The 70,523-nt window shown below is 48.1% G+C and overlaps 2 protein-coding genes across 3 annotated transcripts; both read right to left on the reverse strand.

Annotated features, from left to right (window-relative positions):
* Positions 1–4,099: 4,099 nt before the first annotated feature.
* On the reverse strand, positions 4,100–20,489 carry Accs (1-aminocyclopropane-1-carboxylate synthase homolog (inactive)). 2 transcript variants are annotated; one of them, XM_041641295.1, is made up of 15 exons: positions 20,455–20,489; positions 18,248–18,508; positions 16,432–16,491; positions 14,858–14,928; positions 13,455–13,524; positions 13,083–13,149; positions 10,988–11,085; positions 10,446–10,523; positions 9,140–9,240; positions 8,224–8,313; positions 7,369–7,414; positions 7,140–7,281; positions 5,402–5,544; positions 5,157–5,310; positions 4,100–5,056 (listed from the first exon to the last, which is right to left on the reverse strand). In XM_041641295.1, the coding sequence occupies exons 2-15, from the start codon at positions 18,467–18,469 to the stop codon at positions 4,959–4,961; spliced, it is 1,440 nt and encodes a 479-aa protein (XP_041497229.1). In that variant the 5' UTR covers positions 18,470–18,508; positions 20,455–20,489; the 3' UTR covers positions 4,100–4,958. The 2 variants fall into 2 exon arrangements, with proteins under 2 accessions (XP_041497229.1, XP_041497230.1); XM_041641296.1 differs by lacking the exons at positions 14,858–14,928; positions 20,455–20,489 and having other exon boundaries at positions 18,248–18,284.
* Positions 20,490–28,538: 8,049 nt separating this feature from the next.
* On the reverse strand, positions 28,539–40,771 carry LOC121440566 (probable inactive 1-aminocyclopropane-1-carboxylate synthase-like protein 2). The gene is made up of 14 exons (XM_041641310.1): positions 40,316–40,771; positions 39,038–39,097; positions 38,532–38,602; positions 37,527–37,596; positions 37,213–37,279; positions 36,186–36,283; positions 35,888–35,956; positions 35,458–35,558; positions 33,633–33,722; positions 32,517–32,562; positions 32,275–32,416; positions 30,203–30,345; positions 29,970–30,123; positions 28,539–28,726 (listed from the first exon to the last, which is right to left on the reverse strand). Exons 1-14 carry the CDS (start codon positions 40,730–40,732, stop codon positions 28,644–28,646), a joined length of 1,611 nt encoding a protein of 536 aa, XP_041497244.1. The 5' UTR covers positions 40,733–40,771; the 3' UTR covers positions 28,539–28,643.
* Positions 40,772–70,523: the final 29,752 nt, after the last annotated feature.

Raw genomic sequence — 70,523 nt, forward strand, 5'->3', positions numbered from 1 at the left:
GTCAGCACATTCTTGAAATATACTGACTGATTTAATTCAGAAGTTTTTTCTATTATCCAATGACTCTCCACTACTGCTCCTGTCTCATTGGCATTAAGAAAATTCAAGGTTAATAAAGCATTATGCAATCTATTTCTGGGGGTATTTTCCATCCTTTTCTGTTTGTTTAGCATATACTTTATAGTTTGATTTGATCTTTCTATAACTGCCTGACATGTAGGATTGTTTGGTATACCTGTAATAACGCTTTATATTATAATAAGCAAAAAAATCTTTCATTGTCTTAGACACATATGCTGAACCATTGTCTGTCTTTATTTGTGCAGGGATACCCATGATGGTCATAACTTCTAATAAATGTGTGATTACTGAATCAGCCTTTTCTGAGCTCAAGGCAGTTGCCCATTGAAAACCTGAATAAGTGTCAATAGTATGGTGTACATATTTTAATTTTCCAAATTATGTAAAGTGTAACACATTCATCTGCCAGATTTCATTACTTTCAGTACCATTTGTGTTACTACCTGCAGGTAATGGTGTTTGGTTATATAAAGAACAAATAGGACATTTCCTTATAATCTCCTTAGCTTATTGCCATGTAATAAAAAACTCCTTCTTTAAACCTTTGCAATTGACATGATGTTTCTTAGGAAATTCTGAGGCCTTCAGCACACTTCCAATCAATAATTGATCAATTTCTGCATTACCTTGTATTAGAGGACCTGGCAGACCTGTATGGGATCAGATGTGTGTTATGTATATGGGACAAAGCCTCATTATATTTTGAACCTGTATGAATAATGAAGTCAATTCTGTATCAACTGGTATAAATTCAGCTGTTTCACTATGCAATACAACTCTTTCTGCATATTGTGAATCAGTAACTATATTAAGAGGTTCTTTAAAATCCCTTAGCACCATGAGAATAGCATATAATTCTGCCTTTTGGACAGAATTATAAGGGTTTTGTTCCACCTTACTTATATCTTCTAATTTGTAACCTGCCTTTCCTGATTTTTTTGCATCAGTATAAAATGTACGGGCTCCAGTTATTGGTGCATCACATACAATTCGGGGAAGAATGCAAGTAGTTCTCTTTATAAGGTTAATTCTATCACTTTTGGGATAATTCTTATTAATTTCTCCCTAAAAAATTAGCACAAGCTCTTTGCCAAGGTTCATTATCTTCCCATAATTTTTTTTATTTCATCAGCAGTAAAAGGAAATATATAATCCCTGCTGGGTCTATATCTGCTAGTTGATGACATCTCAACATTCCTTTTATAATTAATTCAGAGACTTTTTCCACATAAGTTTTTAATTTTTTACTTGGTTTATGTGGTAAAAAAAAAAAAAGATCCATTCTAAGGTAAGATCTTCCCTCTGCATTAAAATTCATGTAGGGGAATTTCTGGAAGGCAATATGACTAGAATACAATTAAGATTTGGATTCAGTCTATCTACATGTGCCTCCTCTGATTTCTCTTTAACAACCATCAATTCTTTTTCCACTTCCTCTGTTAATTCTCTGGAACTATTCAAGTCTTTGTCACCATCTAAGGTTTTATTTAAATAAATTATTAGGTCAGGTGCTATCCCAACAGCCAGTCCTAGACTGAAAATATCTCCTAACAATCTTTGAAAGTCATAAGAGTTCATAATTGGTCTCTCCTAATTTGTGCCTTTTGTGTTCTAATTTTCTATAAACCTATTTTGTAGCCTAGGGAATTGACAGAATCTCCTCTTTGTATTTTTTCAGGAGCAATTTGTAATCCCCATTTAGGTAAAACTTTTTTTTTTATTTCTTCAAACTTTCTTTCTAAAGTATCTGCATGCCATGCTCCTCGCCCCCATGATGATAATGGACTGAACCTCTGAAATGGTAAGTGAGACATCCCAATTAAATGTGTTACTTTATAAGAGTTGCCATGACCATGATTTCTCTTTTCAGCAATAAAAATCCTCACTAAGATAGAAGTTGGTACCAAGGACTGGGATATTGCTGTGATAAGTCTGACCATGATATTGTTTGGAGTAAAATGGCCTTTGGGAGTTTGGGTTAGAAAAGCAGTGGGGTGCTGTAAGTGCTGCTTAATGGGCCGTACTAGTAAAAGCATGGAAGGCAGTGGTATGGAGTATGATTTAATGAACTGTGGGGTGCTCACTCAAGACGTTTCAGAGGAGAAGAATTTTAGTATGTTGCCTAGAGATTGCCTTTGTGATATTTTGGTGAAAAGAGTGGCTGCCCTTTGCCCTTGTCCAAAGAGTCTGCCTGCGGCTAAAGCAAAGGGTTTTGGATTAATTCCATTGGCAGAAGATATCTCAAAACAACCTAGTATAGACTCTGTTTTTCAGTGATAATTCTAATGATGATTTATAATTAAAAGGAGCAAATTCATCAGGGTAAATGACAAAATGAAAATTTTGAGAATTTTGAGAGCACTAGGAAATGGAACGGAGCTAAATGCTATGCTCAAAGAGATAAACAGATTAACAAGTAGAGTACAGGGAGTGGTGACCACATGGCAAGATTCCATCCAGCTAAAGTTTCCAATTTATGAAAAAGAACTAAAAAAGCTTAGAGCCAGAGTGTGGTGGGGCACACCTCTAATCCCAGCCCTGGGAAGATAGAGGCTGGTGGTTCTCTGAGTTTGAGGGCAGCATGATTTACCGAGCAAGTTTCAGGACAGCCACGCTTAGGTAGTAAAGGACAGAAAGCTGGTGAAGATGTTATTGAATGAGGGGGGCATGTTCCAGCCCCAGCAAGCAGAACTCAGCAGCGTTGGCCACATTGTTTTGGCTTTAGAGTTAAGGATAGGAGTTATAGAATAAAGCTGGTCAGTCCAGGCATGTGTTGGGGTGTCCCTGAATGGAGGCCTAGCAGAGAGGCCATTGCACGAAGCTGTGAAGTTGAAGCCTGGATTGCCTTGGAGAACCTAAGATGTTAGCAATACCAGAATCAAAGAATGCCTGCCAAAGGCACCGGCTAACAGGGAGTGGAACCAATCCAAGAGAGAGAAGTGTGTGTGGCAGTCAACAAAGCTGATCAGAGTTGGCGATCTGAAGAGCATTTGACAGCAGACATGAAGATGCAGAATTTGGAGTTTCCCAGTTGGTTTTCATTCTCGTTTTAGTCCAGTATTTCCTCACTATGGTATGCTTTTGGATTTTGATTTTTACAAGGGGATCAAAGTTAAGAGATTGTCATGCATCTCAGAAGAGACTTTGAAACAAGTTTGAGACTACTATTGACTATAGCAACTTTTGAAGTTGGACTGGATGTATTTTTTTTTTTGCATTATGATATGGCAATAAGCCTTTAGGGGCCAGGAAAGGGAATGTGATGGTTTGAAAGAAAATGGCCCCCAAAGGGGGGAGTGGCACTATGAGGAGTTATGGCCTTCTTGGAGGAAGTGTGTCACTGTGGAGGCAGGTGTTGAGGTCTCCTTTGCTTCCTGTTACCTGCAAGATGTAGCACTCTTAGCTCCAGCACCATGTCTGCCTGCACAATGCTCCCCACTATTGTTGACAGAGGTTTCTGTCCTGCCCGATCCCACAGCCATTCAGTCCCAAAGAAACACACAGAGGCTTACAGTAATTATAACACTGGCTGGCCTATTAGCTCATGCTTCTTATTAACTAATTCTTACATCTTAAATTAGCCCATCATTCTTGTCTGTGTTAGCCACGTGGCTTGGTACCTTTAGCAGGGAGGTGTTTTCATCTTGCTTCCTCTGTGGCTGGGTGATGACTGCAGACTACTCTTTCCTCTTCCCAGAATTCTCCTGTTCTCATTGCCTTACCTCTACTACTTCCTGCCTGGTCACCCCGCCTATACTTCTTGCCTGCCTACTGATCAATCAGCGCTTTATTAAAATAATACAAGTGACAGGATAAAAGGCCATTGTCCCACAGCACACCATGATAATGGACTGAACTTATGAAACTGTAAGCGAGCCTCCCTACTTAAATGTTTCACTTTATAAAAGTTGCCAAGCTCATGGTTTCTTCACAACAATAAAAACCATAAGACAGGAGGAAACCCAGAAAAATCTAAGAAAAGGGAGAAAAATAAGCCAATGATAGGGAAAACCACAAAATAGAAAAATGGGAATGTACAGACCAACCAAGAAAATGGCAGAAAGCAATGGACAAATGAATGGTACACTTGTGATTCCTTTTTATGGTTTATTTGTGTGTATGTGCGTGTGTGTGCATGCACAGGCACACATGTGCCATAAGCTGCCCGCTGTGAGTTCTGGGAACTGAACTCCTGTCCTCTGAAGAACAGCAAGTGCTCTTAACCACTGGGCCTCCTCTCCAGCCATTGCCAGGCTACTGCTGTGGGAGCCAGTGAAGGTACCTTCTTCCTAGGTAAGTGGAGGTGTGTTTCAGAACTTGATGGGGCATTTTAGCTTTACTGAGGAGCCACTGCTTTCCCACCACAGAATTCTGCTCTCTGCATCCCAAGCTGAGGTCTGTTCTGGGCACTCAACCCCGAACAAATGAAATTCACCCCATACACCTTGGAATGCTATCACTTGTGTGTGTGTGTGTGTGTGTGTGTGTGTGTGTGTGTGTGTACAGTTCCTCTGGCTTGTTTCCCTGGCAACAAGAAAGGCATGAAGGCACCATCACGAAGAATGAACAGCTGCTTGTTTACTCTTCTCCTAGAGAGAAGCTGTGGTTAGGAACAGTCAGGACTCCCTATCCTGTACACTAATGACAGCACAGGCATCTGGCTGGTCCCAGTCCCACTGAACAGAGGACAGCAACAGCCCAGAATAGCATCAGTTTAAACAGCTTCACACTGCCAGCAGGGAGGGCAGGAAACGGCTCTTCAAGGCCAAAGCCAAGTGACAAGTCCTGTCGACAAACGGCAATCCACATTTAATCTCCCGTGGCCTTTCTTGTCCAGGTCATAAGGGACAGTGGGTGCTCGTGAGGCAATGGCCTGCTCACATGGGCTGGGTACTTGGCTCCTGAGTGTGACAGGGAGAGGCTTCATCTACCACTTGAGGTTGCCTTGCAAGCACCTGCCGCACCCTTTGCATCCCTGAGAAGAAGCGAGGAGTGGTCAGTACGGGGTTGATCGGGTCAGAAGCAGGGGTGGCTGGAAGGATGCTGTTGGGAGGCTGGGGGAAGAGACTGCTCACCCAGGCGGAGCCGGTTCTCCTTGTCTGAGAAGACCACCCGGAACCAGCCGGGTTCTTTGCACTCAAAGGTCTTCCCGCAGGACAGCAGCACCTTGTTGTCCAAAAACTGGCGCCAGAGCAGCCCCTCCTCCTCAAAGGTGCCTCTGTGCAGGTACTGGGAGGACAGAAGTAGCTCAGGATGCAGGAGACCCTATGGGCCTTCCCCTGCCAGACATCCCCTCCATCCACAGCTCCACCCTATTTACCTTTCTTAAGTCAACCCAGATGAAGAAGCCTGCCCCACGACTCACGAAGGGTATCCCCAGGGCTCTTAGCTCCTCTGAGACATAGGTATGGGCAGCCTTGAGTCGGGCGTGGTTTTCTGGCAAGTACACCTGGCTGATCCAGTCTAAAGGGAAGGGAAGCAGGAATCTAAAACTCCCATGGATCGTTGCATTAATCTAAACACTGAAAAACAAAAGGGCATGGCAGCCAACACCACAGGAGTCCTTCTTCTTTCTGGCTTCCTGAGTCATGGGTTCAGAGGGGCTGGGAGTTCAGTGATCAGCACAAAGTGCCTTTGATCCAGGTATACAGCCCTGAGTGCCAGCTCCCAGACCACATTCAGGAGCCCAGGGTACAAAGTCCCCCAGGATGTGAACCAAGCCAAAGGTATCTGCAGGTACAAAGTGATACTTAGATCCACACAGATCAAATCCCTATCCCAGTGGGGCATCTTGGGGAAAGGAAGCCTTCAGCAACTTCACCTCTCTGGTCGTCATAGATTTATTAACCTCTTTTGAAGGGTACACACTCTATGGATTATAACACATTCATACACTTTTGAAAGTACTACCACAATCAGGATTTAAATAACCCCAAAGACTATCCCAATGACTGATATGTCACACACATGACAGTCTTGTTCATTACTAAATGTCACCAAAACCAGCTTCATAGGGTATGTAAAGTCTCGACCCTAAGCTTCTCTCAATAGCACAGTGTCTTTGGGAGAAATCCACATTGCCATGGACTTTATTGGTGTAAGTATTCCACGGTGTGGACGGGACACATCTGTGTATAAACTCCCCTGTGGAGCAGTTTGCAGATGTGGGTGATTATGAAAAAAAAAAAAAACAGCTAACAGCATGTATGCAGGTTTTTGTGTGACCATCACGGTTCCTCCTTGGGCCTGTCGCCACTGGGTTATTTGATAGGTATGTTTAGAGGAAATTGCTGAATTGTTTTTCACTGTGGCTGAGCCACCTCCTGTCCCCACCATCAATGTAAGAGCAAATGTCCTGGCTCTTCCACTGCCTTTATCAACATTCAGTAGGTATCGCTGCTGTTTCTAAAACTTTTTAGGCTATTAGATTGGTAATTAGTACCCGATCCTCCTTTTCCACACCTGCAAGACAAAGGGAACTGTAGGAATTCTCCCTAAGGCCCCAGGGAGGGAAATGAGATGGACCAAAAGAACATCTGAAAGACTCAGTGAAGAGCAACAATTACAGGACAGCGTTGCTCTCTGAACTCATTGCTGAAGGCGGGAACGATCCAAATCTCGGAGGCAGAGAGCTCGCCATCATACTGACATCAGGAACTTCTGATCTGTGTTCAACGGCAACGAAAGTTCGTTTTTGAAGGTGGAATCTTGCTGTTGCCCAGGCTAGCCTGGAACTCCTGAACTGGAAGGATCCTCCTCCTTCAGCCCCCCAAGTAACCAGAAGAACAGATACATAGCACTGTGCCTAATCAGTGAGTTCACATTCATCAAGAGCCTGTTTTATGTCACGTATTGTTCTAAACAAATTCCAGGCCACACTCGGCCAACAAGACTAGCACCACTATCAGCCCTATTCTCCAGATGAGGATGTGGAGATGTGCTACCCAGACAGCAAGCAAGTGACATCACCTCAGCTCCTCCACAGGGGAGGCACCCGTGAGCCCCAAGTCCCACACACATTACAACCCCACTCCTCCTGTAAGATCCAGACAAATCACCATGGTCCCGGAGCAGCTGTGCCATCTGGTGTTGGACCAGGCCACTGAGGCCACGATAGCGACAGAGGGAGGCCACAGCAGTAGCCACATGCTCATTTTCTGTGTACAGGATGCCAAAGCGGAGTCCAGACATCCCGAAGTCCTACAAGAAGATGCAGGATAGCCATGGCCAGCTTCCACAGGAGAAACTGATTCCACCCCCTCTCACCCAGGCTAGCCAGAGACTCACCTTGCTGGTGGCCCACATCACGTGTGTCCTCTGGGGGTCAGGCAGCCTACAGAGAGCAGAACAAGGAGACATAAGCAACCCAGAGCCAGGAGATCACAGGCATGCCAATGAATAGATACATGGAGAGATGAAACTGGGTGTCTTGTCTTTGAATCACCAACACCCATGCTTCCGTTAGCATGGTGGCCAGCCTGCTGCCTATTCCTGTAACTATCATTAGAACACAGCCAAGCTCACTGCTCCACATGTCTGTGGGAGCTGAGTGAGAAGCCATGAGCCTGACCTCTGAGCTGGAAAGCAGGTCCAGCACCACTTCCTCAAAAGGCTTGTCTGATCAACCCCAGGAAACCAGGCCTCTCAGCTTCTCAGCCACCTCCACCTTAGCGCTTCTTGCCACTGTCATGGAAATTGCTAGCTGTGTCTTTAGCTGCTGAGACCTTTTCCTAGGTAGAAATCTGATAGACAAATCGATGAGTAGGTGCGTGGAAGGATGAAGTGTGTCAGGGGATAGATGAATGTATGGGGGGATGGATGGACAGACAGAAGGAATGATGGAGAGACAGAAGGAACTAGAACCGCTCTGAAGAGGAAGGAAACAGCAGGAGTCCAGTTCTCATAGACCCAGTACTTCTTCAAATATTGCCAAGGCCCTCCTTGAAGCTCTTGGGAATGTCATAGAATAATCTGAAGACCCCTGATCTACCTAATCTTCCTGGTCTGAGGACCAGCAAGATCAAATAGACATTAATGGAACTGCCCTGGGGCAGGCCATGTCCTGTAGGCTGACCCAGAAAGAGGCTGGGAAACTGTGAGCCAGTCCAGGTGCTGGAGAATCAGCTGCAGTGAGCTCCTCACCTTTCCAGGCTCAGGACACTCCGGTACCCAAGAGACTCTTCAAACACGGACAACATGTAAACCTCATCCATGATCACGTGAAGCTGGTGCCTGCAGTGGGTAGATGGTGGGAAAGAGGGAGCCAAAATATGTCACTCAGCATCGAGAATGTCAGAGGACCAGACTACCCCAGGGTTTCAAACCAGCTTATCCCAGAAACACCCCAATTTGATCCCAGGAACACCCTGATTTGGTCTATAATTTCACAAATAGAAGCTACATCCATAAAACAAAGGACTCTAGCACTTTTGAAGCACTGCAAGAGGGGAGGGGAGGCACCCTTGGGGTCCTCCATGGCAGGCTGGAGACAAATGGACTCAGATTCATGCCGTTTTCACTCATGGTTAGACCACTCTGAAGCTCTGTCAAGCAGGGATGATGACAGAACCCATTTCTATGGGGCTGCTCTGATGACGACCATAGAGACAGCACAAATGATGCTCAGCTGGGAACACGGCCTGCTCAGTAAAGAGCCACCTTGCAAACAAGACCCAAGTTTGATACCCATAACCTGCTAAACACATGGGCCTGGTGACATGCACTTGCAATACCAGTGCTGGAGAAGTAAGGACAAGAGGATTTCAGACAGCCTAGTATACCAGACCAGTGAAACACTTTCTCAGAATCGATTAGAAGGCGTCTAAGGAATGACCTCCGTCCTCCACATTCAACTATACACATGAACACAGGCTAACATACAAAAAATTATAAATGTTCAGCATGGGGCCTGGCCCTAGAGTGTTGCAGCTGGTGTTTTGAGAAGACAGAAAGACACCAAAGCTGGTAGTAGGCCAGTGAGCTAAGACGGCATAAGGACCTGCCCCAAGGCTCACATCCAAGCCATGTCTGCTCACTTCATGGGGGAGGTATAGCTCACCTCATGGCAAATCCCAGGAACTCCTGTAGCTCTTCAGGGGAGTAGATGTCACCCAGAGGGTTCTGGGGGTTGATGAGGATGAGGCCTTTGACCTTGACACCCTAAAACCATCCATGGGGATGTTACTGTGTCCCCCCAACCCTAGAACCTTACAGTCCCACTAGATGAGGCTGAAAGCTGCCTGAATCCCAGGGAAGCATGGCAGGGGCACACTCATGACCCAACAAGAAGCAAATGAATGGGACTAGAGTTCTGTCTGCTGTGTCGTGCCCGCTGTGGAAAGAACACAGGCAGGAAATGGGGAAGTGTGCCCAGCTGCTGGCAGAGAGGCTGTTTGAATGGGAAGAATTCTACGCGGGAGTTGGGGACTTCCACAGTTCCTGTTGTGAGCACTTGGGAGCTTGAATGACAAAGGTAACCACCCCAGTGACCTCAGTGACCTCAATGAAGTGCACAGATGCTGAAAATGGCTGGGAAGCACAAGAACCTGAGTCTCTGCCTTTACTAGGGAGTCCTCAAAAGGAGCAGGATCACCCCTCAAATTGCCAGAGAAACTCACTAAACTACAGACTTCCATGAGAAGCAGAAACAAAGGAGCTGGGATGGGAGAGTGTCCTTTTAATTAGCAAACTGTGGTGGTTTGACTTAGAATGCCCCATTGGCTCCTACGTTTGAATGCTTGGTCTTTAGTGGAACTGTCTGGAAAGAATGAGGGAGGTGTGGGCTTGCTGGAGGAGGTGTATCACTTAGGTGGGCTTTGAGACTTCAAAAGCCCAGTCTCACTCTGCCTGCTGCCTATAGATCAGGATGTAAAGCTACTGCTACAGTGCCCTGCTTGTCTGCTTCCTGCCATGATGATCATGGACTAACTCTCTGAAACTGTAAGCAAGCCCCCAATGAAATGCTTTCTTTTACGAGTTCCCTTGGTCGTGGTGTCTCTTCACAGCAACAGAACAGTGACTAAGACACACACATTCATTGAAAACAACAGAGGGCTTCACTCTTGGCATTTCCATGCAGATAGGCAATTTGATCCAAACCCACCACCTCCTATTACCCTTTCTTGTGAGGGAAAATTGTTAATGAAGTCCCCTGGTCCTCTGTATACTGTGCTTTCAGGGTCATTTTCTAATGGGAAGACCCTCCAAAGACACAGGATTCTGCCTGACCCCTGCCCAAGGACGGTTCTCCAACTCCTTCTCATATGTCCCTATCAGAGTTACAAACCCAACTCCCGAGAGATGAAGGGTCCAGTCCCTGTTGGGGCCACCCACTCACAGCCCTGGATTTGACTGATTCCCCAGACCTCAGAATTAACTCCTTGCAGAGCCATCTCCAGCTTCTCCACTGTGAGCTGGAAGGGACGTGTGTTCAATCCAGATACCTAGGAAAAGACCCACCAAAGACAGCAGCCAAATTCAGTGCCCCACTCCCACCCCCAACTTGAACTCTTGGTTCTCTCCTCCCCTATCATCTCCAGTCTTCTGGGTCAGGTCTCTGCAAAATTTCTCCTTCTGGCCTTCTGCCCCACCCTTTACAACAGGGACATCTCTCATCACTCAGATTTCTGGCAGAGGCAGCAAGGATGCTCTGATTGGCTCTCAGGACTTCCAAGGCATAAGCTTCCCCCTTCCCACCCGCTCATTTCTAGGGCTAGTTTTAGGCTTCTCTGTAGATCCAGCAATCTTAGAGCCTGGAGCTTCCAGAGAATCCAGGCAGAGGCTCCACTTCCATTTCACAGCAGCCCCAAAGCACAGGATTCCTTCAGGTCCCCCACAAATTCAGACCCAGCAAACCCTGGCCTACAGGAAGATCCAGATGCAAGAACTAGAATACAGGCAATCTTACCTCACTCTCCAGGTAGACATAAGCCAGTCGGACGTTGCCATAGAGATAGACATGCTGGGTAATGGCTCCATAGTAAGGGGTGGGGATCAAGAGAGCCTCTAGGAGAAGGAGTGGCAGTTCATTGGCCTCTGACTTAGATACCCCAGACACCTATCATGAAATCCATAGCCCTCCCAAGCCTCCATCATCCTTGGGAAATATCTGGAACATATTCTGACTCCTCTCAACTCCCTAAACCTTAAAGCTTGTATCCCCTAAGGTCAGACTTTCTAATATAGATGCTCACTTAAAATGGGATCACATGCAAATAAATCCACTATAAGTTATCATAAAAAATGCATTTGATCTACCTATCCTCCTGAACATCCTAGCTTAGGACCTGAAACAGGGCAGAGAATCGGCATTGAGTCAAGATCTCATGGTCACCTGCAGGTGGAATGGGGGAGCTCACTACCACTGCCCAGTATTGCAAGAAAACATCGCATCACACAGCACTAGCCAGAAAACCTGTCACAATCCAAACTCCTAAGTCTATGAATGTAGCTCAGAGGGTGGAGGGCTTGTATACATGAAGCCCTGGGTTTCATCCTCAGCACCTCATAAGCCAGGCACCACATCCATAGTCCAGCACTCAGGAAGGAAGGGGGCATGAAGATGAGAGGTTCAAGGTCATCCTCAGTTAGACAGTGAGTTCTGTCAAGACTACCCTGGGCTGTATGAGACCCTGTCTTTAAAACAGAGGGGTTGGGGATGAGTGAAGAGATAGCTCAGAGGTTGAAGGTACAGAGGAGCTGGGTTTGATTCCCAGCACCCACATGATGGCTGCAACTCCAGTTCCAGGGGATCTGGCTCCACGGGTACCAGGCACCCACAAAGATACATCCAGGCAGAAATAATACCCATGCACACAAAATAATAAAATAAAATTAATATAAATAAGAAAGATTTATGTAAACAAAAAGAGACAGAGAGAGAGAAACTGAAATCGAGTTCCTATTGAATTTGTATAGTTTTTTTACACCATTGTGAGCTGAAAGTCCCTGTCCATCCACCGTGAGTTGGGACCTCTGCTAACACTTTCTGACCTCTGAGCCTGTGCTAAACAGGCTCACCACTATGCTCTGAAGTAAGCCAACCTTTACAGATCAGGGTACTGGAGCCTATAGGGTCCCTGCATCTGACTGTTCTAGACTGAATAAGAACTTGTCTATCATAGTCTCACAGCAAATCTCCCTTTAGGGTACAAGTCCTGGTGACTGCTTCTGTTTGTGTGACTCTGACTTTTACTTAATGTCTGGCCTCAGTCTTCTCACAGGTAAAATGGGTTTAGTCAAAGAATCCATGTCATAGAGGAATAAAGCCACATGATCTAGCCTGGAATGCAGTATCTGGTGACCACATGTGACCAGTGTTAACTTATTAGTTAGGCTCTTATGAGCAGGACTCTAACCTTACAACAACTGACACTTAGCTACAACCAGCTCTTACACAGTGCCTCTTAGAGCAGCTGGCTGTCTATTCAATAGCCATCCAATTTCGTTCCTTGCAAAGAGAAAAAAAATGGCTTTTGTTTAGTTTGATGTATTCGCTTGTTTGGTTTTGTTTGTTTGAAATATGACCCACAGTATATCCAAATCAGTCCTTCCCCAGCCATGGCATGAACCAGTCTGAACTAAGCCGACACTGGCTCCCTTAGGCCATTTGCCAGGGACTCCTTTAGGTTTACATGTAATTTCTATTTGGTAAGAGTCGCACTGGGATCCTTTTGAGAAGGAGCACCCTCGATGCCCTGCCCAACAGGAGAGAGACCGGCTTGTTGCTACTGTCGTTTTTCCTAGCTATAAGACAGTGCCAGAGAAGATGTCACCATGACCTGACATGGAGGGAAAGCGGAGGGACTCGGAGAGAGAGAAAGCAGGACCCTGACCCCATATGGATCTCATCAGAACTGCTGCCCCAGATGTCTGGTTAAGCCACGCACTTAAGGCCCTGTAAAGTTATATTCTCCTATTGCTGAAGGCTCTGATGCCAGGCAACTGGGGTCACAGCCCAGCCTTGGCACAAAGCTGAGGGAGGGGGCACGGAGTTCACTTACCTCCTGTCTCACAGAGCACTGTGGCCAGAGCGGAAAAGAGCGAGGCGCAGCCATTCAGAACAACCACCTAGGGGTGACAAGAGACAAGGGTGACTCTGTCTGAGGACAGAGAAGAGCAAGGACCAGGGGAAGACCCAGGCCTCTCCCCAGGGCCCTGAGGATCCATTCTGATGAAGGTCTTTCTGGGTTCCCAGACAAGCTTATTTCTGGGGACCCTGCTCTTGATCAAGTGAACAAGAGACAGAACTGGCCACTCTGGGGGTCTCTCTCAAAGGTGAGGGGGTCAAAAGGGACACAGCACAATGGGGTTGGGAGGCAAGACTAAGTGAAAGCACCCTCCCACCCCGCACCCGTAAGGAAGGGGTGACTCACGTTCTCTGGTTTGAGGGGCGCCGGGCTCTTACAGTAGAAAGACAAGAACTTGGCCACTTCTTCCCGCAGGCTAGAAGGACAGATCAACAAGTGCGACACTTGTCAGAGGGTCTCAGCCCTGTCCACTCCAGAGCCTGTCTGGGAACCGCAGGTGGCTAGCTGCCACTGCTCTGTCCTCCCTTCCCAGAGGTGGATGTGGTAGGCATTTGTCTCCACGCCAGCACACCCTCCCCCATCCAGCCGCAAAGCATTCATTCTGTGTGGTTCTAGGATATCCACCTTCCCATGCAGTGGATGAAAACTACATAGATCTAGCTGATGAAAACAATAATAATAAACATTATCATAATAGGAACTGATGTTACCGTGCTTTTTTGTTTGTTTGTTTGGTTGGTTGGTTGGTTGGTTGGTTGGTTGGTTGGTTTTTTGAGACAGGGTTTCTCTGTAGCTTTGGAGCCTGTCCTGGAACTAGCTCTTATAGACCAGGCTGGCCTCAAACTCAGAGATCCGCTTGCCTCTGCCTCTGCCTCTTAAGTACTGGGATGAGCCGGGCGGTGGTGGCGCACGCCTTTAATCCCAGCACTTGGGAGGCAGAGGCAGGCAGATCTCTGTGAGTTCGAGACCAGCCTGGTCTACAAGAGCTAGTTCCAGGACAGGCTCCAAAACCACAGAGAAACCCTGTCTCGAAAAACCAAAAAAAAAAAAAAAAAAAAAAAAAAAGTACTGGGATGAAAGGTGTGTGCCACCACCACCCGGCTGTTACTGTGGTTCTTACTAAGCGACAATATCACACATATGTCATTTGGAGAATGTTCCATGGTGACTATGGTTACTATCATTCCCATTTTACAAAGAAACTGAGGTTTGAGTGAATTAAATCACTTGCTGGTAAGTGGCACAGCCCCTGCCCCAGGGTCCACCATCCTGATGACCCTTTTCTAAGAATATGAACTTCAGAATACATCTTGGATCAAGTCCTGCTGGGCTTGTCTGACCTCCAGGAGATGATCAGTATATAGCAGCCTATCTTACAATTGAGAGTGAGTCCCAGCCAGCTCCTTAGACACCCATCTGTCATCTCTAAAGCTACTGGAAAAGCAGGGACAGTCTCCTCACTCTCCTCAGACTTTCTGGGAATCCGGGGACGGATTTGGGGCTGGCAGGACAGCCCCTGGTCACCGGGTCTCCACACTACGTTCTTAGCCTACAACCAGCTCCCTCACTCTGCCTCTACCGATATTTGGACGGAACAGTTCTTTGTTGAGAGGCTTCCCTGTGCTTTGTAGTTTAACAGCACATCCCTGGGCAGTAGACCTTCAACCACAGATGTGTCCGAGCACTACTGTGCTCCCTGGGGTCAACATCACCCCCGTTGAGACCCACCAGCCTGTGGAGACACTTACAACAGATGTCCCCTCCAGTCTGGGTACTGCAGCAGCGAGGGCTCCACATGAAGCATGTCATTCTGTGTCAGCTGGAGACACAAAGGGAACAGAGCAAGGCAGAGGGCTGAATTGTCACCTGCATCTGCACAGCAGCTGGTTTCCTCTGCTCCTCGAGGAAGGCGACAGGAGTGCAGGACAGCACTCCCGGGCCATTTCACAGAGAAGCAACCCAGGGCTCGCAAAGTGGAGGCAAAGCCAGCAAACCACATCCAGAGCTTCTGACTCTAGCTCTCTGTCCAGCACAATCAGAGGGTGGGTACAGAAGCAATGGTGGGAGGGCACACTGCTCAGTGTCCCCAGAGGTCAGTGCACGCTCCAGAGCAGGGTGATGTCAACTTGGCCTTGGCTCCAGCTTTAGAGAGGGGACTAGGACACCGTCTCCTGAGGGTTCCACTCAATCTCACCCTTTGTGTGTGGCAGCAAATTTAAGACCATTCCTTGTATAGACAGGCACTGGGCTAGTGATACTGGAGCACCATGGCTATACGGTCAAAGAGAGCCGATAGCATGATGTCCTTGGGCAGGGGACCAGAAAAACTGGAATTACCTATTTCTCTAACCCTGGGTCCCGCCGTGTCCCGCCCTCCTGTCGCCCCTTACAACAAAGAAGCCACTGGTATCTGAGGCTACTTAGCACTTACTAGGTCACTGGTCTGAACTGTAAAGACTTCATAAAAACAAGTATTAATAAATATCAATACTTGTATATTTATTACCAGGTATATTAGGTAAATTAAATATTACCTACCAAAACCAATTCTAGCTATTTTCACTTTTGCAGAACCGAGGCACGCTCTTGTTGTGTCACCCTGGCTTTCTTGGTACTTACTATGAACCCAAGATGGCCTCAGGCTCACAGCGCTTCTCCTGCCTCAGCTTCTTGGAACCTGGGTTCAACACCCAGCACCTACATGGTGCCTCACAACTCTGTAACTACAGTTCCAGAGTAGCAGACTCTCTCTTCTGGCCTCAGCAGGCAACAGGCATGTACCTGGTGCACAGACATACAAGAAAGCAGAGCACCCATACGCATAATCTGATGAAATTTTAAGGAATTTTACAAGCTAGATTAGAAACAGCCATAGAAGCCAGGCCTGAGGGTACAGGCCTGGAATCCCAGTTACACTAGAGGTTAAGAGAGGAGGATTCCAAATCCAAGGCCTGCCTGGCAGAAAAAGTTCAAGATCAGCCTGAGCAACTTAGACCTTGCCTTAAAGTAGAAAGTTAAGAAGGTGAAGGCATAGTTCAGCTTGCCTAGACTGTGTGAGCGCTGGGTTCAATCCCCAGTAAAGATAAAAAGAAATTAAGGAATAGAGATGGATATAGTGCTGATGGCAGACAGGGTAAGGCTGGGGAGAAGAGGAGAGGGGAGGAGAGGTAAAGAAGCGAAAGGGGAGGAGAGGGGAGTTGTTCCCAAGGCAAACCTGCAATGCCTGTCTCCCAGTTCTTCAGTCAGGACCAGTGAGGCATGCAGCAAGTTACTATAGCAAAGGATTTAAGAAGGCCCTGGAGATGGCAGTCCCGGTACTCACCCGCCTGGACAGAAGGTCAAAGCAGAGTTTGTTCTCACTGGTGCCCAAGTTAATGATGCCCTGCAGATAGAGTGTACAGGTAGGTGAGCATGGCAAAGGAATGCCAACCAAGAGCCACAGTGTCTGCTGGCCACCCCATAAGGTGTTAATCCTAGTAGGAGGCTTGGACTCCTGACTCCTGCCTTACATGAGGAGCAAAGGAAGCAAGAGAGACAAAAGAATTAACTTGAAGGAGCTGAGAGTTGGACAAATAACAGGCAATGTTCACCACCCCTGGGGAGGAAACTGTTTCCTCCAAACACAGGCAACGCGTCTCCAAATCCCAATAGCTCTGCAGTCACAGCCCCTTCAGCTACCCTCTCGTGATGCCCCACTGCCAAGATTCCAGTGCAAGTCACCACGATCACTGCCATAGCTCCCCACCTCCTCTCCTGTCCACTCCCCTGCCTGTCATCTGTCTTCAAATGGAAAACTGAAACTGCATCATGTATCCTGCTCCTCCCCTGAACACTTCCTACCCACCACTGTCTACAGAAAGAATGCTCACCATGTCCCACGAGGCCCTACAATATCCAGAGCCTTCCTGACCCCATGACCCCCAGTCTGGCTATACTGCAGCCCAAGGGTTCCCTTGCTGGTCCTTGATCTGATCCAGCACAGCTCCAGGCTGGGCCCTCGTACTAGCTATTCCCTCAGCTGTACGGTTCCTGGGGTGGGCAGCCTCTACCATGGCACCCTGCGCAGAGACTGAATCTGCCACCTGCTCCTGATGAGGAGAACATGCAGAAATGCTGGGATGTCACCTCTAAGGCTAGGTCACAAAAGTGAGTGGCTCCAATGTTGGGTACTCACAGTCTCTCATTCTGTCTTGAGACATCTGCCCTGAAGGGAGTCAGCTGCCATACCTGAGGCAGTCCACGTGGAGAGAAACAGGTGCCCACCAAGGAGCCACAGAAGTGAGTTTGGAGACGGAGCCTCTCACCTGTCCAAGCCCCACCATGCAGTCAAACTTTCAGATGCACAGGGTAGCTTCAGGGTCCAGTGACAGAAACCCGAGCCGGACACGCCCACCAGGAGTCCAGCAACTGGGAAGTGTTTGCTTTGTCAGCTGCTGCGACTTGGGGTGATTTGTTACAGCACTGGATAGTTAACACAGCCTCACTTTTGTTACGCCTCTGTTCTAAAGTCACCTGATTAAAAGTCGCCTTCTATGACACCCTATGTCAAACAGCCACACTTCTCAGCGGGCCATCATCCTCTGTCCACCTTCCCCTTTCTTCATTTGCTTTGCAGTGCCTATCAGTAAATGGTATATGTAGTTCTGATCTGTCTGTCTCAACTAAAATATAAATACATAGTGAGTTTTGCTCACTGCTATGACACCAGTACCTAGAACAGTCGCTGATACCTGGTGGATGTTCAACAGATCAAAACTATTAATAAGGGTTATTGTGTAGCTCTTTACCAAATTATTGTATATAATAGATTATGGTAATCATGGTAGATGATATTAATAATAATAGCAGCTGTGTTTATCCAGTGTATAATATGATAAGCACTGTGAATTTCACACTCCTGGTCTCACTTAATGTTGACTCTTCTACAGAGCAGACATTACCAGCCCATCTCAGAGATGACCTGTCTACAGAGCAGACATTACCAGCCCATCTCAGAGATGAGCTGTCTACAGAGCAGACATTACCAGCTCTCCTGCAGCCAGAGGATCATGGCTCCAACCTGACAGGAGCAAGCTGGGTGCTGGCTGCCCTGCAGTTAGTTTGCTCTTGGCTCCCAGCTGGGAGGGGTCTTCACTCACACTGGGGTTCTTGTCTTCATCATACTCGTCCATATGGTAGGTTCTGTAGCCCTCCTCAGCTGAGTCCCAGAACCATTTGCTGACTCTTCCTCTAGAGGACAGGCAGGAGCTATCAGAGGAGAACATGGCCACGGGGTCCCCCACTCCATAGAGCTTGAGCTGCTTCCTGTCTGGCTTTCTGAGGCACTCTCCTGGCAGAGAATCACCATAGGCATTGTCCATGTCCTGAGAAGAGGCTGAGCCTGGATGTTCAGTCAGTGTCTGAGGAAGAGGGAACATCTGTCAAAACGCAAACGCTCAGGCCTGCTGAAGGGCTTCTGCTCGTCCTTGTATGTTTGTCTGTTTGTGAGCTATCCACCATGTTTTTAGAGGTAGGAGCTCTCCCTAGGGCCTCGTGTTTGCAAAGTGGGTTAGACTGGCTAACCAGTAGGGTCCAGGACCTGCCTGTCTCATCTCCCCAGCTCTGGAATTATGAGGGTTCACATCTGGCTATTTTAATGTGGGTTCTGGGAATAAAACTCAGGTCCTCATTGGCTACAGGGCAAGCAAAGCATTTGACTTACTGGGCACTTTACAGCCAGGCATGGTCACCCAGCTGTCGGGGTCCAGTCCCAACATAAAACATTTCTCACAAGTGTGAAGGCGTAAAAATAAAGACACTATTTACACAGCAGTATCGGGAGGGAGTTTTAGTGATCATTTCAATCTTAAAGTCATCCACGTTTATTTTCCAAACAGCTTTCCAAACACAAACTAAAAAAAAAAAAAAAGGTTTAAAAAAACTTTACTAACATTCTGTTTTTTAGATGGGGGATGGCTTAAGTCACGTCTTGCCTATGCCTATTTTGTCAGGTAGACTAAAAAACACCTCTTCCCTAGGTAACCTCATAATTTACAATTGAAAAAACAAAAACGGCATCAACATATCCTAACACCTGTTGTGGTAGCTCCTTGTTTGCTTTGCTACAAAAGAGCCAGGCAATCCCCTCCAGAGGAAAAGGTACAAATTGTGCCTTGTAAACTACTCAGATTCTCTAACTGGCAGACAATGTAAAATGTGCCCAGCCTTCTCCACCAACCCCTCCAGGCTGCCCAACGCTGGCCTTGAACTCTTGGGCTCAAGTGGTCCTCCTTTCTCAGCCTCCCTAGTAGCTGGAACTAAAGCCATCTCCACACTGATATTTCCCTCTTCTTGCAAGTTTGTGTGCTCACCCCCCTTGTCCCTTTCAAGTTAAACGTTTCAACAAAGAAATCTGCTGAGGACCTATGAAGACCACACCATGCTTGCTACATAAAAATAACTTTAATCTACTTGTTGCTTTAGCTTCCTGCATTTCTGCATTTGTTTCTCATTCTGCAACCTCGGGATCACCAACGATCTTTCCGGACACCAGCTCACCCCAATTTCAAAACACCAGGCTATTTCCCAAGCAGCTCACATCTTGTGTGACAGGTGAGCTGGAGCTGATGGTGGTGGGAACCAGTAGGAGGGGAGAGAAGGGGTCCCAGTTCCATTCACAAAGAAGACAAGGGCCCCAGAGGGGGCTCTCCTAGCTGCCAACAACATAGGAGCTTCCTAAGCGTCCCTTATTCGTGCTCTAGTGGGTCCAACATTCACCTCAAAGCGCAACAGTGAGGATCTGAGGCGCTAAAGCATTCACACTAAATTGTGGCTGGCGGCCAAATGTCTAAAATATGAGTCACTCTATCACAAATGCTCTCTGATTTCTCTGTCTTAAGGGCCAAGTCTTACTTGGTAGAAGAGATAGCTGATGTAGATGGGAACCCAGAAACTTTTCCGCAGTTTAATTTTGCTTTGTAAATCTCGGGGGGGGGGGGGGGGGAGCTCACCAAGGTGGCAGGACATAGAAGGAGCAAACCTTCTGCTCCACAACAGCCCAGGTCGGAGGAAGGGCACTGCCGAGAGAGCCCGGGTTTGGGCTTGGGAGGGCCCAGCCAGAGCCCAGCAGAAACACAAAGCAGTGCGGGTGGGAGGGGGGCTCAATTTGCATAGCGATCTGACCAGTGCAGTGCTCCCAATCAAGGCCGAGTGAGAGCCCGTCCGGGTTTTCGGGGCCCGCGAAGCCTGTGTGATTACACTCAGGACTTCCAGACCCAAGAGCGGTAGCAATCAATAGCACAGGATAGCCAAACAGGCCCCTTTCGTGCACAGCGGGGGCAGCGCGGGGGTGGGGGATCGCACCTACTTTGGGCGTCGGATTTCGCGCGCAATATCCTCTGGGCCCGGACTTCCGGGAAGCTGGGGTAAGCCTGCCCCCTAGCGATCAGGACAGGATGTGGGAGAGTGAAGCTCTGGGCTTCAGCGCTTACCAGTCCTCCAGAAACAGGAGTCTGAACAGGCAGAAGGCGAAGGGAAGAGGGGTGGAGACCATGCCTCCCCGTCTCTTCTCATTGGCCTGAGCTCAGCTCTCTCTGGCAATTCGACACCTTTGGTCAGACCATTTGAGCAGGGAAGTTTCTTCCCCAGTTAAGGTAGGCATCCTCTTAAAATACCCTTCCTCCTGAATGTCACGTGTGCATGTCATCTCCCCGCCATCCATTTGGATAGGCTTCCCCAACCCCCGAAAATTCTTAGCTGGAGGGAAAAAAGATTTACAAAAGAAAAATAGAAAGTTATAGGCATGTATATTCACATGGTACACATGGTGGGGACACATGGGAGTGGAAAACTCTCAAAGGGGTCTTCCTTGAATTCCAGGTTATACAAAATAGAATTTCAGAGATGTGAGGGGCGAAGGGAAAAGTTCATCCCCACTACAAGCAGGGGCAAGAAGTCGAAACTGAGAAGTTTTCATTGTGTGCCTCCCAGAGGTTTGCTAAGCTGGGCGTGAACACCATTGAATGACTCCACCTCTTCTTTATGGAAGGAAACCACCTCTTGACTAGCACAGCCCTTTAGGCTAGACTGACCAACAACGTGTTTATGCAAATATAACACTATCATCTATAAACTTCTCAAATTAGATGAGGAACACGGTTGTGCCTAGGTAGTCCAACAACAGAAGGTCCGGTCTGTCACCGAAGGTGTGGTGATTTGAATGAGAATGACCTCCACAGGCTCATATATATACCCCTTAGTTCCGTTCCCCTAAGGAACCCTAATACTGAAGCCCTGGAATTCGGGAAGAGTCACTGGTCTTTAGTCCACATTGGAAGTTGGACCAAGTTGTAAAGTGTGGCAGCAACAACAGCAGCAGAGGCAGCAGCAGGGGAGATGGCTTGAGAATCATGTAAACTCACCAGTGAGGCACAGAGGCAAGCTGGGCAAAAGAGCAAAAGCTCACCCCTCTGCCCGCCACCAGAGTGTGGCACCCACACTGAGGGTGGATTGCTGGGAGCTATGCAGCCTAGTCTCAGATCAGATATGACGACCTGTCTGGTTTCTTCAGGCAAGGCACCTGTGGAAACAGACACTCACTTGGCAAGGACCAGTGGTCCTTGGGACAGCATAGGAATCTGCGAAACTCATGCAGCTTGCAGACTCTTTTCCCTCTCATTATATTGGCGATTCTTTGTGCAGTTTTCAGCTTTGTCAGTCACATATGCAACCGCTGTAATTTTGTAATTTTCCCTGAAAATTCTGTTCTTTTTCAAAGATTTTCCCCTAAGTTTTAACAGAGGGATAATGCTTCTCAAATTTCTTATCTGGAATTGCTAACTATAATTCCTCATCCTGGGAACTTTTCTGACTTGGTAGAGATAGGTATGTATGAGAAAGCAACACTTGGAACACTAACCGTGTCTCACAGTTCTGGAAAGGAGAGCAAGGCATGCGGACACAGACTAGGGAAGAGGCCTCAGGAGCACACAGAGTGCCAGCTGTTGAGAGTAAGTTCCCCGGGCACCAACCCTAGAATCGTTGGTAGGATCTGGAATGCTCCAAGAGGAAAGAACACAGTACAAAATGTTGGATGGAGAGATCCATCTTTGCCACACACAGGAGCTGTTGTTGATGGAAGAAGTGTGGTGTAGTGAGATGGGGAAAGAGGGCCTTACCAAAGTCTGCCTTTTAAGAGAGATTGAGACATGGGACCTTCTTGTAGAAAAGGGAACCGTATAAAAAGATGTCTTGAGGATATGAAAAAATTGTGTGAGTTTGAATATTGTTGTCCTTAAAGCATCATGCCCATGTCTATGACTTTTAACTTTATAACTACAAGTAGCTGCCAGCTGACACAGTGCTGTGAGAGCAGAGTGTGTCTGGCTCGATATTAAGCCTACAGAGATGCGGATCTCTACGTCTAGAATAATTATGCAGGGGTGGGAAGGTGTATTTGGGGAAGCACAAAGGGAAGCGATGGAGGCTTTCATAATAATCACGATGTATTCTTCAAATTGTGATGTCTTTTTTTGAAGTCTATAAAATGTTTTTTTATTAATTGGAAAGTTAAAATAAGACAAAATTACCACCAATATGCACACAGTTTTAAGAAGGAAAAAATTAGTCCGTATAGAATAAGTCATCCTTCAGCAAAACAACTTTTACTCTTTATAAAAGATTTGTTTTGAGTCACCCACACAGTTTTAAGATCAGACTACTTATTTCTATTGCCTACACAATTTTTACATCAGATAACTGATTTCTTTTACTTTACAGTATTAAAAAGTTTGAAATGTAGGCATTACATATTGAGCACATTTTTATTCTTCGTAAGTGCTACAAATTATGTGTTGAAGGCTATGTTAGAAATGTACAGCACTCCAGGTCGTGAACAGCTGGAGACAAAGTTATCTGTATTCCTTTCCACAGGAGCAGCCAGAACAGTAATTTTTATTTTTTTATTGATCTTTATTGAGCTCTACATTTTACTCTGCTCCCCTCCCTGCCTCTCCACTCCTCCCTTCAACTCTCCCCCAAGGTCCCCATGCTCCCAATTTACTCAGGAAATCTTGTCTTTTTCTACTTCCCATGTAGATTAGATCTATGTAAGTCTCTCTTAGTGTCCTCATTGTTGTCTAAGTTCTCTGGGATTGTGGTTTGTAGGCTGGTTTTCTTTGATTTCTGTTTAAAAACCACCTACGAGACATGTGTTAATTTTCTTTCTGTGTCTGGGTTACCTCACTCAAAATAATGTTTTCTAGCTCCATTCATTTTCCTGCAAAATTCAAGATGTTATTTTTTTCTGCTGTGTGGTACTCCATTGTGTAAATGTACCACATTTTCCTTATCCATTCTTTGGTTGAAGGGCATTTAGGTTATTTCCAGGATCTGGCTATGACAAAGCTGCTATGAACATAGTTGAGCACATGTCCTTGTGGCATGATTGAGCATCCACTGGATATATATACAAAAGTGGTATTACTGGGTCTTGAGGAAGGTTGTTTCCTAATTTTCTGAGAAATCACCACACTAACATCCAAAGAGGCTGTACCAGCTTGCATTTCCACCAGCAATGTAGAGTGTTCCCCTTTCCCCACAACCTCTCCAGCATAAGTTGTCATAAGTGTTTTTGATCTTGGCCATTCTTTTTTTTTAATATTTATTTATTTATTATGTATACAATATTCTGTCTGTGTGTATGCTACAGGCCAGAAGAGGGCACCAGATTCCATTACAGATGGTTGTGAGCCACCATGTGGTTGCTGGGAATTGAACTCAGGACCTTTGAAAGAGCAGGCAATGCTCTTAACCTCTGAGCCATCTCTCCAGCCCCGATCTTGGCCATTCTTACAGGTGTAAGATGGAATCTCAGAGTTGTTTTGATTTGTATTTCTCTGATGGTTAAGGATGTTGAACATTTCCTTAAGTGTCTTTCAGCCATTTTAGATTCCTCTTTTGAGAGTTCTCTGTTTAGGTCTGTAGTCCATGTTTTATTGGATTATGTGTTCTTTTGGTAACCAATTTCTTGAGTTCTTTGTATATTTTGGAGATCAGACTCTGTCTGATGTAGGGTTAGTGAAGATCTTTTCCCATTCTGTAGGCTGTCATTTTGTCTTGTTGACCATGTCCTTTGCTTTACAGAAGCTTTTCAGTTTCAGGAGGCCCCATTTATTAATTATTGCTCTCAGCGTCTGTGCTTCTGGGGTTATATTTAGGAAGTGGTCTCCTGTGCCAACATGTTCAAGTGTATTTCCCACTTTCTCTTCTATGAGGTTTAGTGTGGCTGGCTTTATGTTGAGGTCTTTGATCCATTTGGACTTGAGTTTTTTTGCATGGTGATAGACATGGGTCTATTTTCATTCTTCTACATGTTAATATCCAGTTATGCCAGCACCACTGGTTAAATATGCTTTCTTCTTTCCATTTGATATTTTTTGCTTCTTTGTCCAAAAATCAGGTGTTTGAAGATATGTTGATTGATATCCAGATCTTCTATTTGGTTCCATTGGTCCTCCTGTCTGTTACTGAGCAATATGGGTAGGATTAAAGCCGTGGCTTTGCTGGCTGGATCTAGCCCATTCCTTAGCTTTCCAGCCTTGTGGCGGAGGTACCAGCTGTAGCCATTTTTATTGCCACAACTCTATGGTGTTTCAAGGTCCCTGCCAGCAAGCAAGCTGCAACAGTATGTCCACAGACAACACTCAAGTCCTCTCTCTGTATCCAGCCCTCCTGCCTCAAAGAATCAGAGTTTGCCCTGGCAGTACGGCACAGAAAGCCGGCATTTTAAAACAGCACAACTTTTTTTCCTGCTACAGCTGAAAACAAACATGCATTCAGTCAGCTTTTATCAACACCATTTAAGTGTTTTTTATGGCAGGACCTCTTAAGAGCTGCAGGGTTTTGCAGCTGAAGCTGAGTCAAGAAGCCTCTCTTAGATGAGAGCACTTGCTTGCCTCTAGCAAGCAGAGCAGACCCAAGAAATTGCTGCTACCAAGAAAACATGCTTTACTCTATTATTTCCCAAGCTTTCTCAGGCTTTCTGTGGATTCAGTTGGGCTCCATTTTGTAGTAAGAGCTGTGGGCTGCATTCCTGCCACCCAGTTCCTGCCTAGCTAGCTTATGCCCCAAAATAACAACACACAAACTGTATTCATATAAACACTGCTTGGCCCATTTTTATTAATGTGTGTAGCACCACGAGGTAATGACTTACCAAGAACATTCTAGCCTACGTCCATCTTGGGTCAGAGCTTCAACGCATCTGCCTCACTTCCTCTTCCTCCCAGCATTCTGTTCTGTCTACTCCACCCACCTATGTTCTAACCTATCAGGCCAAGCAGTTTCTTTATTAATTAACCAACGACCTTCCTCCATCAAAGGGATGTGTATTTTGTCAAAAGCTTTTTCAGCCTCTAATGAGATGATCATGTGATTTTTATTTTTCAGTTTGTTTATATGGTAGATTATGTTGACAGATTTTCGTATGTTGAACCATCCCTGCATCTCTAGGAGTGATGTCTTTCTTAAAGGCAGACTTAGAAGCCAATAATAAAGCTGTTCATGTAGCCCTGGTAAGAAAAATCTCTGTCTAAGAATAAATAAAGACAGCCTGAGCTATTCGGCGCCACTTGAGTGCAATCCACTCAGTGGTCAGAAGTTTGTCTTTCACTGATGCCCCTTCCCCATCTCAGGACCTGAACCTGAGCTGAGGCTGGACCCCGGCAGTGGATCTTTCCACTTGAGTCAGGAAAATCTTGCTCGCCTCCTAGTTGATTCCAGATCTAGTCAGCCAAGATTAGGCATCGAAGCCATGAGCCAAAATCAGTGCCACCCCTCTAAGTCTTTCAAGATAGTGTATTGCTGTATCACTGTGCAACCTTGGCTGGCCTGGAGTTTCCTAGACAATTCAGGCTGGCATCAAGCTTGTAATGCCCGTTCTGCCTCTGCTCTGGGGATGCAGGCATGCGCCACTGTGCACCCCCACATCTGGCCTTTCTGCTCTCAGATTACTTTCCTCAAGAGTTTTGTTATGTATAATGAAAAAAGACAGTTTTTTTGTTTTGTTTTGATTTGATTTGATTTTTTGAGACAGGGTTTCTCTATAGCCTGTCCTGGAACTAGACCAGGTTGGCCTCGAACTCATAGAGAGCTGCCTGCTTCTGCCTCCCAAGAGCTGCCCCACCACCACCTGGCAAAAGACAGGGTTGTTGTTTTTTTTTAATAAATAAATAAGAATAATACTCGAAAAAAAGAAGAAGAAAAAGGTCCTGAGAGTGTATCTGGTCTTCTGGGCACTTCCGATAAATTCTTTCTCTGTCCAAGGTCTCAACTATATAGCCTAGGCAGGCCCTGAACCCACCATTCTGCCTCAGTACTAGGATTATACGTATATAGCATATGCCAGTTTATAATCAGTTTCCAAAGAGCTTTATCTACAAGGTTATACTATAACCTTGAAGAATCAGGACTTACTGAACTGCTCTCTGTGGTAATTTCAATAACCAACATGGCGGGTTAGAGCCACCCTAGGATGCACAACTCCGGGTGTGTCTATGAGGATGTTTCCCAAGACGATTAACTTGGGAAGAGGAATTATTTCTGTATGTGGCATCATCCTCAGACTGGGGCCCCAGGCTGAATAAGGAAGGAGAGAGTGGGTGAGCAGCAGCATGCTCTCCTCTTCCTGGCTTATCTTCCTCTACTCTGGTACACCTTTTCTCTCCTTCTTACTCCACGTCTGGCTGTGCTGCTGGGTGGCTGGCCCCTGAAGTTCTCCTCCTTCCTCTCTTGTTCCCAGGTTCCTTTCTCCAGGATTTCTCCTCATATTTATCCTCTCTGCCTGTCAGCCCTACCTATACTCTCTCCTGCCTAGCTATTGGCCATTCAGCTCTTTATTAGACCAACAGGTGTTTTAGACAGGCACAATAACACAGCTTCACAGAGTTAAACAAATACAACATAAACAAAATTAACACACATCAAAACAATACTCCCCAACGGAGGAGGACCCTGACCTGTTGACATTTACCTGCAATTTAGCACGGGGGAAGCTAAGGCAAGATGTTGTGAGTTCAAGGCCAGCCTGGTTGAATAAAACGACAAAAAGAAATGGAGCAAGCCTGTTCCAGGGGAGAATGGGTCGGTCAGAAATCCACGTGACTAATCAAAACTATCAACATGTACGAGAAGAGTTTCCATCCTCCACAAAAGGCTTTTGACCTCCGTTCTGCGCATTTCAGCCCCCAGTAGGCAAGGGCATCATAGAAACTTAGGTGAGTGCAATGACAGTAGCAAGTGGGAACTGGGGTTTGTACTCCCAAACCCTGCAATTTGTATGTGAAATCCTTGCCCTCTAGTTGATGGCAGTAGCAGGTAGGATCCTTGAGAAGTGATCATGTTGTGAGAGCAGAGGGAGCCCAGCCCTCCAGTCATGTGATGTCATAGGGAGAAATGATAGGCCCCGCCAGACCCTTACCAGGTCCTCGATACTGAACTCTGCAGCTTCTGTAACTGTGATGAACAGATTTATAGCCACCTGAACAACAAAGATTCCAAGATTCATCCTAGCTGGGCGGTGGTGGCATACGACTTTAATCCTAGCACTCGGGAGGCAGAGGCAGGCGGATCTCTGTGAGTTTGAGGCCAGCCTGAACAAAGCAAATTCCAGCACAGCCAGGGCTGTTATACAGCTTATAAAGATGTTACAGTCGACACTTAGTGCTCCTTCAGCATCCAGCTACGAGTTCCTTCTTCCCTTCTCTCGGACAGCACTACAGATTATGTATTCATGTGGGGGTGGGGTATGCATGTGTTCCAGTGTGTGTGTGTGTGTGTGTGTGTGTGTGTGTGTGTGTGTGTGTGTTTCCACTTGTGCACACGCAGAACCCAGAGCAGGATCTTGAGATCTTCCTCCACAGGTTTCAACCTTCTTGCATTCAGACAGAATTTCTTGCCATTTTGGCTAGACTCGATTGCTAGTGAGATATTATGGTCCACCTGTCTGTGCCCCACCATCCAGGACTGAAGATATGGGAACTTGAAGCCATGGCCAGGTTTTTACACAGGGTGCTGAGGATTTGAACTTAGGTCCAAATGCTTGCAAAGCAAAGTATTCTTATCCTGGTTACCACCCCAGATCTCCCCCAGACAGTTTTCTTCACATTCAAGCTTTCCAAAGATCTTAAGACAAAAAAATCTCCAAAAAGGAATGTAAACCAGAAATAAAGAACTGGAGAGAATAGAGAATGATATTTATTAAATGCTGAATACAAAATAAAGCCATCTAAAAGGAGTCCAGGGAATTCCCTTTACCCCGCCAGGACTCTTTAGGCCCTCCCACTCCCATCATAGTAAAAACATCATTTTTGCATTCACAATAGCTACTAGCAAAGAAGAAAAGAGCCAAGGCTTCTAAAAAAGACAGACACCAGCTTAGGGGGCTTGATGAGTGAGGTCGGACAGTACAGCAGCACCAGTTACTCTCCGCCTCTGAGCAAGAGGCTAATGTCAGAGACCCCTGAGCATATGACTGCATGCTGGCTGGAGGCCAGCAGCCTATGTCGTGATGGCCGGCTCCAGCTGTTTCAGTCTCCGGGCCTTTTTGTGTTCCTTGAGCACCTGGCAGAACCGATCCACAGCTAGAGGGTCCAAAGAGGACAGAGAAAGAGAATGAGTCGGTGGTGTGCAGGTGGAGCCCAGACAGACGGGGTTGTGGACGACCCCCAGAGCCTCTGGTTTATGGGTGGAACCCAGACAGGCCCAGGTTGTGGACGACCCCCAGAGCCTCTGCTTTATGGGTGGAGCCCAGACAGACCCGGGTTATGGACAACCCCCAGAGCCTCTGCTTTATGGGTGGAGCCCAGACAGACCCAGGTTGTGGACAACCCCCAGAGCCTCCGGTTTATGGGTAGAACCCAGACAGGCCCAGGTTGTGGACGACCCCCAGAGCCTCTGGTTTATGGGTGGAGCCCAGACAGACCCGGGTTATGGACGACCCTCAGAGCCTCTGGTTTATGGGTGGAGCCCAGACAGACCCGGGTTGTGGACAACCCCCAGAGCCTCCGGTTTATGGGTGGAGCCCAGACAGACCCGGGTTGTGGACGACCCCCAGAGCCTCCGGTTTATGGGTGCTGGGGTGAGCCCAACATGTTCTATCTCTCTTCTGGCTCTTTTTGAACCTAGTAGTCAAATTCTGTGCTGTAGCTTATTTGTCTCTTAACCTTCAACTGAGTTTGATTATTTATGATACAGAGTTTCTCCATGTGGCCCAGGCTAGCCCTGACCTCTCAGACCTCCTGCCTCATCCTCCCAAGTGTCAGGATTGCAAGTGTGAATCACCATTTCTGCCTTCCTTCCATTTATTTTCCACACTAGACCAAAAGATACTGGTATAAGACACACTTTATGAGGCTAAGTGGATAACTGCTATAGTCTCAGCAGGTAGAAAAGTGTCTGGCAATTAATGAGATGCTATAAATAATTATTCAAATAAAATAAGTCTTCATGATGCCAGAGGAATGTGTGGACTCCAACATAACATGCAAGAGCTACCACGGTCATCTGTCCATTGAATCCACTAGACTCTAGCCCTGGAGTCAGCGGGGCAGAGAACTGCTTCTTAGGAGCTTCTGGTCCAAAAGACACTCTCAAACACATGGCAGACACAAAACACAGGCTATTCAAGAGGTGGGATGCTCGGAGAGACAGCTACTTGAGGAATGGATTGCTTCCTGTTTGCAAAGGGGTATAACCAAGACTAGAAGAGGGTGCTCAGGGGCGCTGAAGCTAGAAGCCACTGAAGTCAGAACAAACGAGTAAATGAGGAGTTGATGAGGCCTCTTTGCTGGATGTCAGGACTGGGGAGTGGGCAGCAGCACTCACCCACTTTTAGTTGAAGTTGGTCCTCTGCAAAGACGAGGCGGAACCAGCCAGGCTCCTTGCACATGTAGGATCTGCCCCTAGATAACAGCAGCTTGTTGTCCTGGAAACACTGGCAAAGGATCTGCTCTTGTTCAAACGTGCATGGGCTCAGGTACTAGGGAAAGGGAAAGGGGCAAGGCTGAGCACAAGACTAGCTGACAGGCCCACCAGCACCTGCCACTTCCAGAACTTACTGCTCTCAAGTTGATCCAGACATAGAGGCCAGAGCCACCATTGAAAAAGGGGACCTTCAGCTTCTCCAGCCTCTTTGTGACATAGAGGTAAGCCCTCCGCAGCCGGCTGTGGTTAGTAGGCAGGTACAGCTGGTCAATCCATTCTGGACGGGTAGAGAAAGAGCATCACAGATCTTACAGCAGATACCTGCTGGGGTGGGGGTGGGGAGGTTCTACCCAAATACAACTTAGCTGGGTTCCATGTGAGCTGTGAGCCATTTCCATACCCACACAGAATCTCATATAGGACTCTGGAGGGAACAGTGGACATCTTCATGGTCCACTGGGATGCTCCCTTTGAGTAGCTGATAGAGGCCAGTAACCAGGGCATCCCATGAGGCAGGCTGATGCCATTGTCACCTGAGTGAATCAGTAGGTACTCAAAGTTTCTGTTCCTGTTCTTGAACCCCACACACAAGACTAGAGAAACCCAGCTATTCTGTGATGTCCCACTATTCTCAGAAAAGGGACCTGAGGAGGTTGTAGAAAACATTTATGCCCACATTATGCTTCAAAAAAAAAAGGTTTTAATTATGCCAGATGCTGGTGGCACATTCCTATAATCCCAGCACTTGGGAGGCAGAGGCAGGTGTTTCTCTGAGTTCAAGACTAACCTGTTCTACAGAGTGAGTTCCAGGACAGCCAGGCCTACCGGGAGAAACCCTGTCTCAAAAACCAAAACTTTAATTATGTGTGTGTGCCCGTCTGTGCACGTGTGCATGGGTGCTTGTGGAGGCATCTCCTGGAAATGGGAGTCACAGGAGGTTGTAAGTTGGCTGCTATAGGTGTGGGGACACCTAAGGCCATCAAGAAGAGCAGGATGTTCTCTTAAACACTGAGCTGTTGCTTCAGCCTCATGCCTACATTCTGCTTCCAAAGCATCTAAGTGAAAATCTTTGAGGATGCAGTTTCAAGTTAACCCTTGGCTACATCTGAGGTTGAGAACCAGCGTTCAAGGGGCTGAGATCTGGTTTCTCCGCATATAAAAGAGGATGGCACCGTGGAGGGTAAGCAGCCAGTTAAGCTTCTCCTTTCTGCTTCTTTTCCCACCCAAAACTGTTTGCTTCTACCTGTCTAGTGACATTAGTTTGTCTCAATATAGTCTATCTATTGATTTAAGCCTTCCAGGCTGGCCATCTACTACAGGAAATTAAAGGGAGAGTGTTTTTTTCTACGTTTGAGCCGTAGAATTAAAGGGGAAGATCTCAGCTGGATAGGGGTGGTGGAACCTTTAATCCCAGCACTTGGGAGGCAGAGGCAGGTATCCACCTCTCTGTGAGTTTGAGGCCAGCCTGGTCTACAGAGTGAGTTCTAGGACAGCCATGGCTACACAGAGAAACCCTGTCTCGAAAAACAAAAACAAAACGAAAAGGGGAAGGTCTCTCAGGTCCAGCCCTCTCTTGAGATCCCTGGAGAATCTACAGGCCATATATCTAGCCAATCAACTCTCTCCAAGCCCCGTTCTCCTTTGTAGCCCCTGGAAAATTATTTTAATCCATATTGGGAAAGTCACAAAATGTTTGCCAGAGGCAAGTAGGTTCAGGAGGAGACACGCACTGATCTCTGCTGGGTGTGGTGGGACATGCTTTAATCACTAGGGGAGCGTAGGCAAGGGGGGGCGCTAGGAGTTCAACGCGGTGAGTTCCAGGCCAAGGCTACCCACTGAGACCCTATCTCCAAGGGTAAAAGCAAAGTTGACTGACTGACTGATGTCTGAGTTCTTGTCTTCAGGTCTTAGGGAGCCATTCACAAGAGGTGCTTTTCCAAGCAGAGCAAAAACTGCTAGACTTTCGGAATCAAATCCCAGTCTGGTTTGGAAGAGGCTCTCCATCTTCTATCCACACCCATGCACTCACTTTCTGAGCTGCATCCTGCCCTCCTGCAAACCACACATCTCCTCGGTTTAACTTCGGATAGTGAACAGATCCTCAAATGTATCAAGTACATGGTAGAGAGCCCAGAAAACCCAGCAATTGCCCCACCTCCCGGCCATGAAGTCCAGCATGATCCAGGCCTCGAGTCCTGCTCAGTACCTCTGTCCTGGAGCAGTTGGCACAGCTTGAACTGTGTAATGCCAGAGACACCGTGGAGGTAGCCAAAAGCTCTCATGGCAGAGGCTACCTCCTTGTTGTGCGTGTAGAGAACACCAAAGCGGAAGCCAGATATGCCAAAATCCTGGAGGAAGAGAAGTCGGGGAAGAAACGTCTAGTTTTTCCTGATTTCTGTTCCTGTCTTCCCTTCCTTCCAGACCCAAAGACAGGTGGCTGGGGCTTACCTTACTAGTGCCCCAGATCATATGGGTTTTGTTAGGGTCAGGCAAGCTGGAAAAGAAATTTAAAAACTGAGGTTGAAGGAAATGGTTAAAGGATGGATAAGTGACTTCTTATGGGAAGGAGAAGGTGGACTTTAGGTTCTTTCTAGACAGGGTCTAAGGTGCCCAATTTCAAGAGACGGGGGTAGCTAAGCTAGGGAGAAACACAGGTGCCCCTGAAAAGCCCACGTGGAACAGTACTCAAGTGTCCACTGAAGTCCAGGACCCTCGGCCTGACTGTGGCTCTGCTACTCTGGTCCGAAACCACATCCTTGGCAGCTGTCCTTCCAGGACGTCATACTCACCTCTCTCTCACTGCCTTCGGTGAGTCCATTCCTTCTAGCAGGTATGCCCACGACTTGTGATGAAATCTATCCTTATGGTCAAATTCTAACCTCCCTCTCCAAATTCAAGTTGGGCATGATGGGACATAGGTACATTCCGAGCACCCAGGAGGTGGAGACAGGAGAATCAAAGGGATTGAGGCCAGGCTGGGTAATACAGCAAGATGCTATGTGACTTTCATTGATGTGTACATATATACGTGTGTGTGTGTGTATGCGTGTGCATGCGTGCGTGTGCTTGCATATAGGTGTGAAAACCACACGTTAAACCTGGATGTCTTTCTAGATCACTTTCTACCTCCCCCACTACCCCCAACACAGACAAAGTCTCTCACTGAAGCTGAAGTTCCTCAATTTAAACAGACTGTCTGGCCTGTAAGCTCCAGATCTGCCTCTTCGCCCCTCCCCCACTTGCAAGGTGACAGATGCAGGTTGCCATGCCAGACTTTTACATAGGTTCTGGGATTCGAACTCATATCCTCACGCTTGCACGCCAGGCACTGTACCAATTGACATGCCATCTCTTGACCTTTAACGATACCCTTCCTGCCTTGCTCTAGCATTCACTTAGACACAGGATGGCATTTAGACTCAGTATTCGGGAGGGCAGAGAAAACATTCTCCATTGGCATTTGGCTCTCCCCAGCGAACTCAGGCAAGCCCTACTTCATGACACCACCTCACAAAGCAGAAACCTCATGGCTCTTGCTTCCAACACTACTGGGGACAAACTTACTGTTTTATGTTCAGAACACTGTGGAATGTGATGGATGCATCAAACATGGACAGCATGTAAATCTCATCTATGATCACATGTAGGTTGTGCCTGCAGTTGGGTGGGAGAAAAAAATAGACCCAGTTTATGCCTGCAGTTTTTCAGATTACATTTTATTTGGTGTGTGTGTGCATGTGTGCACACGGTCCATGGGTGGAGGCAGAGAACTTGTTGGAATCAGTTTAGTACTCCCACCATGTAGGTCCTGGGGATCAAACTCAGTTTGTCAGACTTGTAGTAGGTACCTTTACCCACTGAGCCAGCAGCTCAGCTCTCTCTGTAATTGTTTTTGTTTCAGGACTTTTTGCTTGTTTTTCAAAACAGGGTTTCTCTCTATGTATACCACGTTGACCTGGAGCTAGCTTTGTAGACCAGGCTGAACTGGAACTCACAGAGATCTGCCTGCCTCTGCCTCCTGGATTCTGGGACTAAAGGAGTGCGAGACTAGATCCCTCTGTAATCCCGACTCACTCTTTTTCCTAATTTTGGATACATAACATATACTCCTGTTATCCCAGTAGCTTGTTATATTTCCCAAGTGGCATTATAATATACAAAGAGGAGGCACACCAGGGACCTTTGTCTCTGGCTGGTGGTACACAGAGGGAAGGGGACCTATGAGATATCATATCACATCTAACCCTTTGAATATCAAACAGAGGATGGGAGGAGAGAAAAAGCTTCCCAGATGTTTACAACAGTGACAGTGAGCAGCTGCCTCCCAGGGTCTAGACTGAAGTCACAGCACCAAGTGGGATTTGAGCAATACTCACACCCTCAGTTCACACCCTGACACAGCACCATCACTCCAGTTCCCAGATAGAATTGCGATTCTAAGTGGGAAGTCAGTTGCTTCAGTGTAGTAGGGTGCCAGAGCTCAGGCAATGTGGTGGTGGACACATTGTGAACTTCAGGAATTACCTAGGAGACCAGCCTCTGGACTCCCTGTGAGGGATTACCCTGTTATGCTAACTGTAGTAGGAAGACCCACTCTGAGGTGGGCAGCCCCATTTTCTGGTATTGAGTCCTCAACTACCAAAGGGGGGGCTGCTAGAGTTGCAGAACAGCCCTTGCTCCCTATGTTTCAGGCATCCATACATAACCAGCTGCCTGACTCTCCTGTCAACATGACTTCCTTGCCATGATGAGCTGTACCCATAAGCCATGAGGCCAGATGATCCTTCTTCCTCCCGCTACGTTTTACAGGCTGCTTTATGACAGCAACAGAAAAGCAACCGAGGCTGCTGGGATTTGCACATAGCTCCACTGAGCTCTTGATAGCAGCCTCCTGCATTCTCTCTCTCTCTCTCTCTCTCTCTCTCTCTCTCTCTCTCTCTCTCTCTCCCCCCTGCTGGCTAGTTTGGGTTAGTCCTGAATTCTGAGTGCTGTTTCTAGAAAACAGGTATCTGTCCTGTCAGGGGTACTGTAGAGGCAACTGTTGCTATTGTGCTCTTGGCAGTGAGCCATGAAAGTTCTACGGTGAGCTGTCTTTGAGCATCTGCCATTTTCAGTGCTGCAGCCTGGGTGGTTTGGGGGCAGATACAAGGGTAAAGCACTTCTGCTGTGGTGAGTGGAAAAACATCAAAGCACACTCTGGCAGCTGGGGAAGAGTCTGCAAGGGGAAATGCTGGAGAGGAAATAGTTAAACAAAATGGGGAACACGAGGCCCCTTTCTCCTCCATTTCAGCGTCTTTCTTGTACCCTGCAAAGCATATTGCAGAATGAGTAACCTTGGGTAAGTTACTCCTGCCTCTAATGCCTCCAAGTGATGGAGAGGAACACATACCTCTTGGCAAAGACTAGGTATTCTTTCAGCATCGATCGAGTGTAGACCTCACCCAGAGGATTCTGGGGGTTGACTAGCACAAGGCCTTTGACCTTTTTTTCCTGAGAAGAAACCCAAACACACGAGTGAATACATATCCTTTACAACTACCCCAAATTCCACCGAGCATCCTTTATGGCTTGGGACATCTAAAATGGGACACCTGATAAAGCCCAGGTAGGATCTCATGGAAGTAGCGCCATGCTGCTGGCAAAGGGGAAAAGAAAGTGTTCTGGAAGTTTCCCACTGCTACAGAGAAGTCGGGTACTTAGAATTACTGTTCTCTTTCTTATCTAGAGAAAGCATGCCACATCTTGTATCTAAGTCTTACTACTCAGACTTTTTAGGGCCAGTGGTGACCACCCTAAAATTAAGACTCCCCTGTCCTTACCTTCATCTTAGCCTGAGTCAGGGTAAGCTCCAGCATATCCATGGTGAGCTGGGAAAAAGACGAGTCAGCCTGGAAGACACGTGCGGTGGAGAGAGGCTTGTTTCTGAGCCTGATTCTCAGCCCTCAAGCCCCATACAGTCCCTGGCCTTCAAGCCAGGGTGTGGGTCCATATGCCTTCGTCACCCTGGCATCACCCCACTCCTGGCTTTGCTTAGAGAATAAGCCCTTCTGTCTCCCAACGGGATCTACAACATTCCTTTGCCAGGTGGGCTGAGCAGGAAAGGGGCCCCATTCTGACCTGGCTTTCCAAGTAGACAGGAATAAGCTCGACTTTGGAATAAAGGCAGGAGCTGAAGGCGAAGCCACCGTAGCATGGTGTAGGGGTCAGAAAGGCATCTAGGAGTACAAGGAGCCAAGGCTGTCTGGCTGTCAAGATGAGCAGCAAGGCTCCTAGCACGAGAGCCAGACCAACAATCCCTTCTGCCATCCTTGTGCCCAAGCTTCATTAAAAACTTGACCCATTTTTATACACATTATTTGGGGCACAAACTCCAGTTTCCTGTTGCAAGCACACTGAAGGAGGCTGCAAGGGATGACTGCACTGAAGAGCTCAGAGTCCAAGGTGCAAATCAATCAAGGCACTTCCCATGACAAAAGTCTTTCTGTTGAGGGGCAGGTGTCTGAGTGGGTACATGTGCACCTGTGTGCATGCACATGTGAGGATCAAAGGTCAACCCCAGATTCCTTCCTCTGGAACAATATACTCTGTGTATAAAGATAGTGGCTCCTTACTGACCTAGAGCTAGGCTGGCTACAAGCATCTTTGGGACCTGCTCATCTCTGCTTCTACAGCCTTGGGATTACAAGCACACACCACCATGCCCCAGCTTTTCCATGTGGGTTCCAGGGATCAAACTCGGGTCCTTGTGCATGAGTGACAAGCACGTTCCTGACTGAGCAGCTGTCCTTACCAGTAAACTGAAGAAAAAATTTGTCTGTGGCCCGCCAGACATTAAAGCTCAAAGGCCATGGGCAAGAAAGGTTCCTGGCACTGGACTTGGGGGATTTCATGTCTTTTCCTTCCCATTCTCTTGAACTCGTGGATCTTTTCATCGAGATAATCTATTGAAGAACATTTCTTCAGTACTAAATGACTTTAATTAACTCCCTTGATTTCACAGAAATGACACAAAAATATCTTTGGCAGGACAGATGTCCTACACTTGTGGAAAAGACCTCAAGTCAATACAACCTTCTCTTCCAAGACGAATGCCTAGGTGCCCCTGTCTACAGACCAGGAAGGCAAGTGGAGCCTGCTGACTTACCACCTGGGTCACACAGAACCATGGCCAGTGAAGAAAAGACTGAGGAACAGCCATTTAGAACCACCACCTGAGGACAAGGTCCGAGAGGGCCAGTCAGTACCTGTGTAAGTAGGGTATCCGCTCTCCATCTGCCTCTCCACCCAAAGGGCAGGTCCCAGTGGCCTCCTGTAGCTGTGACTCCCCAGGGTCCTTTATAGCTGGACTTCCCAAGGGACCTCTGTTAGCTGTGCCCTGCCGCTCTGAGGGTTCTCTTCGCATTCTATAGATAACTCAGAGGGAAACCCAGAGCACAGCCCTCCACTATACCCACTCACATTTTCTGGATCAAGGGGTGTAGGTGCCTGGCAGTAGCAGGTCAAGAAGCTGGCCAGCTTTTTCCGAAGGCTGCAGACAAACCCAAAGAGACCGTTTAGTTCCCAGGTGCCCTTCCTCATTCAGAATCTAGGTGACACTCTTTTCAAAGGACACAGCATCCAACATTAAAGAGCTGTTTGTTACCAAGCCAACTTCATCATACAGGGCTATAGACTAAAGATGTCACCTCTCCAGGGTCACACAGATGCTGAAAGGTAGGAGAAGCCAAGGTTGAATAGACGGATGCTATTTCTGCGAGATTAGGCCACCTATAAGAGGCTTTGTTCTTAAGCAAATCCAACCTTTTGATGCCAAATGCAACATCATCATCTATACAGTTCATATTCAAGAACTGTGGGATCAATTTTTTTTAAATCATCCAACAATTTTCAATGTTTTAAGTGAGTTTTAATAATTTTATGTTAGGTTGCATTCACAACTATCGTGTACTCGGGCTGGACATGCCTGCTAGGGCTTTCTGGGAAGTTATTAGCCAAAGATAGAGGAAGGTAGTCAGTCTTAAATATGGGGCATTTGGGGAAAGTGAGTATGCCTCAGGGATGCTTGCCTTCAGATGCTTGCCTAGAGTGCGTGCATGAAACCCTGGATTCCATCCTCAGCACCACAGTAAAACCAGGCATGATGGTACACACCTATAATCCCCACACTCAGGAGGTAAAGGTAGAAGGATGAGAGTAAATGTCACCCTCAGCTGTATAGAGAGTTGAAGGCAAGCCTTGCTGCAGCAAGTTTCTTCAATGATTAGATATACCTAATTGCATATATACGTTGGATATATATATAACATATGCTATATATAACATATGTTGTATTGGAGATGTACATAATACATGCCAGCTACACATTGGATATATGTGTGTATGTATGTAGGAGATTTATATATCTCCAATAGATGGTTAAAGATTCCTGTGCACCAAGAGACCATAGTTATGAAAGTCACTTACAAGAGCTGTCCTTGCCAGTCAGAGTACTGCAACAGATCATCTTCAATTTGGTTCATGTCACACTGACTCATCTGTTAACAAATAGAACATGAAGACAGGAAGTTCAGGGAAGTCAAGTGGGGCCTTATTTTGTTCCTCATTCATGCACAGATCACTGCCCTGAAGTTACATATCTCCCAGAAAAGGAGTGAGGATACACGCTGTGTGCTCCTTCATGAATCGAGGCCAGCTTTGCCATAGATATCTACCAGTCTGAATGGCAAGCATTGGGCAGCCTCCTTATCCCAAAGCTCTTTGGGCAGGCTGCTCATTGCATACCTGCCAGACCAGACATCTGGACCGTCAGCCAGGCCAGGATCTTAGGGGTGATGTTCCAAAAGCAAATGTCTCTGACATCCCCCAAATATCTATGTTTGCCCCCCTTGAACCTGCCACAAGCCGAGGTATAGATCAGGGAACCAGGCCCATAGGGTTCAAGTCTCAGCAAAGTCTAGACCATGGCTTACCCTTTCTTTTATCAGGTCAAGACAAAGCTTGTTCTCGCTGGTACCAAGGTTGATGTAGCCCTGGAAGCAGAAGGAATCTGGGTCAGTCTCCTTGCTCCATCATAGACGGACTCCTCTGGGCATGCCAAGAAATTGCCATCGTAGACAAGGGAAGATGTCAGTGTGTCACAAGGTAGTTGAATAGGTGTCGAGCAGGGTTAAGAGTCAGAAAATTCCCCAGAACCTAAAATTGTGCAGCTATCCAGTCTCCACCTGTTCCATAGACAAACCAGGGTGGTTTGATTTGCTCCATGTAACAACCCCTGAACTCCTCTATGGCAGGTGTTAGACTCATTTCCTGTGAGCTGCCTTATGTCTTGAGAAAAACATTCAATTTGATCAAAAGAATGAAAAGAAGAAACATTGAAAATCTACCAGACAGATAACCTGGGTGGCAGGCAGAATCTCTCCTGCCATACCCAGAGCCTGGAGCCTTTATCAGTCACAAGCCCTGCCTGCACCCATCTCTGCTACCACATGGAAGGGCCCTCCAGGCAACTGGAGGAGATGCAGCCCTCGCGGTATAACAGAAGTATCCGATTCAGTCCCTAGAAAAGGAGATGGTCTCGGGCTGGCTGGACTAAACTTAGACAGGGCACAGACAGGAAAGGCATGGTGACAGCCATCGTCTGCCCTCTGAGTGGAGAGCGGCTGTCAATCTCCTTGGCTAAGACCCTTTTGCTGGCTGCTTGCTGCCCTAAGGGAACGTTTATCACCTGTCCAGCTGTGCCCACACTTCTCATCACAGTACTCATGGTCTCTATTCGGGCACAGAGGTCAGCCTTCCAAACCACACCGAGCGCTTCCCTCCTTTTAGCTTCTGTATATGTTTCCCACTCATCTAGGAGGACCACAGTCACCATAATATCGGCTGGCTGCGTCAGGACCACCTGAGAAGGGCAGCCCTTTCATGCTCTTGAAAATAGAATAAACACCTGTCCTCCGTGGCTACCTACACCTGTCACGGTGTTTCATTTCATGAAGGCAGGCTCATTTACCAGGGAGGGTACGGTGGCTGCTGGAATATAAATGCTGAGATTAGGGGAAAGGAGGTAGGGATGAAGGGACTCAGGACCCCCAGTCCTCCAGCGTCTGGGGCATTATCAGCTTATGTCGGTGACTGCACCATTATTCCCAGACAGCAGTGTCTATGCACCACAAAGAGAGGCAGGCATCCAGTATTTGGCACAGGACTCAGTAAACTCTAGACTGAGGCTCCCAAGGATGCCCACATCTTACCATAGGGTTTTCTTCTTTGTGGTATTTGTCTCTCTGATAGGCCTCATAGCTCTGGAAGCTGGCGCAGTAAAGATCATAGATGCCAATACCACGTCTGGACAGGACCTGGCTGACAAAGGCAGCTTCAAAACCACCCAGCCTGGGACTGGGTTGGTCAAGCTGCCAAGATGGCAGGGCTTGCTGCCCAGCTTTGATGTCACATCTAGGGTCCGAGTGAGGGAGGGGTTCTTTGAAGTTCAGTTCCTTTGTAGCCTCAGCTCGTATGAGGTTGGCCATCTGGGACATTAAGAAGCCCATCCTCTTTATCCACTTCCAAGAGGTTTGTGGGCTTTGCTGGTCTTCTGGTGAGAGGCTCTGCACCCGCTGGCTAGTCGTCTGAAAGAAATGGTCCATCAGGACCTGCTGCAGCTTCAACATCTTCCTCTGAAGCGTTCGGAAGACCTTCTTTGTGGAGGACTTCTCCGCTCCCTGCCCTGAGCACTTGTATGGGCCTCAGCAGCCTGGCTGGAACCTACAGAGAAAGATTAAGCACAGAAAACAAGACAGTTTTCCTTGGAGGTCCTGGCATGGTTAGGCACAAAACTGATTCTCAAGTTCATCACTGGCTCCTCCCTCTTCTCTGTTCTGGGCTTAGGCTCTAAATGGCTCAGAAAGTCAAGAGCATGTGTAAGTATCCCAGGTTTAGCTGCTGGAGCATTCTGCTCAGATGCCATCAGAATGTGTCCTGAGCAAGCACAGTAAGGCCTTTAGGAGAAAAGGGGGCTTTGTGTTTCCCAGATTCTTCTTGTGCTCCAAACAGAACCTGCTGCATCTGGTTCTAAATGAGAAGCGAGGGGGCTTTGCTGTCCAATCCCAGCACTGAGAAATTGTCCTTCTGATCCATACATGATTGCCAGGGCCAAATCTGGCCTCTTGCCTGTTTTATAGGTAACAAATGATCAGAGACTGGGAAGATGGTTCAGCTGGTGAACTGATCTGAGTTCAGTCCCCACAACGTGTTAAAAAGCTGGGTGTGGTAGCATGTGCCTGTCATCCCATCTCTGGGGAGGCAGAAACAATAGCTTGCTGGCCAGCAAGATGAGCTACATCTAGACTCCAGCCTTTACAAGCACATACAGTAACAGATCTGCACAATACAACGTTACATTCTTAAAAATGAAAGCACACTGATGAGACGCCAAGGACAATGGCACGGGGTTTTGATCCTACTTAATGTGCTGGCTTTGTGGGAGCCTAGCCAGTTTGGATGTTCACCTTCCCAGATATGGACGGAGGGGGGAGGACCTAGGACTTACCACAGGGCAGGGAACCTGGGCTGCTCTGTGGACTGGAGAGGGAGGGGGAGAGGAGTGGGGGGAGGGGGAGAAGGGTGGGAGGAGGGGGAGAAGGGTGGGAGGAGGGGGAGGGAAATGGGAGGCTGGGAGGAGGTGGAAACTTGTTTTTTGTTTATGTTTTTTTTTCTTCTTTTCTCAATAAAAAAAAAATGAAAGCACACATTATTAGAACACAGCCAGGGAGATTTTGTTTAGTTGTGGATTCACTGTGATTGCTTTTGTAAATGGCAGAGTTGACAGTTGTGGTGGAGGCCCTACGACCCGAGGAGTTTCATCTGGTTACTGAAATGATTTTTTAAATATTGTATGTCTTTTTATGTGAATGGGTGTTTTGCCTGCTATATGTTGAACCACATACATACAGGGCCCATGGAGTCCAAAAGAGGGCATTGGATATCCTGGAACTGAAGTTGCAGATTGTTGTGAGCCGACACGTAAGTGCTAAGATCAAAACCTAGTCCTCTGGAAGGGCAGCAAGTGCTCTAAGCTGCTGAGCCATCTCTCCAGCCCCCAACGTTTCAACTACAAAGGTCAGAGTTGGACCTTTGTAGACAAGGCTTGCCAAGCCCTGTTCTAGAACATAAACCTTTGCTTTTGCTTGTTTCCCCACGCTCCACCAAGATAGTCAGACCAGATATCCCTCCCTCATCCTGACCTCATATGGTTTCCTATTAATGCCATGACGGCTGCTGTAGGCCTTCCTTTCTGCTTTTCCTAGCCAGGATGCAGATGCTCAAGCTGCATCTGAATCCATCTGAATCACCTGTGGATGTGGCATAGGCTTCAGAGAGTGAAGCCAAGCACCTGGATGAGTGTTGGGGGTAAAAACCAGAATTCGTCATTTCTACCAAGCTGCCAGGACTACACTCACTGAACATGTGACTAATGATGCTTATGAAACCATGACAGAATACCAGAAATGATCAAGAATTACCTTCTTAACCCCTCAAAGAACCAGCAAAACAAGCTGAGCCAGCTGACCCCAGAAGGTGAGACGCCCTGGGTCTGTCAGCCGCCAGTCTTTAAAACCACTGTCTCCACACACAAAAATTAGGCTAGGCCCCTTCTGCACTTTGCAGCTTTTTCCAAGCAGTAACAACCCTCCCCACACAGATGTAAACCTTGTCGCTTCTTCTGCAGATGCATAGGGTCAGTGCTCTAAAGAGCTGCACACTCTGCCCAGCGTGCTCGCCAACCAGCCAGTCTAGCCCAAACAAAGCTCCGGGTTCTGTAAGAGATCCTATTTTAAAAAGAAAACTCGGAGGGGGGGGACATCGAGGAGGACACTCAGCATCAACCTCTGCCTTTTACATACACACACAGAGTGCACCCACAGAGAAATGCATTCTTCTGGAAAAGTGGTTTTTAAGAAGGAAGTGAATACCAGCTGAGGTCACTAGGATGCTTAAAAGTTGGGAACTCTGCCAAGACTTTTTTATACAAAAGACGTCTATTATTTCTTTTTTTTTCATTTTTCCCCCTTTTTAATTGATTTTATTGAACTATACATTTTTTCTCTGCTCTCCTCTCTGCCTCTCCCCTCCCCTCCTCCCCTTTCCCATGGCCCCCATGCTCCCAATTTACTCAGGAGATCTTATCTTTTCTACTTCCCATGTAGATTAGATCTATGTAAGTCTCTCTTAGGGGCCTCATTGTTGTCTAAGTTCTCTGGGATTGTGATTCATAGGCTGGTTGTCTTTGCTTCATGTTTAAAACCACCTATGAGTGAGTACATGTGATAATTGTCTTTCTGGGTCTGGGTTACCTCACTCAAAATGATGTTTTCTAGTTCCATCCATTTGCCTGCAAATTTCAAGATGTCATTATTTATTTTTGCTGTGTAGTACTCCATTGAAGTAATAAGGGCAGTGGCGGGGCTGCGTCCCCAACACCCCAGCCGCCTGCCCGGCTAGTTTATGCCCCGAAATAATTACACGGACACTGTATTCTTTTAAACACCGCTTGGCCCATTTCTATCTAACCTCTTCTAGGCTAATTCTCACATATTAATTTAGCCCATTTCTAATCATCTGTGTTGCGCCCCTAAGTGCGCTTACCGGGAAGATTCTAGCCTATGTCCATCCTGGGTCGGAGCTTCTTAGCATGCTTCTGCCCAGGAGCCAGGAGCATGGCGTCTCTCTCAGGCGGCTGCTCCCGAGAGGAAAGCGGTCGAGTCTCTGAGCTCACTTCCTCTTCCTCCCAGCATTTTGTTCTGTTTACTCCTCCCACCTATCCTCTAACCAATAAAATGGGCCAGGGCAGTTCCTTTATTAGCCAATGACCTTCCTCCATCACTCCATTGATATTTTTTTTTTTGCTTCTTTGTCAAAAATCAGGTGTGTAGATTTATATCCGGGTCCTTGATTCAATTCCATTGGCCCTCCAGTCTGTTCTTATACCAATACCAGGCTGTTTTCAGTACTGTAGCTCTGTAGTAGAGTTTGAAGTCAGGGATTATGATGCCTCCAGAAGTTCTTTTATTGTACAGGATTGTTTTGACTTTCCTGGATTTTTTTGCTTTTCCATATGAAGTTGAGTACCATTCTTTTGAGGTCTGTGAAGACTTTTGTTGGGATTTTGATGGGCATTGCATTGAATCTGTAGATTGCTTTTGGTAAGATTGCCATTTTTACTATGTTAATTCTACCTACCCAAGAGCTTGGGAGATCTTTCCACTTTCTAGTGGAAGATGTCTATTGTAAATGATGCTGTAGGACAAAGAAAGAGCACCACTAAAGGCTAGCCCTAAACTGTTAGTATTGGGGTTCATCAGTCTCCTCCTCCAACTTCTTCATCTCTAAATTGAATTTGGTGTCCCTAGCCTGCTGTCACCTACCTTCCAATCTACATTCATCTTCAATGACGGCTAAAATAGTATCAGAACCAGTCATGCCGCTGCCAATAGGACAGCCTTCCTCTGTAAGTTCTGGGGAAGAACCAGAGGAAGTGGGAAAGAGACCGCGGGAAGCCAGAAATTGGCTCAGTGCTACTGTAGGGTTTTCCTAGTCTTCTCCTGGTCTTTGAGTTGGTTCCACAAGTCTCACTTTATATATTAGAAACCAGTGGCTCAAAGGAGAGAACTGATCTTACCAGAGCATATAGGTAGGATGCATTTGTCATGGAAGGTACCAGCCATGTCAACCTGAAGTTGTCGTGCTCTATGTACCCCAGCACAATCATGGATGTGACCCAAGGCAAAGTCAAAACGTAAAGAAACTGTGATAGCTGTTGCTTTCCTTCTGTAGCTTGGCTGCCCAGTTCTCAAGCCCCAACTTTACAGACAACGTTGTGTTACAACGTTAGGTCGAAGTCAGCTGATCAAAAGACTCATTGCCTTTTAAGCTCCAGGAGCCTGTGGCCCAAAGTCCCTCCCTTCTCCACCCCCAGAACTGGCATCATCCCACCCGGCTAACCCTCTCTTCTCTCACTCATCTCCATGCAGTCCAAAGCTCCAGGCCTGCTGGAGGTAGCCATTCAGGGGCAGCCAGCTCTCTCTCGTTTAAGCATTGAAGAGTAATACAATCCATCCGTTCCCTTCTAGAAAGCTCTTCTGAGGAGGTTCCTATGACCTAAATGGTCTGGACATCATTACAGAGAACTGGCTCCATGGAGCTTCAGGCTGAATCAAATCTTTAGAGTATTGGCATCACCTGAAAAGTTCCCACGCTGTGAGGACCTCTGCTCTTTGAACGAGGCCAGAGCCAGCCTGTGTGCACTGGCTAGACACTGGGTGAACTGAGTGCTTACCAACTATTGAGAACCACCAGGCAAGAGGGCCCTGTCCAAAGCATAAATGAGCCTATGCTTCCTCCCCATTTCTGAGGGGGCCATAATGTGAGAACAGGCTGAAGGTCAGCCAGGCAAGGAGGACCGCTGCACAGCGAAGCCCAGGAGGGATGTCTGGGAATCTCAGGCACACACACACAGATACACACACACACACACACACAGACACACACACCCGCCCAACAGGACAGGTGGGGATGTGTGAAGGCATCTCTCTTCTGGTTCAGAGCTAGCCTTGACAGTCCAGGAACAGGTGTGGACCCAAAGTAGCCTATCCTCCCAGAACACCCAGGTCCCTGTTCTCAGGCTAAAATAAAAACGAGCCAGGTGAGGCGGCACACACATCTAATCCCAGCTCTTGGGAAGCAGAAGCAAGTGGGTGACCTCGAGTTCAAGAGCAGCCTGGTTTACACAGTGAGACCTGATCTCAAAAACGTGTCTGTTGGCCCAGGACTGGATGGCTACAGCCCAACCTTCCTCGCACACACAACAGCTTTCCTGCTTCGTTCGCCTTCCATTTTCTGAAGTAGCATTACTTTCCTGTAAACAGTCAGCAACCCTGACTCACTTCTGTGTGTGTTTCTTTGCAGCTCCCGGATCTGGAATAAAGAGTGCACAAGGAGAGCTGCTTCGGTTGCTCTCTCCGCTGCTCTGGGTCTCAAGAAGACTGGCCTGAGTGCTTGGTTCCGAGACTGGCGCTCTCGGCCCATGCCTGTGCCTGTGCTGGGAACTCTCGCTCTGGGTTCTCTTCACCAGCTGCTCCCAGCGTGATATGCTGCTTGCTACTAGCCCAATAGTAACAGGGCCAAGACCATGGACTTCAAAACCATGCATGGAAATAAAGCTTTTCTTTTTCCAAAGTTGATTGTCTCAAGATTCATCATGGTAATGGAAGCTGGTACCTTGTGAGTAAATGGATGAGTGATGAGTGATTGGGTGGGTGGGTGGGTGAGTGGGTGATTGGGTGGGTGGGTGAGTGGGTGCTCTGGGTTCTGGGCTGTAGGCTTATCTGCCCTATGGTTCCAAGGCACAACAGAATCTTGGTTATGTTTGTCTAACACTTGATTTATATTATATATTATACTATATTATAGTGATTAATGAGTGAAGATCATAACCTTAAAGTCAAACAATTGTATGGCCTTGATGAATGTTGACAGCAGAAAGAAGAGTTTCCTTGAGAAAAATCCCTTCTGGACAACAACCAGCCGCAAACTGCTGACTGGGAGCCTCTCTTTGGGGCTCCACCTCCAACCACCCAGACATGACCTGACTTTGCCAGCAGAGGGCGCTAAAAACCTATTTTCCTGCTACACGTGAAAATTAAGGCAGTCACTGTGCAGGCCCGGAAAGGCTGCAGGAGGTGTACAGGAAAGGCCTGGTGAAGGCCACAGCCACCACCCTCAGTCCCCAGGGCATAGTAGGTGACTGCAGAAGGGCTGGGATTAGAGGTGCTTAGGCCTACTGCCGGGTGCCAGGCCCTGGCAGAAAAGGCCAACTACTGACTCCTTTCACCACCTGCATTTTGACAATGGGAGTCGGGACAAAGTGGGTGACCGGGCTAATGTCACCTACATAGAACACACCCCTGATGTGACTAGAAACCATCAATCACTGTATCCTTTTCTCATCCCAGTAATACCTTTTCCTCGTCTCTGCTCCAAAACCAAGAATCCATGACAATTGTCGAATGGGCCAGCTTAGGCACTGGGTTTGAATCTGGGATAGAGCAAGGTAGGCCACAGTGGCCGAGGAGGGAAGATTTCTCCTCCCAGCTGCCTCCATTCCCAGCATCCTCCAGAGAGGAACCTGGTGGGCCTGGGTATAAAGGCAGTGGCCAAAGCCTGCCAAGAACCCTCACCCCCTCAGAAAAGGCTGTGATGGTCAGAGGCCCAGAAAGAAACAGAGGGGTTTCAAAATAACCTGGCTTGCCGGAGCTGCGGCTACAACCTGGAATCTCTCATAGGGTTCTCTTTTCTGCCACAGGGCCAGAGATTTACATAACATACCCCCCAAAAGTTTGGTAAAGGGTCTTATTTACAAGAAGCCACACTGAGCCCAGGAAGGTTCTTCAACCTCATCCAAGTTCACGCTACTTGCAGTAGGTTGCCTGCAGGTCTCTTCGCAGATCCTGGGCCACAGAGACAGTTACTGAAGAATCCCCCTGTGGGCTGTTTGAGTGTGCAGATATGGAGTGTGCAGCTAAGAGGGGGAAGGCTACAATGGCCTACAAGTCCCTCAGCTGGGTGCCACACTGCAGCATTCAGCTTCCTCAAACCTCTCACATGGTGGGCCTGTCCTTCAGAGTGGTCCCACACGTCCAGAAAGTTCCTGCTACCTGCAGCCATCCTCCAGCCTCAGGCATCAGCCGCCCCACTCCACCATGGTTCTGAGCAGGGACTTGGGTCTCAGCACCACATCCCTCATGAAGACCCAGAAAAAGACTAACTCTCTACATGTTCATCCTCTTAACAACTGGGGACCAAACACAGCAGGTGCCAAATCAGTGCTTTTTGTTTCCTTGTCTAGTATTTGCATGGGAAGTCAGACCCAAAAGGTTGCTCTTTCTTTCCAGGGAATTTTGAATCCAATTTGCAAACAACGACATTTGGTCTTGTTAGACAGCAGCAGGAGCAAATCAGCCTTGTTCAGATATGGACTCACACTCCTTGGGCAACTGCCAAGCAGTCCTGGGCCATGTGCACCTCAGGATGGACTGAAGGTCAGAGGGGGCACTATTAGTTGGGAGCCAGACAAAGACCCGCAGGAATCTAAGGGGTGGCCTGCATGCACCTGGATGGGGTTGTCTTCCAGGAGGGCAGCAGCAAAAGCAAAGGCTTTTTTTTTTTTTTTCATTCAGGAGAAATGAATTTCTTAATTAGCAAACCAAGCTAGGACTTTGGCTTGTATTCTGAATGTGGCCCAAACAGCTCAGGCTTCCTGGACCTGCCTGTCCTGACTCACTGCCCTGTGGGGCTGAGGACAGGCAGCCTAGAGCCAGGAGGGGGGGTATAGTTCAGTTTGGAGCCACTTGCAAAATGCCTTTACTATGTGGTTATCACCTGGGGTTCTGTGAACCCCAGTGCTATGTTCCCAGCCAAGACCCTGCTGGAGTTACTGTGGAGGCTACAAAATGCCCCAAACCCTGGCATGAGCCCCTATACTGGAGGGTTCAGTGCCCTCTCACCCCACCCTAACCTTTATCTTCATGTCCACATGATGTTAGAGAAGTCATGCTCTCCTCAGACACAGACGCTGAGAACCCTATTCCAAGGCAAAATCAGTGGGTCCTATCAACACATACAGGGGAGCCTCTCCGTGCTCCCTGCCCCTCCTCCCCCCTCTGTTCCCTGCCCCACCTTCCTATCTTTTCTCTGGGGCTCCTTCCTCCATTTCATTAGGTTGCTGAGTGGTTCTGATAACAGCTCTGCCTCCATCCCAGCTCTCAGCATGACCGGCATCCAATTCCTCTTCAAATATGAACAAGTCTATTGTAGCCAGAGTTCAGTTCAGATGGGCTGCAACCGGGTCTCTCTTCTCATTGGCTTCCCCCAAGGTCTTCCTGCTCTAGCTAGCAAATTCTCATCCCCCTCCTGGGGCTGGCATCCTGCTTGGGCACAGAGGTATTTTATTTCCAGGAGATGCTGTCTCCTGGGCACCTGTGTGTCAAAACCAAGCCTCCTCCACGGGGAAGTCAAGAGACCACCCCCACCCAAGTCCTTGGGGGTGTGAGGAGCCAGGAGCTTTGGAAGACTGCGCCCTGGTTCCCTGGGAGGGGAGGTCCAGGGCTGGGTGGCGGGGGTGCATCTGGCTTGGGCAGACACTGAAACTGAATTGTTTAGGACCACTGGTCAGGGATCCTGGAGACAGTCTCTCTGTGGGTTGTGATGTGGAGTACTGAGGTCTGACAGGCAATTGTTAAGACCTGTGTTGAGTTCTCCACTCAGACTCATAGATACTGTGTGGCTCTGGGTAAGCAGCTATGCATCTCTGGGCAATATTTTATCAGTTACAAAGGCAGGTCAGGAGGAGGGGCTGAGAGAGTGCAAAACTGTGAATAAGAGCTGACATTATGTCTGCCCTGCCCCCCACCCATCCCCCACCCCATAGCTTAAGCTTCCATTTTTTTGGTCATTTCTCTTTGAGCCCTACTTAACCACGGGCTTGCCTGTCTCCTGAGACTGAAGCTGTTAGAAGGAACATTCCAGAGGGAGCCCTGCTGACTGTTCTTACAATCACATCCCACCCCACCTCTGTCTCTGCAGAGAAGTCTCCACCTCCCCTCTCCCCCAAGGGGCCTCTTTCTTTCTGTTAAGGACTTGTGACTTCTCATGGGACTTTTTCTCCCACCATGCCTGTGAGTGCCTTCCCAGGGCTTTCCTGGCAAGAGTCTCTTCTTCATACTCAGAGAATCCTCCTCCAGCTGTCAGCTTCTGTTGACCAGAGTCTGCCCCAGATGCAGGCTCTGAAAGTGTCTCCACGTTCCCCTTCTTTCTGGGCCCATGTGTCCCCTGCTCCGTGCTTTCTGTTCAGCCTCACCAGACACCTTGGAGAACTCACAGTGTTACAGTGTTCATCTCCACAGCCCATAACACCAGTGGCGCACAGTGAATAACGCTCCATTTGTGCCCCTGTGCACTGACTTAGCCAAGGGATCTGCCAGGGCCAGGGTAACATCAGTAAACACCACAGTGGCAGGAGCTGAATGGTGCAGGGATTGCTCCTGAATGTTGCTCCTCATTGGATAAAAGAAGGCTCAGGCTCGGTGAAATCTACAGGGTGTGACACCTGCGAGGTGTGTCACACCCTACACAGCTCTCTAAAGAGAGGACCGCGATGTCTCACAGATACCAGCCCTGGGGGAGCCCCTGCTGACCACATCAGCATGAGTAATCCTGTCACTGCCCGAGGAAGCAGAAGCCGCTGCCAGCCGAGCCCCATCAGCCCATAGAGCTGTGCAGGATAGCTGATGTTGTCTGAAGTTTGGGGCTGCTGTCACACAGCCATGGAAACTGAAACAAGCTCCTCTGCTCAGACATGGGTGTTATTTTATCACCACCATTCTCAGATGCTAAGACGGAGGTGTAAAGATCTGCAGTGTACTTCCCAAGGTTGCCCAGTAGTCCCGTGTAGTGGCTGTGGACTTCCTCCTAGAAAGGAGGTTGATTGACTGACAGCCCAGTTACTGTCCTGGGGTTCACTATTGTTGCCTTACCAACACCAGTCTCAGATGGCGAACAGCAAGGTGTGGACTTCCCAGCTGGACTGAACCTGGGGTTAAATGGGAAGTCTAATGACCCTGGCCACTCGCTCTGCTCCATTGCCTTCCTCCTCCACAGGGGTTTCCTCCAATAAAGACACTGGATTTTTAACTCCACAGTGGGATGGCTGGGCCATGCCTGGGCTTCCCTTCAGATGTCTTTCCTCTCAGGAAGAACTGACATCTTCAGGCCTCACCCCATCCAGACCTAAGGCAGACAAAAAAGGATCAAGAAAAAAAGTCTTAGATTCCCCACAGACGTGTGGGAATGAGGGGGGCATGGACTGCAGAGGACAGTTGGCTTTTGGGAACTGGTGCCATCCAAGAGACCTGAGGAAGGAATGACTGGTGAGCAGACCGTGCACACACCATTTCATGGAATCCTTTTATACACTGGGACCAGGATTACAATCCCACTAGGACACGCATCTTAACATGGTGAAGCAGCTGGTCCCGTGTCATGGCTACTATGTGGCAGAGCTGAGACCTAACCACAGAGGGAAGTGGGCCAGTGGGGGGTTTAGACCCCTGCCCTTCATGGTGTTACACAGCACTGTCCCCTGAGCAAAACAGCTGCCATCTTCATGAAACCACATGTGTCTGCTTGCAAGAGACCACCGCAGTGGCTAATGGGGTGGGGCCATGGCACTCCCACCTGAGTGTGAAACCACTCCTCCCAACTGTGTGTTTGCAGTTCTACCCTAATTGTACATGGCATTGGGCTAGAGGGCTGGGGGAGATGAACAAGGGGGCTCTCCATGTGTAGAGCCTTGGGGACGGCATCACCCATGCTGGATGTGGACCCGCTAGTATGGCTGCTTTCTCCCACTCTCCTGCCACTTTGCCCATGCTGTTTAAGTAAGCACAATAAACTCATTGGTTCCTCAGGGGGAACTTTGGTAGAATCAAACTCTAGTTTGTCACCAGGACCTTATGAGAAGGGTATATACATTGCTCAGAGTCACACCCCCCTCCTGTGTCTCCACACATACATGCAAGGGGAAAATCCTTGCAACAGATTGTTCCTGGGAGACCATTGCCTAGGTGGTCCCCCAGTCTCAATTTTACCACATGTAAAACTGGGACCCTCACCATGTCATCCTCCTAGGAGTCTTGTGAGGGACTGTTGGATCTATGTTAGTTCTCTTTATCCCTCTCCACCCCCATCCCAGGGATCCTCCTGTCTCTGCCTGCCCAGCAGTGGGGTCACAGGCACACGCTGCCACACTCGGCGTTTGTAGGCATGCCAGAGATCTGAACTCAGGTTCTCGTATGTGTGACACAGCAGGCACCCTCCTCACAGCTCGATCCACGTCAGCCCCGACCTCCACTCCCACACGGAGTTGCTTCCTTCCCACTGCAGATATGCTCAGACCCCGGGCTGACCCCCAGTTACTTGAGAGATGATGAACAGATTCGAGTCAACTCCATATTCCCTTTATTCCAAGAAAACAACATGTCAACAACTAAAGCCCCCATGAATCAGTGAGGAACACAAAAATTGAAGGCTCTAATCCAGGACCCAAAAAATCCCCCAGATTCTTTCCCCATGAGGGGAGGTTTTCCACAGGGACCAGCCTTGGCTTGGGACTCACGTGCCTGCTCCTTGAGAAAGCTCCTGGGGTAAAAATAGCCAGGCAGCAGGCAGCCCTTCTGGGGCCTGGAGAAGTGAGGGGAGGGGGACTGGGCTCTCTATAGCTCTGTCTCTGAGAAACAGGACTCAGAGCAGGGCTCCAGAACCCAGCATCCAAAGGCCAAGCCAAGAGAGTCTGCGGAAACAGAGCGGGGAGGGCATCCCAAGAAGAGAAGAAAGACACTTACTGCAAAAAATAACAAGATAACCAAACAAACCCTTGCAAGGCCCAGGGGAGAGTCTGACTGCTGAAATGAATCATAGCCAAAGTACTCATTTCCAGAAAGCCTTCCTTTTGTGGGGATTGTGCCACACCCCACACCCCCATACTCCCACACCCCCATACCCCCACACCCCATACCACACACTCCCATACCCCCACACCCCCATACCCCCACACCCCATTCCCCACACTCCCATACCCCCCACACCCCCATACCCTCACACCCCCATACCCCCAAACCCCCATACCCCCACATCCCTATACCCCCATACCCCCATACCCCCACCCCCCACAGAATCCAGTTCGATTTCACCTTTCTCTTTCCTAAGCGATTTCTTGGCCAGCCTTAAAATTAAATTGCTCATCTGGAGGGCACCTGAGCAAATCCCTGGACAAGCATATAAGCAGAGCCAGGGCTTCTAAGGAAGTTGGGTTGGTGGGCTCTGAAATGAAAAGGAGCCTTCAAGAGTGTCCTGTCCCCATCCAAGGCCTATGTCCAATGAGGGACAGTGCTGAGTCCAGGTCTCACAGCAGGTGTCCAGGGATGCTGAAGTTGAGCCTGGCCAGGGTTTTTACCATTCATCAGAGATGGCCAAACACTGCCGTGTGAGGCTGCAGGTGTGTAATGTGTGTGCTGCATCAGGTATATGGAGAAGACTCACAAATGAGATGACATGTGAGCAGAGATCTGAAGGCAGTGATGGGTGAGCCATAAGAATACTGGAAGAGCCAGAGAGATGGCTGTCTATACAGTGCTGGCCATGCAAGTATGAAGATCCAAGTTCCGTCCCCCAGAATCTATGTAAAAAAGCAGCGTGTAAAGGAGTGGTAATCCCAGTGCCAAGGAGGCAGAGGAAAATGGATCCCTGGGGTTCACTGGTCAGGCTGTCCAGGCTACTTGGCAAGCTCTGGCTGGTAAGAGAGGGATAAAAGGGGGAGGGGCAAGCAAGATGGCATAGCAGGTAAAGTTACTTTGCCACCAAACCCGATGTCTTGAGTTTGATCTCTTGAGTCCCCATGGTAGAAGGAGACAACCAGCTGCCACACCAAATGAGCTGTCCTCTGACCACATATGTGTCATTGCACAGGCATGTGTACGCATGCACATAATAAATATAAATAAATAGGATCATACTCTAGAACCATGGCTGGCTTGGAATTTGGTATGTAGACCAGGTTAGCCTTGAACTCATAGAAATTTGCCTGTTTTTGTCTCCTGGCTGCTAGGATTAGAGGTATGTGAAATAATAATAATAATACTTTAAAAACTAGATGGAAGTTAGGCAGTGGTGGCGCTCACCTTTAGTCCCAGCACTCAGGATACAGAGGCAAGCAGATCTCTGTGAGTTCAAGACCAGCCTGGTCTACGGAGCTAGTTCTAGGACAGCTAGGGCTGTTACACAGAGAAACCCTGTCTTGAAAAACCAAACCAAAAACAAACAAAGAACAAAAAACAACTAGGTGGAGAGTACCTAAATGATACCCTAGGGTATCTGCTAGCGTCCTACACAGCACACACAAGCAGACAACATACATAAAAAACACATAGGAACATATTACACAGACAAAAGAACACAGACAAGAGGGCATGAGAGGCTGTTAGACTAGCAAGGGCAAAGGCCCTGGGATTAGCATGTTAAAAAATTAGCAAGAAGCAGTTTTAAATGATATCAATCAGAAACAAAGAAAGAAATAGATACCTCAGCTGTAATAGCTGTAGACTTTTACTAAGGGGTAGATCTCTGAGCCAGGCCAGCAGCACTGGGGCAGAACACTTTAGCAAATCAGAAGCCAGCTAGCTCTAGCAGGCATTGATGGAACGCTCCACTCAACAGCAGCAGAACAACACATTCTTCTAAAGAAGATGTTTATTTGTGTGCAGGTGTGTGTGTACGCAGGGACCAGAAGAGGGCCTTGCATCCTCTGGAGCCAGAATTACAGGGTGCCGGGAACTGCCTAAGGTGGGTGCATGGACCAAACTCGGGAGCTCTGAAAGAACAAAATTCTCAGCCACCTAGGCATCTCTCTAGCTCACAATAGACATTTTCTCAAGCACATATGGATGGAGCACAGGTCTCAGTAGGTTTAAAAGAACCGAGATTATATAAAGTATTGCTCTCTGGCCACAATGGGATACAATTAGACATCTATTGTCCCGCTACATAGTAACAGAACCAGCTTGGTTGGTGTACATTTGTGAAGGGGGCTCTCGTGACAGAGTTCACAGGCTCTACATGATCTGTAGAGCCTGTGATCTACAGCCTGAAACCTGGAGACAAAAAACAGTCAGCAGCTGCTTCCACACTGAGGTGAAAAGACCCCCAAGAGCAGGAGAAAAGGGATACCCCGGTTCAGAAAGCTGCCTGGCCAAGTGGTGGACTCCTCCTTCCTCAGCGTGATGTAAGGATAATATCTAGGGTATTTAAGAAGACCATCTACTTTACTGTGTCCATGGACTCCAGCGCTGGTCTCCTCTGCAGCCTCGAATACACAGGACACATAAGGAAATAGAGTGTAGTCTGGGCACCCGTTACAGGCAGCCTTTAGCAGTTTGGTTTGAAAATGGTTTTCTGGACATCGTGACAAAATCATGAGAATTAAGAAGACATCTAAACTGCATTTTATTACAGCCATCAACTTCAGTGCTTCAGAGGACACTGCTGAGAAGGGATAAAGGGAGCCTCAGAGGGGAAGGAAAGAGATTTCAAACCACTCAGCTGATGAAGAGCTAGCACTCAGGACGTACAAAGAGCTCGGAGCTGGGTGACTTAGACTGCTCAGTGGGTAGAGCTCCTTGATTCCCACATGGTGGAAAGAACAAAGTGACCCTCTCCAGCAAGTTGTCCTCTGACCTCCGCAGGCGAGCCACAGCATGCCTGCTCTATCCCACCCTTGGAAATAAAATAGATGTTTCTAAAATTAAAAAAACAAAACAAAACTCACAGAACCACCAGAGACGTCATTTCACTCACTGGAACAGCTAGAATGAAAATGACAGACAAGCTGGGCTTGGGAACCTGTGCTTGTAATCCCAGCTACTCCAGAAGCTGAGGCAGGAGGATTTCAAGTTTGAACACAATTGAGATACATAGTAGACTCCCATGCTTCATTAAAAGGAAAAGAAAGGAAAGAAGTAAGGAAGGAAGGAGAGAGGGAAGGAGGGAGGGAAGGAGAGAGGGAAGGAGGGAGGGAAGGAGGGAGTGAGGGAGGGAAGGAGGGAGGGAGGGAGGGAGGGAGGGAGGGAGGGAGGGAGAAGGTAAACAAAGGAGAAGAGCCTATAGTGGGGGCCAATGGTGCTGTCTGGTCCGTTTGCTCTCCCCTCACCTCTTGTCAGCCTTTCTCAGCCACTTCCACACTCTGTGCAGGCAGGTGTAGTCTGGTCATGTGGTCCCTCTTTGCTGGGAGTTACCACACACACACACACACACACACACACACACACACACAGAATCAAGACATTGGCAGGAACAGGAGCCATCATGCACTGCTGGCTCTGTGGTAAAATGGTGTAGCCACTTTGGAAAACAGGTTGGTAGACTTCGAGGAGCTAAATGCAGATTTACATTCTTACCTGGGAGCTCCACTCCTAGATCTACACCCAAGAGAAAGTAAAACAAACATGCACCAAAACTTACACACAAGTGTTCATAACGCTGCTTGTAACAGACCCAAAGTAGAAACAAGCCAGTCCACTAGCTAGGGAACAGTGAGCTGTGGTGTATCTGTCCTATGGAGTATTACTCAACAATAAAACGAGAATGAAGTACTGACAGAGCACAGCACATAAATACTGAAGTTATTATGCTAAATGAAAGGCACTACTCACAGAAGACTTCACTTATGTGCCCGACTGATCCTGCCCGAATGTCTAGCCCCTCAGCTGCTGGGGTTACAGGCACGTACACCAGCCGAACAGATAGTTTTGGAGGTTTTTTTTTTTGGAAGAAAAACAAGTTGCTTTATTACCCTGCAAAGCCTGCACCAGGTATGGCAGAGACAGAGGGCAAACTTTATATTTTATAGTTTTACAGTTTTAATGAGAAATGATTTTTCCTTGGTGCTGAGCCTGGAAACTGCTCTAATATTAATCCCAAGGGTGCTGGGTCCAGGTCCAAGGCAAAGGAACCTCAGCTTCTGACTGTACATTTCAAGGGAAGAGGGAGTAGAACACAGGCTGAATTCAAGCCTTGAATGTCAGCTGCAGTCGGGCTCAGGCTAAGGCCTCCCACATCAGCCCTGCAGTGAGTAGAGGCCTCTGCTATTCAGCTCAGTATTGGCACAGCTAGAGGACACACAGGCTTAAGAATGGCCATATCCCCCAGGTCCTAATCCATCCCAGCCTGACTGAGCCTCCTGCCTGAGGCTCCTGCCTGGGGTCATACTGGTCTCTGAAAAACCAAACCTCTCTCAAGCACCTGCATCTGCGACCTCCCAGATTAAGAAACCAAGGGACTCAGCCACCACAAAGTTCCTTCCCTAGTGGGGCATGGGGCAGGGAGTACAGGGTATCAGACACAGCAAATACAGAGAGTGGTCCAAGATCCCTGCAGTATGAGGAAGAAACTGTGGTTCCCTGGTGTCCTTGCTTCAGTGTTTCAAAACACTTCCTAAAACGGCTCTCCCAGCAGACAGAGCTGCTGTGCCAGCGCCATCTCATCACAGTTTATGGGGAAATCGTTACAATCTGGTAGTGGCTAATACCAAACTCATCCACAGACGTTCTGTCCTAGAACCCAGAATCTTCCAGGAACTCTTCATCCACCTCTTCCAGCTATCACAACACACAGCATTAACCCAGCCGGGAACTAAATGGTCTACGTGTCTGCTTCTATCCTTTGCCCCATGCATTGAGACAGGAATGTTCATGATTCAAGGAGGAAACTGAGGCATGGAGTGCTGTATCAGTTGCCACCGCCCATCCCCATGTGAGTGGTGCCACCCCCCCCCCCCGGAGTTGTACAGTGCACGCCCTGCACACTGCCCGTGTGAGCGCTGACTCTTCACATGAGTACCCTGCTCTGTGAGTCCCACAGAGGTTGCAAGCTGTGCCCTAGCTCTCTGGATCCCCAGAAGTGAGTGGCTCCTGGTGACACTGGTGGTCACATCTGTACAGTTGCCTGTGTACATCTAGATATTCTAGACAAGCTCCAGGAGGGCAGGGGCTAGCCTGGAAATAACCCTTTCTCTCCTGCTTCACCTGTCAAGAAGCCAAGGGCTCTATAAATATTTGTTCGTTGGCCAACCTCCAGGTGGCAGGAGATGAGGCAGAAACTCAGAAATAAATCTGACTTCCAGAGTCAGAAGGGTCTCCAAAAGAGTGAGTCTATTTGGTAAGTGGGTAAACTGAGGCATGGGGATGGGCCTGTCTCACACAGTGCTGATTCTCTTCAAGATCTCTTGCTATCAACCACCCTTGACCTTGGTTTTCAGCCCTGCTTTCCCCCAAATGGATAGAGACCCAGCCACGACTACTTGATCTCTGGGAAAGTCCCCAGCCACAGGGTGCTGGAATTTGGGTTTCCCCAGCCACAGGTGCTGGAATTTGGGTTTGGAAAAGTGCTTCCCAACTGACCCCGCTGCCCTTCAGTCTGTGAGGACAACCCACTTTCTGCGGGGAGCTAGTCCCAGATGGCCTCCAATCTAAATCGATCTTATCTTTTTCAGAGTCTATTAAACCAACCATTCTGAGTGATTGAGTTACACAGGTCCAATTTCTCCCCCAAAATGACTCAGAAGAGACTATCTCAGAGGGGACTTGGGATCCTTTCCAGTTCTGGTGCCTCACCTCACTGCCCCAGCTCTGCCAGTACAGAAACAGCAGCTCCCAAAGGGGCCTTTGGTTAGAAGCCAGCGGCATCCCTGGCCTGACCCTGGTGACTAAGGCAAACAGCCGTGCTGCATCAGCCGCCACCCAGAAACCTGGTTTTTTTCCACTCCAGAAAACAACATCCTTGTGCCCTGCCCCTATTCAGCAATGGGCAGAAGATGATGCTTGGGGGTCTCATTTCCCTGCAAGTTTCAGATTTGCTTTTTATCATGCACACAGACGTGAGTGTTGGGATGGTGTTTGTGGACTATAAGAAGTGTATGGGGAATGCCATGGCAACGTGGGGAACAGTCTGGCCTGCTAGAGGGAGGTTTTGTTTCTCAGTCCAAGCTTGAGATAAGAGGCTATAGAACTTCCTTCTCTCTCAGCTGGCGGCTCTAAGGGAAACCACCACCTGTGTGCCTGTGACTCGTGTGCTGAAGGACTGGGGTCTCTAGCTGAAAACTGGGAAATAATTCAGGCCTGCCCATGAGTTAGAGTGGGCCCAGAAATGGCTCTGTTCCAGCCCAATCATTGCAAGTACAGGCCTGGCCATGGCTGAACATAAACCTGAGAGAGCAGAGCTGGACCCACCTCTAAGCTGTTCTAGAAGCTGGTTTGGGATGTCCCATTTCACTGTAGTAGCTATCTAATACCATGCTTCCCCCTCCCCTCGCTCCTGCAGCCAGGGCCTCAGAACCAAAGAAACATTCTTCAGCTCCGTCTCCCATAGGAAAGGACTGTGTTTCTTCAAACTCTGCTTGGCCCAGCAGAAAAAATGGTGCCTGACTGGCTCAGGTTCAGAACCAGCAGTGGTCTATAGGGCGGGAGGGGTGTCTGCAGGCACGAAAACCCACAGTTTGTTTCCAAGAAGAATGATCCACATGATTGCAAACACCGGTTCTCACCTGGGCATCCTGCTGCAGCCAGAGCAGACCAGGCAGCCCTGACTTGTATTGGTTGGTTTTTTAAAACTTGCTTATTTGTTTTGATTCGTTTGGAACAGGGTCCCACTATACAGGCTAGGCCGGGCGGGCTGCCTCTGGGGTGCCTCTCAGGTGCTGCGGCTGTAGTTCTGAACCTTCAGGCTCAATGACCTTTCTGTTCTTTCGTTAAATTGGGCTTGTGGTGGGGAGGGGTCTAACGAACCAGTTGGAGGGGCTGGAGAGATGGCTCAGCCATTAAAGAGCATTGCCTGCTCTTCCAAAGGTCCTGAGTTCAATACCCAGCAACCACATGGTGGCTCACGACCATCTGAAATCAGATCTGATGTCCTCTTCTGGCCTGCAGGCAGACACACAAGACAGAATATTGTATACATAATAAATAAATAAATATTTATTTATAAAGCCGGGCAATGGTGGCGCACGCCTTTAATCCCAGCATTCGGAAGGCAGAGGCAGGCTGATCTCTGTGAGTTCGAGACCAGCCTGGTCTACAGAGCTAGTTCCAGGACAGGCTCCAAAGCCACAGAGAAACCCTGTCTCGAAAAACCAAAAATAATAATAATAATAATAATAATAATAATAATTAATCAATAAATTTTTTTTTTAAAAAAAGAACCAGTTGGAACAGTTCAGAAGCCTACGACATAAAGAACTTTCCGTATTCCTTCCCACTCATAGAGATATATGTTTAGACATTGTCTTAGTCAGGGTTCTATTGCTGTGAAGAGACACCATGATGACTGCAACTCTTATAAAGAAAAACACTTAACTGAGGTTAGCTCATCATTCAGAAGGTTAGTCTGTTGTCGTCATGGTAAGAAGCATGGCAACATGCAGGCAGACATGACGCTAGAGAAGGAGCTAAGAGTCCTATATCTTGACCTACAGGCAAAAGGAAGTGGTCTGTGTCACTGGGTGTAATTTGAGCATAGGAGACCTCAAAGCCCACTCCCACAATGACGCCACATCTCCTAAGAGTGCCTCTCCCTTTGGGGGCCATTTTCTTTCAAACCACCACAGACACTCACATTTTTTTCACATTCCTCGCACACAGATAAGCATGTTCAGTTATTCCTGTCTGACTGACCCTGGGTAATAACAATGTTCTCAGTGATCTGAACTTTGCTTGTACTTGTGCATTTCAGACTTCTTCCTGATGGACACATTGAGATTCTACCTCTTCCTTGTAGTAGTCTTTCTCTGTACCACCAATCCCAAATCATGACAAGAGACTTATTGTTAACTATAAACTATATAAGCTTAGCTTAGACTTGTTTCTAATTAGCTCTGATAAATTAACTCATGTCTATTAATCTTCATGCTACCACATGGCTTGTGGCTATTACCTCTCCTTTTGCATGTCCTACTTCCTCTCCAGCTCCTCTGGCAACCCCTGCACCTAGATTCATCTCCTCTTCTTTACTCTCTGCCAGGAAGTCCCACCTAACCTCTTCCTGTATAACTATTGGCCATTCAGCTCTCTATTAAACCAATCAGAAAGCACCTTGGCAAAGGCACATCTTCACAGTGTACAGAAAGATTATTCCACAACATTTCCTCTTTCAATGGTCAAGAATCATTTATTAAGTAACTACCCTGCGCCAGACCTTGTAATATGCATCCCAAGCACCTACTTTGTAAGTATTCCTAGATATGTGCCGTGCTGCCTGGGGCTGCTCCACTGCTGGTGCTGAGGGCCAGATAAAAATGCATATTTGGAAGATGAATCAGAAAGGGACACAAAGCAGGAATGTTCTCAAGTCAGGAAAAAACTCCAGAGATCATGATCTGCAGATAGACACCATGCGGTCGGTTCTCAGCGGGTTGGACCATTTCCTGATGGTCAGACTTCCAATCATTCTGTGTTAGTGTAAATAATACCACAGGGGACATCTTTATGCATTCATGCCTTCACACTACTGTAAGTGCACCCAGTACAGAAATTACTACAAGATAAATTGCCACATCAAGGATGTGTGTCTTTATACTGTATATATGTAGGAAGAAGTGGGAAGAGGCCATACATGTATTTAGGAAAGTGTGCATGTGTGTACACAGTGCGTGGAGGTCTGAACAAAACCTCTGTTGTCATGCCTCAAGCATTGTCCACTTATAGTTTTTAAAACTTGCATGCCTATTGCTGTTTTGTAAATTGGCATACAAAGTAGGTTCATTTTTGTTTGTTTGAGACCGTCTCTCATTAGCCTGGAATTTTCCAAGTAGACTAGACTGGCGGGCCAGCAAGCCCTAGAATTCTGTCTCTACCTCCCAGCACTGGCACTAAAAGCATGAGCCACCAAACTGGCTTTGTTTTTTTTTTCATGTGAGTTTCAGTGATCAGACTCAGGTCTTTGATTTATCAAGTGAGCAATCTCCCCAGCACTGTCTTTACAGTTTTGGTAGATATTGTTAAATTTTCTTTGGAAACAGTTGATCAAATTTATGCCCCCATAAAGAATAGACCAGGTATGGAGGAAAATCAGAAGATTCACAAGTTAGAGCCTGGAAAACTCAGCAAGATACTATCTCAGAATAGTAAAATCCAAAGGATTGTGAGCATAGTCCAGCAACAGAACCCTTGTCTAGCATGTGTGAGGCCCTGGGTTAGATCCCCATTTCTATAAGGAAGATGAAGGAGGAAGAAGAGAGGCTTCTTCACGTGTAGGTCATCCTGATCTTTAAAGAAGGCTGAGTACAAAGGGGATAAGCAAGAACCTTTCCGGCAAGAGCCAACAGAGAGCTTCTGGGTCATCACCTCCTTAAGGGCGGCCATAGGATCACAGCAGGACCACAGTAGCACAGAGAAAAGGCTGGAAGAGAGGGCTCCATCTTTTCTCCTATATCTTCTCCAGGTATCACATGGCTGATGTCCTCTCCTCCACCGTATTACTCAAGCAGAGTGCAGTAGTCTCTCAGTGCCCCATGGGGACTAACTTCAGGCCCCTTCGCTACAACCCCAAATCGGCAGATGCTCAAGCCCCTTACATAAGCTGGCCCATGGCAGCATCCTGTGTGTTTTCGATCCCCTCTGAATTGTTTATGATCCATAATGAGATATAAGTGTTGTATAAACACTCTGCTGTCCCGGGAAGGATGACAAGCAAAAATAGTCTGTGTATATTGAGGAAACACCATCATTCCCTTCAAGGCTTTTCAATCCTGAACTCACAGACGTGGAGTCCATGAATGTGAAACCTCAAACATGACTGCTGACTGTATTTGTGCCAATATTCACTGTGTAGATGCTTGCTATCAGTCCCCAGGACCCTAGGTTGGCAGTACTTATGTTTCCACAGAAGACCAAATAAAATCTGCACTTCCTTCATCTTCATACCCTTACCAAGGAATCCTGTCCTCACCTCATGAAGTGTTCTTCATCATTCTGTTTTTTTGTGGGAGAAAACCAGATTTCATGTGTGCAAACATTACTTTTCCTTTTTATTTGTAGAACTCCCTTCTTTGAGCCCCCCAGATGGCTCAGCTGGTACAGGAAAGCTCCTTCCTCACTGGTTGCTAAGCACAGGGCACAGAAAGATGAGGAAAAGCAGATTCAGGCCCTTCACCCAAGAGTGCTGTGAAGTGGAGGAAGCAGTCACCACTTCCATAAGCTGGTCCATAACTCTCCTCTGCCAACTGTGGTAGGTGTCAGGCCAGCCAGGGATGGATCTGGCCTAAATGGGTGGGGGCTGGGAGGTGAAGGCCAGGAGAGTGTGCCAGGCAAGCAGATGTCCTGGTGAGAGGCGAGGAGCCATTGGAGGGGTCGGTGACATGAACAGATCTGGGAGACACTCAGGAAGGAAAATCCCAGTGGGGTGAGAAGAGACCAGGGTTTGGAACTCTTGGGTTCTGCTTCATTGCGGGGCCCTTTTCAAAACAAGGACGTGCTGGAAGCGCCCCAGGTTGCAGGCTCTGGGTGCAACTGCTCAGCTCCATATTTGAACTTATTTGGACTTTTGTGTCCCAGCTTTTCCATCACACAGCTGCCTCCCTTGAGTCACCCTCCCGGACTCAGGGTGAAGGTGACTTCCAGGGACGTGTTTATAAATTCTTCTTTAAAAGCAGTGCAAACTCCTCATGGCTGGCTCTCACATCTGCAAAACCTCGTCCAGTTGTCCATGCATCTTGTCCCTGTCCCACTTTTCCATTTTATTCTGCTATTTTCTAGACCAGACAACTCCTCAGAGAGCCCAGGCCAGGAACCTGGAGTTTGGAGAGCACAGCTAGCTGTGCCTGACTGTGACTGCCTAGCCAAGCAGATCCCATCTTACAGTGCTGGGCTCCTGGGACGCAAAACCTAAGAGTCACTGGAGAATATAGTGGATCAAAGTGAAAACAGCTCTGAAGGAACATCCAGAAAGGGATTGCTTCTCCCTCTCATGTCACTCGTTCAGACCTGAAAGGTGTCCAGAAAACTTTGCTAGTCTAACATAAGTCTGAAACCTGAGCTGGCTTGGAATGCATGCCTACTTTATCTTAGGGGTTTCCATCCTGTGTCTTCATCAACCAAGAGGAAGGTTCGCGAACACTGTGTCCAGTGGACGCTGGTGGATGGATGGTTTGAAGATGGTTAGTCTCCCATCTGCCCCTCATTCAGTTTCTTTGCCATAAGAGGTTCTTAGAGTAGGTTCAGATTTTGTACGGTATGATGTGCGCGTGCATGCTCACACACCGCCATATCTGGCTTTGTGTGTGTGTGTGTGTCAGGTGTCTGAACTTGGGTCTTCACGCTTCTGCAGCAAACAATTTGCTGCCTGAGTCATCTTCTTAGCCCCCACTTGGGGAGATGGAACTTTTGTTCAGGAAGGAGGGAGGAGAAGGCTGAGGGCCGGTGATGCGACTGACCCCTTGGCTCCCAGATGATTCAGTTTTAGCAAGCTGGGCTTCTGAATGGAACATTAAAGGTATGTTGCTATGCCTCCTGAGAGCTAGAATAAAGTCATCCGTTTGTCATTTAAGAGTTGGAAGTAGACTTATTTTCAAAGCTGTATCTCACCCCTCGCTTCATCAACCTTATGAGACTTCTGGGTCCTCCTAGGGTGGCAAGTTTGTGGTTCTAATGGCCTCCAACTCTTACTGCGCTGCAGGGTTATCTAGATGGGGCTGCGCTTCAGAATTCACTAAACTATGGTGGAGCCTCCTCCACCTTGCCATGCGTGGGAGGAGGCTGAGACTGCTCTAGACCTCAGAAAGCCAGAGAACAAGGCAAGGGAGGAGGAGGCTGTTAATCTCATCAATGGGGAATGCATCCATGAAGTCTGAGAAAACCCATGAGGCACTGAGGCACCAAAAGTCAGCCCTCTTGCTGATTCCCTGAGGATAGAAAGGCTCTATGGAGCCCTGGGGACACAGTGACATTCAGTGATGAATGTATCCTCACAGGCATCCTGGCCCACATGGCTCAGTTTTTCGCTCAGCCCCTAGGTGATCCTGGTTTCATCTGTGTAATGGCTAATTTTGTCACATGATTCCATAGACCTTCCTGCTCACGCTTCTTTTAATTTTGATTAAAAGAGTAAAAATCAAAAGATTAACTTTTAATTTCATTTAATTTTTACTTTCTGTGGTGCTGGAGGTTGAACCCATGCTAGGCAAGTGTTTTGCCACGGAGCTACCAGCCCTGGTTCATGTACCTATAGCCGCTCAGGAGGACCCAGTATGAAAACTGCGCTTCTTCTCCCCACGTCTTCCTCCTCCCTCTCCTGTAGGCTGCGTCTTTGGCTGCCTCAGCCCATCGTACCAGTCCTTCGGCAGGTCCTGCGCTAGGCCCAAGGAGCTAGAGTTGCCCCCTCCTACAGGGGTGCAGGGGTGAAACTGAGTCACACCAGAACCCACATTAGAGGCGGAGGGACACAGATACCACTTCCTGTTTGGTCACAGCAACTCATACTGGCGTATCAACAGACACCTTGTTAAGCCTTGTTAGCAACCACAATAAGCGGATGTTTGCTTTTCAGACTGTGAGCTCTGAGGTCAAACTCTGGCTCGGAATTCCAGCTCTGACACTTCCCAGCTGTGTGATCTTGTGCCTCAGCTCCCATATCTGTAAGCAGGAAGCGGTACCTGCTTCCGAGGGTTGCCTGGGAGATGGTTTTCATCGTCATGGGTAACACAGAAGACACACTGCGGTAGCATTTGCACATGGCACATATCTGATGCCTGACCAGGTGGCTTGGACCACATGAAGCAACAGGAGACTTGTGCCCCAATCACAGCCATTTCACAGATGAGGCTCAAAGAGGGAGAACAATTTTCCCAGGTTGACAGCACTAGCACATGGCCAAGCTACACTTCAATCTCATACGTGGTCCTAATCCCACCTTCCTGATGCTGTCTACAGATAAAGAAAGGAGAGTCAAAGGCAAGTATGAAGACCTGAGTTCAATACCTAGCAAAAAAACAAAACAAAAACCAAGCATGGTGCTACATGTTTGTAATCCCAGTGCTGACAGGGTGGAATCTGGCAGATCCCTGGACTCACTGGGATATTCGGTAGCTATTTAAAAAAAAAAAAAGCAGGAAACTGGATAGAAGTAAAAAAGATCATATTGAGTGGTGTGGGTGGTCTGATAGGGGAAATGGGAAAGGGGGGTTCTCTAGGGAGAGGAAGGGAGGTAAATACTGAAGAAGGGGGGAGGGAGTAAAAGAACAATACAGACCTCAGAAAAGGCCACAAGGAATCATGCTATTAACTATTTACCTAAAAGAGACTATAATACACATGATTATAACACACACACACACATCTATGTGTAAATACATATATATGGTTTTAATAAGCTTTCCTCATCTGGCTGACAGGAGTCCCTCCAAGAGCTAAAGATCACCTAACAAAAATGCCAACACCAGACAGGAAAAGCCCTCTTTAGAGCTGTTGCCCAGGGCTGTCCAGGAGACTCTCAAAACATACAGCTCATTGCTGTTGACCTTGGTTGCACATAGAGGAGGGAGTTACATCTCTACTGCTAAAGACACCGTGCACTTCTGAAACTGGGCTCAGAAGCCCTGAGCTAGAATTGACCTGAATGCCACCGTCCTGAGGGGAAGCTGGACCCTACATGATGTTTCTGGAAGTTGAGGCAACTTACATCATCCAACTCACAAATGTGCCACTTTGTGCCTGGAGAAGAGATGTGCTTACACAGAACACCTATGTGTCATCCCAGAGCTGGGGAAGGTCTCTGTTAATCCCTACTAGAAACCAATAAGGAGTGTGTGCGTTATATTTCCCATTTTCCAGACAAGCCTATGTAGTAGGAGCTGCGGGCCTCTTCCCACAGCCTGGCTCCCAGCTACCTGGCTAGCTTATGCCCCGAAATAACAACACACAAATTGTATTCATTTAAACACTGCCTGGCCCATTAGCTCTGGCTTCTTACTGGCTAATTCTTACATCTTGATTACCCATTTCTATTAATGTGTGTAGCACCCCAAGGTGTGCTTACCGGGAAGATTCTAGCCTACGTCCATCCTGGGTCGCAGCTTCATCGCGTCTGCCCTGGAGAGCACAGGCATGGCGTCTGTCTGAGGCATCTTACCTCACTTCCTCTTCCTCCCAGCATTCTGTTCTGTTTACTCTACCCACCTATGTTCTAACCTATCAGGGCCAAGCAGTTTCTTTATTAATTAACCAATGACCTTCCTCCATCAAGCCTAAGATTCAGAGAAGTGGAGTGCCTAACCCAAGGCCACACAGCTCCGTCAAGGCAGAGGCAGGGCTCCAAATGGGGCCTTTCTTACTGGATTTAGGTGCCTTTTTCTTGGACTAATCCAAGGCCCACCAGTGCCCAGACACCCAGGGATATCTTCCCCACAGCCTTTTAAAGTCTCAGCTTTTGAGACAGTGCTCCTCAGAAGCAATGGCTCCAGGTTCCAGGCCCAGGAGAGGCATCTGTGGAGCCTCCATCTGGGCTGTCTTCCTGTCAGTGCTACAGTTTGTTGGGTTGGGGGTGGGATGGGTGGAGCAAATAAAGCTCCCTTCCTCCCCAGGGAGCCATCCATCTGAAGAAGAAGGAACCAGTGGAATTCCTAGGGTGGCCCTGGGCAGAGCTGGCAAAAACCAGAGCATACTCAAGACTGTGCTTGCCCTCCAGTTCTCTGCCTCAAAGAGCTGCCAGGTGGCACGATTCTGGCCTTGTATGGACAAATCCTCCTGCCAAGTCTGACTATGGAGTGAGAGCTCTCTATTTTAGGCCCTAGGGTAGCACTGATCTCTGTCCTTGGTTCTCAGTGGTACAGTCACCAGCCAAGTTCTTTAATGCAGCCATGGGGTAAGGGGTAGGGGGCTGCTTAGCCTGTGAGCCCAGCCTCAGAGAAGAGGGGAAGAAGGAAGAAGAAAGAAGAAGGAGGAGGAGGAGGTGAAAGAGGAGGAGGAGGAAGAAGAAGAAGAAGAAGAAGAAGAAGAAGAAGAAGAAGAAGAGGAGGAGGAGGAAGAGAAGAAGGAGAAGGAGGAGAAGGAGAAGGAGAAGAAGAAGAAGAAGAAGAAGAAGAAGAAGAAACCAAAAATGTTGTGTTTACAATAGCAATATCACAACTAGCTATGATTTTCCTGTAGGCACCAAGCTACTAAGGGCTTTCACAGGATGGTCTCTTTCAGGCCGCAGGAAGGGGAACAGCATCCTCATTTGCCTTCATCAAGCACCTTCTGGAAACTGGTTAACTGGCCCAAGGTCACAACAAGGTCAACAAAGAGCTACAGAGGCAGTTGGCTCACTGCCAGTCAATAAGACTTGTTCAACTGGTACCTGAGCACAAGGGCTTCATCCTCCCTCAAACTAAGCCTTCCATCTCCACCAGGGAGCTCCATGAGGGCTTCCTAGGTCCCCTGAGTGACAGGCTCAGGCCTAGATCAGTCACTCATGCTCCAAGGCCAGAGCTTGCCCCTTCCACCCTGCCTTGAATGTCCAGCCAGGCCCGGGGCTGCTGGGGGAGGAATCCTGGGAAGGTGGAGGTGGGGCAGGGACCTTGAGTCTGTGCTAGCAGGAGGCTGTGGGGAGTATACTGAACAGTCTCCCTTCCACTCCCACTCCACAGTTGGTCAGAGTCCATTCATTCCAGATTGAGGGGTTAATAACCTGAGTTCACATTCAGCATGAGTCCTCTTTCCCCTAGGCTTTCCCTGCTTCTCATGTAAAACAAGGGTAAAGAGGCTACTATCTGGTCCAGCAGTTAAGAACATGACATATAGCCAAATGTCCAGGTTTGCCAGAAGCCTGGGAGTGTGGGACTTTCTGGGGGGGAAATGGGAGCGTCCTGGGAAATCAGACCAGTCGGTGAGCCCTGGCGGATGTAGTATGCAAAGCACGAACCTGGTCCGCAGGGAGAAGGAGATGACACCCCCATCTGCACAAAATCACTGTTGCTGCCACAGTCCCCGCCTCAGCTGCAGCTCCCTTGGATGCTCCTGTCTTCGCTGCAGGAGGTTTGCCACCCAAAGCCCCCAGCCTGTGAGAGCAAAGCCTGGGACTGCCCTCATTGCCCCCCCTACAGTGGAGCCCCTTTGTCCTCGGAGCCCTTTCCTCCTACCCTGCCGTGCCTGGCTGGGTGCCAACGGTAATTACAGAATCACTTATTCACAGCCGGCCGCACGTGCAGCGGTAACTAGGCAGCTAAAGGGGTTGGAAAGCTTAGCAGCCAATCAGGGGGAGGGGTGCTGAATGGGACAATCAGCTTCACTAGGTGGGGGGACACCCCCCCCCAGGACAGGAACGATGGGGACTTGTGTGGGGGAAACCATTCAAACAGCTCCCCCACTCCCTCTACAGCTGCCAAGCACAATGGGGGATGGGGTGCACTCTGGGGTGGGGTGCAGTGGAAGGAGCAAGCATAGGGTAGGCCTACAGAGGAAAGCGCTGTGCATCCAGGTCTTTGAAGATAAGGCCCGCCTCTCCATCAAGATGCCTCCATAAAAACTCTGCTGGTCTCAATGTCCTTTGGTTCAGGAATCCGCCCTTTCCAGGAAGCCTCCCCCTGACAGGAAACTGCACCCCCTGAACAGGAAAGATTTCTCCAAGTCATGCTTGTCCCCATGGAAAGCCTTAGCGCATTCCCAGAGTTCTCAGTAAAATGTAGGCTCCTCGTGCGAGGGCGCAGGGCAGGAGGGCCAGAAGCTCCCAGGGGCTGCTGATACTGGGCCGGACTTGCACCACAACTTGGTGAGAAAGATCCCTGTCCATCTCTGGGGGCAGGGCAGGCCTAGACGGGAATACCCCGTCATGAGTCTGTTGTGTGACCTGAGAAAGCCTCCCCCCAATTCTCTGGTCCTCACTGTGCTGATACTAAAAAGAGGGGCCTTCCCACCTGCCCCCCAAGGTTTGCCTGAGGTGGATGAGGAAACTGGAGTGAACCTGACCTTGTGATGAGCAGAATAACCTCCTGGGGTGGGGGTGGGGGTGCCCTCAGTTTGGCTCCAGAGGCCCACGAAGCCTGAAAGTAGGGATAAGGGACACACGAAGTCAAATTTCCCAGCAAGCTGGTGAAACTAATTTTCTCCCCTCTTATGGTATGTGTGCAGGGGGTACGTGTGTGTGTTCGGGTGCACATGTGTGTGAAAGCCAGAGCTCGGCCTTGGCTCTTGTTCATCGGGAGCTGTCTACCTTGTTGTTTTAGGCAGGGTCTTTCACTGGGACCTGGGGCTTTGAGGCTAGGCTGGCCCAGCAAGCTCCGCGGAGCCACGTGCGTTTGCCTCCCAGCGCTAGGACTGTGAGCATGAACCACCTCACCTGACGTTTCTATGGGTGCTGGGAGTCAAACTCATGTCAGACTTGCATGGCAAACACTTTATCTAGTCCTCACTTCTCTGACCTCTGGAATACAATCCATCCAATCCTGAGCATTTGCGGATGGGTGGGTGGAGCCACCAGCAAGAGGGCAGCCCGGGTAACCCAACTGCTCCCTCGGACTCCACCCCAGATGGCAGACCGACTTCTTCACTCCTAGCTCCGTAGTAGCCGGAGTCAAGGCCCAGCCCCTGGCTTCCGGTTCCTTTCCACCTGCAGGGTCTGCTCCACTCCATCCTGGGGCTTTACAGAGGTCGGAGGCTGTACGGTGCAAGGCAGAATTTGCTCGGGGTCTTGGGTGCCGATTCTATTGTCCAGGGCATCTTCTAGGACAGGAGACCAGCTTTGATCTGTCTGCCTGCACCCCTCTCCTCTGGCCCAGAGTGGGAGCGGCTCCCCACTGTGGACCCAGCTGAGGTTCTTCCAGGCTTAGCACCTATAAGC

Source organism: Microtus oregoni, unplaced genomic scaffold (assembly GCF_018167655.1).
Source record: "Microtus oregoni isolate MIOR12 unplaced genomic scaffold, Mior012 000068F_ref0000429, whole genome shotgun sequence".
Classification (NCBI taxonomy): Eukaryota; Metazoa; Chordata; class Mammalia; order Rodentia; family Cricetidae; genus Microtus; species Microtus oregoni.

Bases quoted from the DNA above. Each gene is read 5' to 3' on its own strand.
- LOC121440566 (XM_041641310.1), bottom strand. From the start codon at position 40,732: ATGTTGAAGCTGCAGCAGGTCCTGATGGACCATTTCTTTCAGACGACT. The intron at 35,957-36,185 runs GTCAGAATGGGG...CGTGTCTTCCAG, and splicing joins CTGTCTACTTGGAAAGCCAG to GCTGACTCGTCTTTTTCCCA. The intron at 28,727-29,969 runs GTGAGTGCTGCT...TGGACCCTCTAG, and splicing joins CCAACTTCAACTAAAAGTGG to CTGTGGATCGGTTCTGCCAG.
- Accs (XM_041641295.1), bottom strand. From the start codon at position 18,469: ATGGACAATGCCTATGGTGATTCTCTGCCAGGAGAGTGCCTCAGAAAG. The intron at 13,525-14,857 runs GTAAGTGTCTCC...CTGTCCTTCTAG, and splicing joins GACTGGAGGGGACATCTGTT to CCTGCGGGAAGAAGTGGCCA. The intron at 13,150-13,454 runs GTGAGTCACCCC...TGTCACCCCTAG, and splicing joins CGCCCCTCAAACCAGAGAAC to GTGGTTGTTCTGAATGGCTG.